This window comes from Oenanthe melanoleuca, unplaced genomic scaffold (genome assembly GCF_029582105.1).
Source record: "Oenanthe melanoleuca isolate GR-GAL-2019-014 unplaced genomic scaffold, OMel1.0 S030, whole genome shotgun sequence".
Classification (NCBI taxonomy): Eukaryota; Metazoa; Chordata; class Aves; order Passeriformes; family Muscicapidae; genus Oenanthe; species Oenanthe melanoleuca.
The window spans coordinates 20014-91712 of NW_026612679.1; the positions used below are offsets into that span (position 1 = coordinate 20014).

At 44.3% G+C, this 71699-nt stretch overlaps 1 protein-coding gene, 3 long non-coding RNA genes and 1 other non-coding gene across 8 annotated transcripts in view; 2 read left to right on the plus strand and 3 right to left on the minus strand.

Annotated features, from left to right (window-relative positions):
* Window positions 1-19396: 19396 nt before the first annotated feature.
* On the minus strand, window positions 19397-28525 carry LOC130266386 (histone-lysine N-methyltransferase EHMT2-like). Its single transcript, XM_056515662.1, has 6 exons — window positions 28498-28525; window positions 27871-27993; window positions 26580-26681; window positions 25876-25906; window positions 25425-25498; window positions 19397-19426 (listed from the first exon to the last, which is right to left on the minus strand). Exons 2-6 carry the CDS (start codon window positions 27943-27945, stop codon window positions 19397-19399), a joined length of 312 nt encoding a protein of 103 aa, XP_056371637.1. The 5' UTR covers window positions 27946-27993; window positions 28498-28525.
* A 4105-nt stretch (window positions 28526-32630) lies between these two features.
* LOC130266387 (uncharacterized) lies at window positions 32631-48551 on the minus strand. The gene is made up of 5 exons (XR_008842863.1): window positions 47926-48551; window positions 44515-44631; window positions 44183-44321; window positions 38433-38657; window positions 32631-34935 (listed from the first exon to the last, which is right to left on the minus strand). It is a non-coding gene; the product is annotated as an uncharacterized LOC130266387 (long non-coding RNA).
* On the plus strand, window positions 46302-46404 carry LOC130266390 (U6 spliceosomal RNA). The gene has a single exon (XR_008842869.1). It is a non-coding gene; the product is annotated as a U6 spliceosomal RNA (small nuclear RNA).
* Window positions 48552-59444: 10893 nt separating the features above from the next.
* The window catches only part of LOC130266388 (uncharacterized), a 14879-nt gene continuing 2624 nt past the window's right edge, over window positions 59445-71699 (minus strand). For 2 of the 4 annotated variants that reach the window (XR_008842864.1, XR_008842867.1), the window contains 3 exons: window positions 62731-62910; window positions 61102-61193; window positions 59446-59967 (listed from right to left, as the gene is read on the minus strand). This is a non-coding gene — a long non-coding RNA (uncharacterized LOC130266388). Of the gene's footprint in view, window positions 59968-61101; window positions 61194-62730; window positions 62911-64807; window positions 64899-71699 lie in introns of all 4 variants that reach the window. The other 2 variants (XR_008842866.1, XR_008842865.1) reach the window with 2 other exon arrangements.
* Window positions 70238-71699, plus strand: part of LOC130266389 (uncharacterized) — a 6288-nt gene continuing 4826 nt past the window's right edge. Inside the window, exon 1 of the long non-coding RNA XR_008842868.1 lies at window positions 70238-70718. This is a non-coding gene — a long non-coding RNA (uncharacterized LOC130266389). The remainder of the gene's footprint in view (window positions 70719-71699) is intronic.

Genomic DNA, 71699 nt, shown 5'->3' on the forward strand with positions numbered 1-71699 from the left:
CAGCGACCAAAAAGAGTTTTGAGAGGTTTTCAGCAATTTGCCTTTTTTCTTTTCCTTTTTATTCTGTGTAAGAGTGAGAGCTGGTGAAGTTGCTGAGCACATAACCATGGATGACAGCAAGGTCAGGCTTTCCACCCAGCTGTGAAGCTTGTTCTTAGCACAGCACTTCCAGCTGCAAAACACAGGCCAAACTCAGGGTTATTGCTGTCACATATATTTAAGAGGTGACAGTCATGAAAGAAAGGGCACAGAGTCCAGCAGAGGTACAGTTCATACATTAACAATTTCACAACCCATCTGTTAAATTCTTATCTCTTTGCCAAAATAAAGCTCTCTAAGAAGACAGAGGCATCTTCTAATCACTCAGAAGGCTGAAATAAAACATTTCCATATCATGGTTTGCTGTATCTTTTGTTCATTTTCAGTTTTAGTTACTCATGGAGTGTTTAAACTATTTAAAGTGAAACTGGAGACACCGTTGCCTACTGAGTTTCAAACTAAAGAATTTGCCAGGTATAAAAAAATTCAGTGTTGAATCTAGTCTCATAATATAACAAAGAGGAAGTTTTGGTGTTCTTGTTTTTCCAGAATACTGTTAATATTCTCCTCTGCAGATGGGGAGAAATTTAGAAGCCTGTATCACCTCTAAAGCATTGACAAAATTTCTGGTTGACATGTATGTTTTTCCTTAATTATTTCTTATTTTTTCATAGACCAAACTCTCCAAGTTCAACAGCCATTCATATATAAGGACTCTCATTCATTGTGATTAAATTCTTTCTGCATCTCAGTAATGATGGATAAATGTTCCAATTAATTATAGAATTAACTGTTCTCAATACCATTATAGAAGTAATTTTTAAAAGCTATCTACATTAATATGACTTAGCAATTAAGATCAACATAATTTTAAAAAATGTAAAAAACTGAGGGGATCTGCTCACAAACTCTGATACATGAACAAAACACAACTGGAAGATGAAGTAACACAGATAGAAGGCTTCACCATGGTGCTTTCAAAAGCAGGTTAATACTACAACAAGTATCTTCTGTGGGTTTCATCTTTTCTCTGAAGTGTTTGTGTTTCTCTGCTCCCAATGGTTGTTTTTTGTTGATGTTTTGAAAAATGAAGCATGTAGGTTTTGAGAAACATTTGTGAATCTATTGTGCACACTTGGAAAAGGTTTTACAACATAATCTTTTATGATGAGTGGCTCTGTCTGACTTCAAGTCTGTCAGCTTAAATGCATTGCAAATGAGTGAGGAAAAGGAAAACTGGAAAATGTCAAAGACCTTTAAAACATAAAAACCCACAAGACCCTGGGGAGACAAAAACCTAAACCAAACAAAAGCACAAAAGAAGAGTCAGAGGTTTACAAGCCAGCCAATTTAACCCCTCTCCTAAAAAAAATTAGAACAAATAGTTAAGTCATTGCAAGTACCCAGAAGACATTAGGGAAATGGGTAACAACCAACACAAGTTCATCAAGAACTGTGACACAATTGCGACAAATTTCTTCATTGTCAATTGTGTCAACTATTTTCCTATACCACAGTAAAGGACTCATGCTACATTCATGCACTTTTCTTACACTAACGCAACTTAAATGAGCTTGTTAGGATGGAGAGTGAAAAACTGCCAGCAAACACACACTGAGAGGGAAGGCAGGAGGGGCTGAAGTGTCAAGTCAGACCTGGCAGCAGCTCCTGAGAGAGCTGCAGCATCCTCAGCTTCCTGTAAGGATAAGTTTTATTAGTGACCAGTGAAGGTCAGAGCACACACTTATAAAATTTACACCTAAGATGAAGCAGAAGGGAACTGCAAACACATTGGAACATTTTAAAACAAGTTTTAAAAAAATCAAGATGATCTTGAGTGGTGGAGTTTATCTGAAAGAAAAAATAAAGGAGAAAAAAATAAAAATCAGTAGGAATTAATTTTGTGCTTAAACAGGAACAATCATCTGCACAACTGCAGAATGGTGAAAACCACCCAGTTATGGGTGCTGTAAATCAGAAAAAGTTGTGGAGCTCAACCAAAAGTGTCTGAGAAGAGCAGAAGTTATGCCCAGAGGTTTACACGATGTGCAGTTCACATAGGCACCTACATACAGCTGCCATCCCTGATTTTGGGGAAAGAAGAGGCATGACAAGGTGATACAGACAAGGGCAAAAAGGCTTGAGATCAGACGGATTCTGAAGACAAGCTTTTCTAACTGTGCCTGACCACATTGCTCTTGAGTTCCTTGGCACTTTTTTTCCACTCTCAAAAATGTTGTCAAGAAAAGGGAAGGGAAGAAGCCTTCTGACAAGCAAGATCACATATCTTGAGTAAGAAAAACTTAGAGAGAAAACTTAGTAAGAAAACCCACTAGAAAAACTGGTGTGGAAAGTTCAGATCAGTTTGATCTTCACTTTCCAAACCATTTATAAATTACCTGCATCTTGCAGGTTTTCACTCTCCTTAAAGGAATGTTATTTATTAACTCTAAGTGCTGTAGCTAAAGAGAGCCAGTGCCCATGACAATGCTGTTTTCAGTTCAAGCACACTCTTGATGACTTTGTCTTTGTTGACTTACTTGTCTTTGCTTTGTGAAATTATCTGCCATTTGCTCATCATGTTCTGCAAATCCTCTGCAGTAATAACTACATGCAGCAGCGCTTCTGTCTAGTCAGTCAAGATTTGACAGCCTCTGTTTGCTAAACGAATCACTTCACTGAGACTTTGGAACACACTTTTCATCTCCCTCCATTCTCATGATCCAGCTAAGGTCCTTATAACATATGGTCCTGTTTTCCTAATTGCATCCTCCATTCCACGTCAAACCAAGCTGATCTTTCGAACCGTCAGGCTAATCAGCACAAAATGCATGGCCACTGTTTGCACACATGCTGGTAACAAGAGGGGAACAGGACCTACACAAATCAGAAAATGCCACAGAGTCCCAGCTGCCTTGTTCATCCCTCCCTCATTTTCTAAGATTATCTAAATGCATCTTCTTTAGCATTTACATTTTTGGAGTGATTTTCTCAGCAGAGAACCATTAGCACTGGTGGCTGATGTCCTACCCAGCCAGACCTCCACCATCAAGTACAACTTTCACTAGTGGTTCCCATCAGACAGACCTTTAGGTGATGGAATAATGCTGTAGAAAGTGTTCTTATTATCCACAAGAAAAGACAACATATTATTTAACCACCTTTAAGGCAGCAAAAAATGTAGTTGGTGTGGCAATTCTCATTCAGCTGCAGGCTTCTTGTTTGGTAAAAATAAAAGGTAACATGTAGCTTGCAATTTACTTATCATAACTTTGAGATAAACTCAGCAGACCTGATCCTTCCTCTCAAGCAGGTTGGCTGGGCAGTTAATGCACAGAGGGGCTGTAGAGATGTTGGTTTGTACATTTAAACACATAGCTGTAGACTAAAAGAAACAAAGAAAAACTCCTTTTTCGCAGTTGTTATAAATGGATATTGGATGTGTTCGATTTTATCCAATTAATCAAACAACAAAGTTGAAATTTAGCAGTAATTTATTAATAATAGCAATTGTATATAAATGAATGTAATCAAAGTATATGAGTTATATAAATTCAAGTAAATACAAAATTTAGCAGTAATTTCAGTATAATAGAGGTCCAATGGTTGGGTTGAATAAAGCATAAGCAAAACCGACCAGGGGATTCCCCGACCGGGGGTACGGGCAGGGCCATTCCTCTCACACCACACCAAATCAGTCAAGCTAAAATCTCACTTATATACTGTTCACTAATGTATATAAATACAGAATCTTCTAGAAAGCTCCTCCTCGTTTCTATTCCTAAAATCTACGTCACTGTGTTGTGGTGCACATGTGTCACCAGTGGTCGGGGGTCTCTCCTCCTTTCGGGCTCTTGTTTCCGATGAAGGCTCTGGGTCTTCCTCAGTGTTCGCTGTGTGACCTCGCAGGTAGCGCAGGCACACTGAGCTTAAAGTTATATAATAAATATATATATTCCCACAAGAGGCAGGCAGAGCTCAGAGCTGGTGGAGAAGCCTCATGGAGGGGAGAAGCCCCACAAGTGCTTGAAATATGGGAAGGGCTTCAGCTGGAGCTGCCATCTGATCCAGCACCAGAGGATCCACACTGGGGAGAAGCCCTATGAGTGTGGGAAATGAGGGAAGGGATTCAGAGAGAGCCACTACCTGATGTAGCACCAGGTGATCCACACTGGAGAACAGCCCTACACCTGCTTGGAATGTGGGAAGAGCTTTGGGCTGAGCTCTCAACTGAGGAGCCACCAGCGCATCCACACTGGGGAGAGGTCCTACGAGTGTCCTGAGTGTGGGAAGAGCTTCTCACACAGCTCTCACTTGACCCAACACCAACGGAGCCATCACTAAGGGAAGCCCTGTGAGTGCCCCGAGTGTGGGAAGAGCTTCGTGCTCTGCACCAGCTCCATCCCCCATGGGAGGATCGGTGTTGGATGATCCCCAGTGACCCCTGTTGGGCAGAGCCCTGGTGATCCGTGGCCGTGGTGATCCCCGTTGTGTGGCGGGACGGGGTTGCCGAGATTTCTCTCTCTTCTCCTTGTCCTGCTGTGATTTGGTTGGTAATAAATTCCCTCCCTGTGCCCAGGCTGGGTCTGTTGTTCCCTGTCGGTGCTCGGGACGGGATCTCTCCTGTTCCTTCTCTCAACTCCCGGGCCTCTCCTCAGCCAATCAGACAATGCGATGGAGAAGTTTCAGCCAATCAGAGAGAGCAGCTCTGATGACTCACCGGTTGCCGGGCAGACCCGCAGCACCCAGTGTTCCCCACCTGGACCCCGCCCTCCCCGCGCAACCACGATCCCCCCGCGGGGTCCCCCCAAGTCCCGCCTCCCAGTAAATGGAACTGGGTCTAACTGGGAAGCCTTAGTGGGAACACTGGGAACAGCTGGGCACGGGCAGAGTGACAGCAGGGCTGGGGGTACACACAATCCCCCCCCCCCCAAATCAGCAAGGGGACAGAGCGGGGGGTCCTGGCCGGGCCTGCGGCCACGGGGAGGGGGTGCAGCCACTGCTGGGTCAGGAGCTCTCAGAGCAGAGAAAAGTGGATGACACTGGGTTGGTGGCCCCAGGGGGAGCACACACGCTCCCGGCCACTCCCTCACCTTCTTGCATAGATTCCGAGCCCCAGCGTCAGGAAGACGACGCCCAACTTGAAGACCCCGATCCCCGTCAGCACTTTGCTGCACCCGGTGTCCGGCGGCAACATCATTGGGTTCCGCAGGGTCCGGATCCTCCAGATCCCTTTACAGACACCCCAAGCCCCTCTAAGCACCTCTCCAATCTCCCCCAACCCACCGAGGACCCCCTGAAACCTCCTCCCAGTCTTGTACCAGCCTCCCCGGGACCCACCAAAGCCTTTCCTGTCCCTCTCAGGATCCCACAGCCCCCTCCCAGTTGCCCCCCACAACCCCAGGACTCCCAAACCCTCTCCCAGTCCCTTCCCAGCCTCTCCATGACTCAACAAGACTCCTTCCAGTCTCTTCCTAGCAGAAGCAACCTCATTCCAACCCTACTTTCCAATCCCTGATCTTTTTCCAGCCCCTCCAAGCTCACTCAAATCCCACTCTGTTACACCCAGCACCCCCAAACTCCCTCCCAGTGCCCATCAGGACCGGCTGAACCCCATCACACCCTCCTCAGCATCCTTCAAACCCCTTGTCAGTCATTCTAAACCCTGAAACCCCTCTCCCAGTTTAAACCAGGTTATCTCAAACTTGCTCCCAGTTACTCCCAGGACATCTCAGTCCCTCTCCCTGCCCCCCCAGTACCTCCACACTGCCCTTGCACTGCAGGGTCCAGGCTGTGCCCCAGTGCAGGCTCAGGGGGTGCTCCAGGCTGATGTGCTCCACCTGGAAGCTGGAGGTGACCCCCACACCTGGGGAGGGTTTCCAGCAGCACCAGGAGCTTGAAAGAGTCCAGTCCCCACTGGGGACCAGGTCGGTGGCCACTACATGCCCTGAGAGTTCCTGCTGGCCCTGGAACCACCTCAGCTGGATCTGGGCAGGGTAGAAATCCATCACAGAGCAGAGCAGGCAGCCAGGGCTGGGCTGGGAGCTCGAGGGCCACAGTGAGATGGACACTCTGGGGGGCACTGGGAGAGAGCGAGGATACGCTGGGATCAGCTGAGGGGAACTGGGAGTGATGGGAGAGGGGTGGTGTGGCACTGAGAGGGACTGGGGATGAACTTGGAGAGAGTGGGAGAACACTGGGAGGGAGTGGATTGGATCAGGGTACTGGCAGAGGGGATGTCAGTCTGGGATTGGACTGAAAGGGACTTGGGAGGGACTGGAGGGGCACTGGGGGAGAGGGTGGAGGTCTGGGAGTGGAGTTAGAAGGACTGGGAGTGGATTGGGAATGGAATGGCTGTGGACTGAGAGGAATTAGGAGAGACTGGTGACACTGAAAGGACTGGGGAGGCTCTGAGGAGGCCGAGATGCACAGGTGGGGGAGCACTGGGAGAGACTGGGATGGACTGGTGTGTCGCTGTGGGGGCGGATGTGACACATGAAACTGTTGCCTTTACGAGCTGGAACAGAGATCACACAGAGTTAGGGGAAATAAATGGGTATCTATTGAAAGGCCTTCAAAGGCCACACCCTGGCAGCAACAGTGCCACAGCGTGGCCCCTGCCCTGCCCAAGTGGCTCCAAGGTGGCTGCAAAAGAGAGCTTGGTCACATGATTTTACATTTTTATAGACTTCAGTCCATTTACATACAGGAGTCAGCCATCCAATTAATAGTTTCAAATTGTAAGGTGTCCTCCTCCTCTTCTCTTGGCTGGTCTGCCCTCCTCTTCTCAGGTTGTTTATACTTTGGGCCTGGAGTCTGAAGAAACTATCCTTGAGCCCATAGCTGGTATCAGACTGTTTCACCTTTATCACCCTAAAGCACAACAGAAAGCATACCCAAGCAGAACAGAAAGCTGGGATCTGAAGGCATCAAAAGGATGCACTGCATTTCAGAAGGGTAAAATCTGTTTATTAGAACAGCATGCTGTCTTTCATACACTCTACAAAGTTTACACTTTATTCATTGGTTACAGTAGATCGACATGAGGTTCACTGGTGTAAAACCATCTCCACCTCTGTTTCTCACAAAACTTTTCTAAAAATACTTTTCTCAGCTGCAGGTTTGTTTCTTCTTGCTTATTTTCTTCTTCTCTTCTCAGTCTCCATACCAATGGCCTTGATAAAACTACTTTCAGAAGTAAACCTTATCAATTAACTCTCTCTGGCTCACAGACCAGCTGTAATCCCCTTCCATAATCCAACCCCCCCCCTTTTTTTTTTTTTTATTTAAACCAAGAGTGCAGCTACTAAGGATTTTGCAGGGCTCTTGCAGAAATCCAAGCACACAGCTGGGAGACAAAGCAATACCTCAACTCTCAAGGAAACCATTCAATTATTCTCATCTTCAAAATTAAAATATTCCCATAAATTGACTCATTGCAATCTGGTAAATCCATAAAATACACACTCTCAGAATCCCGGCATCCATAACCTTACATTATCAATAAAAAATTACATTAAAAAGACACATAGAAAATGAACTTTCAAATAGAGTTACAGACTCCACAATCCCTTGATGACACATTTGTGGCAGAATGATACCTTCACTTTTAGTTCAATAAATTTTCCTCCACATAGAATTGCATTTTGTGGCCAAAAGACCAAGTCATCTGTCCACTCACCAATTAGAACTAAGCAGCATCCACTTTACAACTGGCCACTGCTATCATAATGCAAGCAAACCTAGTTGCTTAAAGTGTGGGCTTTCAGCTACTAATTTAACACCCTTATACAAAAGCAATACCTTTCCCCTAGGTACATTGAGTTCCTGTCTTTTGGGGTAGTAAATGCTGTGTGAAAGGAAATGGTGCAAGACACATCACTCAGTCCTGCCAACCTCTCTGTGGAGGAGAACAAAACCTAAAGTAAAGGTAACATCCACCAATTTAAATTTGTGTTTTCAGCCTGAGTCAGATGTCCCCATTTACTTGCCCTGAGTGATCACCTTCACACGGTGTTCTTTCAGAGTCCACACTTCAATCCACCTGATGGTCAGTGTCTCCCATGCATTCTGCTTTGGCTGTGGAATCATCCATCCTGCTCCTTCTGGTGTGCTCCAAGTACGGCTTAACACAGTGAGCAGCAACCCAACAAGGGCCATCCTCTGCCAAAACACAAGCATAGCCTCTTCCCCATGTTATTAATTGCACTGGGCCAGCCCATATTCCAGTAATGAAATCCTTAACCCATACCTTAACATCCTTATGAAAATTCGGCTGTTTAGAATTTAAAGAAGAAAAATCAAGAAATATAGGATACATCTGTGAATCAGGCAAAGGACACAAGAAGTTTAACACATAAACAGCTTTGTCCAATCTCACGTGAGGTGCTTCCCCTTTACATTCCCCCATTTTTGCTTTTGAATTTGGCACTTCACCATGAGCACTTTCAATAATTGCTTGGCCTGCCAGGGTATGGGGGATACCCATAGAGTGTTCAATCCCACAGATTGAAAATATTTGCAATTTCTGTGAAATAATATGCTGGACCATTATTCATTTTTATATGCAAGGAAACACCTAAAATAGAAAAAGCATGACAAAAATGATGAATAGCATCTTGAGCTGTTTCACCTGCAAATGCTGATGCAACTACAGCATGAGAAAAAGTATCAACCATAATATGAACATACTTTAAATGAGCAAATTCAGGCATTCTTGTAACATCAGTTTGCCATTCTTGCAAAGGGAGTAGACCCCTGGGATTAGTACCGTAATATTTTGAAATATGAGTCATCTGACAATCAGGACAAGAAAAAATGATAGATTTTTCCCCTGAAAGCTAGTATCCCTGGTTAAAGTCAAAATAGGGTGAGAAAGCTAATGATATGTTATTTGGCCTGTAAAATAAAACAAAGCAGATTACAATTCATAAGGCTTTTGAAAACACCGTTCAAAGTATCATTGCTGTCCAGCTATCACAACAGTTAGAGGATCATGGCCTAAAATCTCATGACAACGTCTGCGACCTTTGATGATAATGTCTGCAAAAAGTTCATAAAGCCCTGGAGCTGTTTTCCAGGATCTGAAAGATAAAAATATCCACTCCAAAATAAGCAATGTATCTCCCCACTCATCATTCCATTGACCCAATATTCCACATGGCACTTCATGATCTTTTAAGGTAAATAATAACACTCCAACACAAGGATCTATCCTGTTAACAGATTTACACGTCAAAGCCAGTCCAGTTTCTTCTAAAGCCTTTTCTGCTGCAGCAGTCAAATATATCTTATCAGTAAAGAAAGTAGTCCCTGATGGCAATTCAAATAAAGGTAATAGTTAATGATTAATTATCCCTAAATATGGCCTAATCCAACCTATTGCACCAACCAATTTTTATACATCAATAACAGTTTTAACTTTAGTGTCCAATTTGACAAGTTGAGACATAATCTGAGTATTGGCCATTATCAACCCCAAATATTTCCAAGGCATTTGTTTCTGTACATTCTCTGGGACAATAATTAAACCAATAGTTTCCAAAATTGTGACAGCACATTGTTCAAGAGCTGACAATTGTTGTTCATTTTCAGATGCCAAGAAGATATCATCCATGTAATGATTTCCTAGGCTCAGCATGATTTAAAGAGGGCACAGTAAAAGCAAGTTTTCTTTCTCTTGTTCAGTCAATGGAATAGGAAAAAGACAATATTTTATTTCAATGATAACTATTTTCCATCTCTGTAGAATCATTGTGGATGTTAGGAGACCTGCTTGCAAAGCTCCCATTTTGGCCATCACAGCATTTATCTGCCATAAACTCTGCAAAAATCTCCATTTCCCTGACTTCTTTTTATCACAAAACCTAGGGTATTCCATGGGCTGAGGAATTCTTCAATATACTCAGCTTGCAGCTGTTCTGCTACTAAATTTTTGCAGGGCAGTAAGCTTTTCAATAGGGGGGGCCCAAACAGGCTTATCTGTAAACCATGCCAAGGTCACAACCATCATTCAGGATCCTACAGCACAGTGGCCCTTGCTAAAAACCCACAGTGATTTCTACACCCCATTGAGATAAACAATCTTGTCCCCATAAATTATACAGAGCATTGGCAACACAAGACCTGATGTCAGCTTGTTGGCCCTCAGCATGTTTCACATTAATTACAACAGCAGACAGACCACCTACAGTTACATCACCCAATCCTACAACTCCAAAATCTGCTCGAGTGAGGGGCCATGACCAAGGCCAAAAAAGCAGTGAAATGACAGTCACATCTGCTCTTGTGTCAATCAAAGCTGTGATAATTATAGTCTCTGGATGATGTCCCTTGGCTGTGACAATGCACTGTTGTTCCAGATGATGTTCTGTCATTTCTTAAGTCCAAAATACCAGAGATGGTCCTGCATATCCCAAAACCTCCTATGCCACGACTCCAGTCCACTACAATTGGATCACAACTCACAAAAGGTATCAGTTGAACAATACAGGTTCCTTTTCTATTCATTTCATATTAATCTTCAGAAAAACAGCACAATAAAATAATATATTTTGTCTGGCTGACATTTAGAACAGAACATTTAGTCAGCTATAACAATAGGGTCACTAACCGATACCATGGCATAAATTTGTTCCAAATAATCAGAATTAATAACACCTAAATGGACATTAATACCCTGAATAGTACTACCAGATCTTCCTACTAAAAGAGCACCTAAATTCTCCCCTATGGGACCATAACCTTACATATTAGATTTGTCAAAATACTCACTATGTCTGCAATGAATATAACAACTCCTACAGAGCCTCACAATTCAGTGAACTGCCTGGGTTTATCTTAGGCTTTACTTTTTGTTCATAATTATCTGGGCCCTGTGCCAAGACCAAAGGATCTCACTTGGTCTGTAAATCCGAATTAGTAAAAGATTTCTCTAAAGCCTTTAGAGAATGCCATGCCCCGGCTCGCTGCTGAGCCCACGCCCGCTCAGGAGCAGCTGCAAAGCACACAGCGCTTTTTGAAGCCTCTGAAGCCTTTGGCATCAGAGGCACTGGAGGCGCCCTGGGACTAGGCTGCTATCAGGGGCCATGGCCTGGCCTGGGGATGCCCCTCAAGAGCCCCGGAGCAGCCTCACACAGCTCCTGGCCAGATCTCACCTGCTGTTAGAGAGGCCTTCGTGCTGCTTGAGGGCCGTCTTGGGGCAGCTTCCTGAAGATGGAGGAATCCTCTTGGTGTCTCGAGGGTCGGCTCCACCAGCAGGCTGGGGCTGCCAGCTGCCACAAGCGGCACAGCGTCCTGGCTGCTGTGGGCCAGCAACAGCCGGCTCCAGCACACTTGCTGCTCCCCCAGCTGCTCCTGACAAGGCTCCTCTGCACCGGGCTGGGCTCCCATTTGGACTTGTGGGCTTTCCCTGGCCACATCAATGGTCAGGCTTACGCCGGTGAGTCCAAGGGAGCTGGGAGACCTGTCCACGGGCTCTGCACCTTGCGCAGCCTGACAGGTCTCACTGAGCCTCTGCCACGGATGGAGGCTGTCAGAGATAGCAGAGGCTCCTGGCAGGATGGAGGCTCTCTGACAGCCTGAGGCCCCTGCATGGATGGCGGCTCTCCACTGCTGTGCCATCCTTGCAGGGTTGAGGCTCTCCCTGGGGTGGAACGAGGCCTCTCCGAGGGATGGGGGCTTCCCGTGGAGCTGGACGAGCCACAGCGGGGCAGGTGGCCCTGCTTCACCAGCTCCTCCAGTTCTTTCCACAGCGCCTGCCACATCCCAGAGTAGAGCGGGGCACGTGTCCCCTTGCCACCCCAGAGCAGCAGATCAGATCCTGCAGCTCCTGGGCCACGGCCACCAAGGGGCCGCAGCTGCAGGGGCTGCCCAGGGGGCTGGCGGGAGCACGAGGCCTCTTGCGAGGGCCCGCCCGAGGCCTGCAGGGCCCGGGAGCCACAGGGGCCCCAGGCTTCCTCCGGAGCCTCTGGGCCACACCGCGGGGCGCCTGCTGCGCTTTGCTGTCCCTGTCTGCCGCCCTCGTGGCTTCCAGTGGCCAAGGGCCATCAGGAAGCCACAGTGGCCAGCAGCAGGACAAACGCAAGCGACAGCCCGTCACCGTCACTCGTGGCTCCGGCGCGTCCCATCGCGGCTTCTCTGGCAGCTGAGGGTGCCGCCCCTCTTATACAGCGACAGCGCGCAGCCCCGGTCCCGGTTATTGTGGGGCGGGACTGGGGAGGGACTTGGGGGGACCCCGCGGGGGGATCGTGGTTGCGCGGGGAGGGCGGGGTCCAGGTGGGGAACACTGGGTGCTGCGGGTCTGCCCGGCAACCGGTGAGTCATCAGAGCTGCTCTCTCTGATTGGCTGAAACTTCTCCATCGCATTGTCTGATTGGCTGAGGAGAGGCCCGGGAGTTGAGAGAAGGAACAGGAGAGATCCCGTCCCGAGCACCGACAGGGAACAACAGACCCAGCCTGGGCACAGGGAGGGAATTTATTACCAACCAAATCACAGCAGGACAAGGAGAAGAGAGAGAAATCTCGGCAACCCCGTCCCGCCACACAACGGGGATCACCACGGCCACGGATCACCAGGGCTCTGCCCAACAGGGGTCACTGGGGATCATCCAACACCGATCCTCCCATGGGGGATGGAGCTGGTGCAGAGCACGAAGCTCTTCCCACACTCGGGGCACTCACAGGGCTTCCCTTAGTGATGGCTCCGTTGGTGTTGGGTCAAGTGAGAGCTGTGTGAGAAGCTCTTCCCACACTCAGGACACTCGTAGGACCTCTCCCCAGTGTGGATGCGCTGGTGGCTCCTCAGTTGAGAGCTCAGCCCAAAGCTCTTCCCACATTCCAAGCAGGTGTAGGGCTGTTCTCCAGTGTGGATCACCTGGTGCTACATCAGGTAGTGGCTCTCTCTGAATCCCTTCCCTCATTTCCCACACTCATAGGGCTTCTCCCCAGTGTGGATCCTCTGGTGCTGGATCAGATGGCAGCTCCAGCTGAAGCCCTTCCCATATTTCAAGCACTTGTGGGGCTTCTCCCCTCCATGAGGCTTCTCCACCAGCTCTGAGCTCTGAGCTCTGCCTGCATCTCCGGCCGCCTTCCCGGCTCAGGGAGGGTCTTTCCTCCTCATTGCAGCTCCCTGGGCTGGGTTTGCAGCCCCTCCTTGGGAGGGATCTCCGGGGCTTTTCCTCTTCCTCCATCTGCCCACGCCTTGGGAATGAAAACTCCTGGTTTGGAAGAAAAAAAACAAGAGGAGAGGGCCTTGGGCTGGGGGTTCCTCCTCGCCCAAGTGCAACTCAGGAAGACATTGGGCATCTTGCATGTATAAGAACATCCCAAACACCAAGATTCAGCCCAAAACTTCTCCAGAAATCACAACACAGATGAAAAAGCCACCAAAAACCAAGATTTGGCCAAAACCCCCTCCAAAATATAAAAATTCAGCACCTAGAAGAAAACACAAAAAACACCAACATTTAGCCCAATAAAGCTCAGAAACACCAAGATTGACCCCTGTGAAAATCCTGGATCCCCCTCTCTGGTCACCTGCTACATGTGATGGGGACAACGCTCCTGGGCTTGGGCAGAGGCTGCAGGTACAGGGAGGGATGGAACTTTGTGCTCCTTCCTGTTTCTGTTCCTCCTCCTCCTGTGTCCCTACCCTTCCTCACATTCATCTTCCTCCTCCTATTACTCCTTCTCCTGCATAATCCCACCTTTTCCTCCCACATGAATGGTTTGACCATTTGCATTGGGATTTTTTCTGTATATATGTGTGCGGTTCTTAGTGATGGCAAAATTTTGGTATGGGTTTTTCAATGTTCACATTTAGGATGGATTTTGCAAAACTGGAAGAGCCTTAAAGGTGATACTTTAACAGATAAAAAGTTAATAGAGTATTGTTAATAAGAAAAAAAAAAAAAAAGCAGATTGTGGGGCAGCCACATATGAGTCATCCAATGGCTGCTCTACAAGAGAAGCAGGGTTCCAGACAGCCAGGAGAGGAGCTTTAGAAATGCAAATTAACACTGCTGGGGTAAAGTGTGGGCAAGCCACCAGGGTCTCCTTGCCTGGCGGAGGATTTGGGCTGCTTCCCTCTGGCCCTCACCCCAAGCTCTGCCTGCTTGCACAGATGGAATTTGCACAGCTAAAGGCAGAGCCCACAGTGAGGATACCTGACTGCAACAGAAATTGGTTAAGCTGCAAAGGGAAACAGCAAACAGAGAATGTTGTGAAAACTTTACTAAAAAAACTGGGGGGGAATCATCCCTCTCCTCACTCCAACATGTGCTGTCACTGTCTAGGTTATATAGGGTATATTAGAGCACTGGGGTGTTTTTGCTAGTCCAGAGAAATCAGTTGGGAATCCAAGTAATTGATTTAATTAGATAAAACTGGTCAATTGATGCAGCCCTGGATGGAAGGAGCTCCCAAAAATGTGGAAAAGATGAACAAACACCACAACAAATCCTACAACACCATGGAGCAGTCCTTGGGAACCCTAAGAAATACATATCAGGAGACAGAAAATTCACCCATAATTTGAGTGGCATAATTAGGTTAAAAAACTAAATATTATTATAATTATTACTACTATGATTTATATTCATGATACTATTTCTACTGTTATTATTATTAATGCTATTATTATTAACAATAATAATAATATTATGTACTATAGAGCGTATTATCAGTCCTTGAAATAATAATCAATTTGAGAGCACCAGCTATTATTATTATTATTACTATTATTATTATTATTATTACTATTATTATTATTATTATTACTATTAACTAAAGAACGTATTATCAGTCCTTGAAATAATAATCAATTCGAGAGCACCAGCTCCTGACTTTCCTGCCGACCAATCCAGGGAAAGGAAGAACAAGACATTTTCTGATGGAATCAGATTATCTTTCAACAGGAGGAGAAGTTTGTGGAAAATTAATGACTCAAACTGCTGTTTGCAAATAGGTGATAACTCTAAAGTGGTGAAACAGATAACAAAGGAAATAAGAAATTTGCTCATATCCTGGTCCAAATGTACAGAGGATGGGCATGGGAAACATTTTCGTGGTTCCCTGGCGGACCATGACCACAAACGAATGCTGCTCCTCCTCTGATGTGCTGCAGCAACTCTCATCTTTTTCCCATGCACGACACCTTGCTGAGTGCAGCTCATTCAGCTGAAACAGGGGATTTAAGGGTTACATAGAATGAAGAGTATAACATATATAGTACCAGTCACTGTGTGCTTATAAGGAAAGGAATGCACGATGTATAACATATAGTATCAGTCACTGTGTGCGTAAATAGGGAAAGGAATGCACGATAAGAGACCCCTGAAGTATAGGAAAGTGTCCCTCTCCATGAAAGTGCAAAGTCTGCGACCAAGAGACTACAAGCGCATGCGTGGAAAGACAAGGTGAAGAGTTCAACTAGTGAGGAAGACTTTTACTTCATCGTTTTCTGCCCACAGACTCATTTGAAGACCACCGACTCAATAAACTACGCAGCCGCAATGAATATGCAGCTAATTTCCATACGAGGCGGGGAAACAGGCGGGGCAGATAATCAATATGTAGAGGTGATTTAGAATATGCATGTACTTCCTAGATAAATAGAAGGTTAGAAGCATGTAAGGTACGCAGGATTTGGGAGGATGCTCTCCCCCTGCGTCCAGCGCTGAATAAAATACGTACCTACTCCACAACTTTACGGGTTGTGAAGTCTATTTTCCGCGCTTCAGGTAGAAGTCCAAATCACTGACTAAATGTAGTAGCAGACTGCTGGTAAATGTTATGAGACACAAGAAAAACAAGGAACAGGAGATCAGAGGCCAAGCAGTTGAAAACCGCAAGTGCGGTAACAAAAGGAGAAGCCTGAATGACCCCAGATTAGTGAGACCTAAGGTGTCTCTGTCAGCACAGAGAAAGAACAAGGCTGGGCTTCTCTGTGGGAGCTGGGACAGTCTGTGTTTCGAGCTCTCACAGGTGCCATTTGCACTGCGAGAGCTGAGACTTTATCAAGATACTTCAATGCTTTACACTGTTTTGAGCATTTAGAGTGGTCCCTGTTCTCTAAAGATCAGGCTTCAAATTCCAAGTGAGAGTCTCCCTTTCAGACCATCTTGAACATTCCCTGACAGAAGGACAGTTGGTGCCCAAGGGAAACGCGCCCAAGGGCCAAGACTGACTCCCTGTTCCCTTTGCTTCCCAGATCCCATCTGATAACCTCTCCAGGAGGCAGGAAGAGACAGAGGGAAGGCCTGTGACCATCAGGCAGGTGAAATCCCTCTGTCAATAGTCACATTTATAGATATGTATTGTTCTGTTTATCTATATAGTTATATTTATAGATTTATATAGGTGTATTTAAATGCCTATAGTTACGTCTATCCATTTTTATAGTTGTGTTAATAGATCTGTATAGTTTAATTTATATATAGTTGTAGATGTATGTAATTATGTTTTTATATGTGAAGTTATAAATGTGCCTAGATGCATTTATACATATGTCTAGTTACATTTACATATATATAGTTGTATTTGTACAACTATTGATACCTCTATAAATAGGTTACGAAGATTGATATCTGTACAAATAGAGGCCTTTTTTTACCTCTTTCCCTCCACGGATGCCTTCTTAATCTCTTGTTTTTGCCCTCTGTCTCCTGTTGCTGTGCTGGGTCCGAGCTGGCGGCCGGGCCGGGCGGAGCAGCAGTTCCAGCCCCGGGTGTCCCTGGAGCGGTGGCAGCTGCCGGTGGCCGCAGGCAGTGTCCCCTGAGGAGCTGCTGAGGGACGGTGAGACTGAGGGGGCTGAGGGGCTGAGGAGGCGCTGGCACTGAAGGGACGGTGACCTTGAGGTGCTGCTGGGGCTGAGGGTGTGGGGCAGCTGAGGGTGATGGTGGCACTGAGGTGACAGGGAAGTGGCACAGGCTGAGGGAGGTGGCAGCGCTAAGGGGACGGGATGGGTGAGAAGGGACTGAGGGGGGTGAGAGGACAGCGGGGTCTGAAGAAACTGAAGGGGACTCGGGGTTTGCCGAGAGCATGGCGGGGCTGAGGGGATGGAGGGGCCAGCAGGGAGCACAGAGGGGTCTGGGACTGCAGCTCTGCCAGGCCTTGGAACCAATTCCTGAGCCTCTGATTTTGCCACAGCTGCAATGAAGATCCTGAAGGCAGCAGGAGGACTGACAGGAGCCAGATGGGAGAGGCTGAAGGCCGCGAGCAGGAGCAGGAGCAGGAGCAGGGAGCTGCTGCTGGCACAGAGCCTGGGTGAGGCCCCAGGGCCGGTGAGGCAGGGTGGGGTGAGGGTGCCGTGGGCTGTGGCCGTGGGCAGTGCCCGGCACAGGGGCAGGAGCGGCCCTGCCCGTGCTGGGGCTGCTCAGCGCAGCTGCCCCGGCCGGCACAGGGGCTGTCCTGGGGCAAGGCAGCTGTGCCGGCAGGGCCCGGGAGCTGTGCCGCCTGTGCCGGGCTGCCGGGGGCTGCGGGACGGTCCCGCCGCGCTGCGCTCGCCACACCCTGGCCCGCTCGGCCTGCTTTTCCTTTCCTGCCCTCCTGGGGAGGCGCTGAGATTTTCTCTGTGCTGAGGGAAGTGCAGGTGCTGCCAGGGGAAAGGCCCTGCTCCTGACTCAGTGTTCCCTTTGCTTCCCAGATGTGCCATCTGCTGTCCCTGTCCAGGAGAGCTGCTCTGCACAGGACCAAGAGCCAGAGGGAGAAGCTTTGAAGATGGCGCTGTTGGAATCCCATTTTCTGCTTAGAGTTCTCTTTAAAGATATATGGACCTGCACATAGAGAGGGATAATTAGATGGATATTTATATGTGTAGATTGTTATTTGCATAGGAGAATTTCCATATGTCTTTTATATTTATGGATGTGCTATGTATATATACAAATATACATATATATATAAATATATATATGTATATTTGTGTGTATATATATATATGTGTGTGTGTGTGTGTGTGTGTGTAATTTTAAATGCGTATATTGGTATTTCCATAGGTATATGTATTCTGTTTTTCTATTTTTATATGTATATTGATCAATTTCTCTGTGTGACTGCATTAACAGTTGTGTGGAGATGTATAGCTGTATATTTGTATTGATGCAGTTGCATGAATATTTAGATTTGTGCAGTGATATTTGTATAATGATAGGTTTGGTTTATAGATCTACTTACATATAATATGTAATGTTTAATCTATATTTACACTTATAGATTGTTATAGTTGTATATGTATTTATTTATATGTGCATACATATGTATTTAATTCTATTTAAAGATGTATGAAGTCATGTATAACTATCAAGTTCTTAGTGTAGGGCTATTTAGAGAGGGAATGCATATTTCTGTGTTTCTATATAGGCTCTATGCTTATATGTAATAAATTAAGTTGTTAATACCTAATTGATGTTTGTGTAATAGTGAGTTGTTGTAGAGTTTGGCAATAAATTAAGTTTTTGTTAACTCAAGTGGATATTTATTTATTTTTGCATAGCATTGTTGTACGCATGTAATAAATTTCTTTTTTAACTTGAACTGAGATTTGTATAGTTCTGTATTGTCAGCGCGGGTGTAGCAATTTGTAGTAAATTATATTTTTCAACTGAAATGGATTCTCTTACATTTGTCGACCAGCAGTGGGGCTGTCGCAATCTGCAAGAAATGACATTTGCCAGCTGAGATGGGTGTTGTGTGCTCTGTGCTATCCAAAGCAATGAGCAGATGTAAAGGTGATGGTGCTGGGGGATTTTGGCCATGGAAATCTCCAGCCATGCCCAGCACGTGCCCCACGTGCACTCAGGCTGGGCAAGGGAAGCGCAGATTTGGGATGGCAGCAGAGCCACACGTTGGCTGACAACTGCCAGGCAAAGGCAGCTGAGAAAACTCCGGGACTCCAGTGAGCGAAGAACTCCTGCTCCGTGGATTTCCAGATCATTCCATTGATGTTTGGTACTTTATATACAAACATCCATATATGCACATATATAGAAATATATGTGGGCAGTACTTAGTGACTTGGAACATACTTGATTGTGGGAACTGAAATGGATATTTCTGTCTTTATCTATAGAGTCAGCAGAGTTGTGCCATTCTGTAGCCATCTGTGAACTGAAATTGGTCATCATATATAAGCAGGGCAGTTGAAACAATCTGTGATAAATTTCCCTTTGAAACTGACATTGGCTTTGGGGCACTTCTCATTTCCATGATGAGTGACCACATCAATATTTGTCCCTATTTTTTCACTGATCCTTAAGCTCTGGTGAGTGTGTGACAGGCTGTGGCAGCCAATTCCTCACAGGTCTGTCAATCTGTGGGTAATAGAACCTGACTGAGGTTATTTGTGAGTTGTGGTCCATCACTGGAACCCCCTCAGGCAGCACCCTGGCTGGGGAGGGAAGGGTAGAAAATGTAAGGGGATTATGACATTTACTCTCTTTTCACACTGTTTGGGATTTGTTTGTTTTCCTAACCTCTCTGTGGAATTTTTTCCCATTGACATGCGAAGCAGCACTGATGGCTAATGACAGGGGAGGGGGCACAGGGAAGTGAGCCTGCGGCCAAGAAGGGCTGGAACTGGGTTACTGCTCTGTTTGGTGTTGATTTCATAGTTGTTGTTGTTTTGTTTGTCTTGTTAGATAGACTAGTAAAGAACTGTTATTTCTATCCCATATCTTTGCCTGAGAGCCTCTTAATTTCAAATTTATACTAATTCAGAGGGAAGGGTTTATTAGCTCCATTTTGAGGGAAGGCCCTGCTTTTCCCTAGCACAACTGTCTTTTCAAACCAGGACACACACATATTTGCACTAAGCTGCAGCCTCAGTTTAGTAAGGAAAAGGACAGATTTTCTTCAGTCATTCATTGTGGAATATAATGATGTAGGAATAGCCACAAACTAAGCTGCAGAAACAGCTCGTTCTTGGTCTTAGCAGGACATTGTGTGCAAGAAAGCACCACAATCTCAATGATTCACCTCTTAGGTAAAACCAAAATGGTTCATTGTGTGAAACTACCTGGTGATGGAAATAACCAATGGGCTGGGGCTGAAGTCTGGGAGTGAAACTCTTGGGAAAAGGGACCTGGCAAAGGCAGCCCAAGGTGCAGGCAGGCATTTGGCTCAAGGCAGGAGGGAGCTTGTAGTGCCAGCACTGGAAGGGACTGCAGGCAAAGGAGCTGGCCGGGGGCAGGGAGCAGCTCCTGCTGCACTGCAAGGGAAGGACTGGCAGCAGGCGGGAGGAGCGGGCACATTGCTGATGGACACCGGAGCTGCTCCTGAGCCACCAACGGGACCCCTCCTGGAACTGCAGGTACAGCTCAGCTCCCTGTCCTGCAGGCTCTGCTTGGCCCTTGGAGCTCAAACCACTGCAGAGAGCAGGCCTGATTATAAATGATACCAATTCTAAGAGTTCAGAACTTGTTGCCCCATTGCTAACACAGTTTTTTGGATTTCTTAGACTATCTCTGCATTAAGTACCCTCTGTGTCTCAAAAGGTAGAGCTCAGCATCTTAAACCATGCATTCTGCCCTTTAGCAGATTTATAAAATATTCGTTCTTCTCTGTGAAGAACTTAAGAAAGGGTAGTTGTTTTATGATAGCATGGTTCCATGGAACTTTATTTCCAATTATTTTCTAAAGTACTTCTAGTATGAAGACACTTTGCTAAAATGATTAAGGGTGAGAATTGCAGGGCTGGTTTAAAATTTAATACAAATTGTATTTCATTCTGTGCAATATTTCCTTTAAATCTGATTAATGTCCAGGAATCAAAACTGAGATTTCCCTTCTGTTCTCTTTTTGCTAGTAAACAAGGCATGTGTATACTTTTGATTTTGATTTTAATGTCAGTAATCCACTGGACTCATTGATACCGTGGAACTTCTTTATCATTTACATCTCCCTGTGGTTCTCAGGAACAGAAAGTTTAAAAGAAGGGGAAGAGAGCAAATCTTTTAAAGCAATGACCTGATAGTTAGTTCACATCACTTTGTAAACCCTTGCTAAATATACTATTATCTAAAAACAATGTATATATGTACTGATATGAATTATCAGCTGAATAAATGCTCATACACAAACGAGTTCTCATCGATATTTTTTGCTACCCTCATGTTTTGTTCTTTCTTAGTCAAATCAGGAAGAGAAATTCTACTGTTCTTTCAAAAATCAATTGGGTAAAAAATTTACAAGTTTGATGAAGTTTGGTTTAGAAGCATACAAACAATAATTTTAATTGTGTCACCAAAAAAAAACCAAAATTGATGTGTCATTGGTGGTGAGCAACAGACATTATTAACAGAAGCGTTGCACAAAGTATCTGTGGGATATTGTATAGCAGTTAATGTGAAGATCTCATAAAGGATGGAGGTAAGAGACCCTGATCCTTAAGATTAAAAGAATCATTTGTTAGCAATAAAAAGAGCTTATCTAGCTCATCTTAGTCATACTTAAAATGTGTTTTATATGGATTAGATTCATAGCGATTAAAAGCTTATCACTTCTTTCATGTTGCTGAATAATTAATGCTGATTATTTTAGTTTCAGCCACAGATTTAAAAGATAAACATTTTGCTACAGCTTGCAGTAATGAACCAGTAGCACTTGATTTGTCACTGGAGTATCAGAAAGTGTTGTGAATGACAAATTGCCATTGTAAGGTATTCCCAGGAGCTAATGAACATTGCAAGTAAACATAGGTCTGATTTGCTGTCTGCTGCTGTCTGAGAGCAAAACAAATCTCTGAAATAGCTGTGGCTGTAAAGCAGAAAATGAGCCAGTAGGAAAAATAATATTAACAGATACTGTTAAAAATCATAAAATGACAATAAACCACATGATACAGAATGGTAAACACAAGTGGCAATGTCACCGTATCCTGTTCTGAAAGGCAGAAATAATCAGTGTATGATGTAGTTATTATTGTCCTCATTCATCTGGGAGTTGCTGAGGCAGCAGCAACATAGTTCAATATTGAAGATTTGTTATTGTTTAGAGTGCATTGTAAAATCTCTTGATTATCCACGTGCAGTATGATTTATTCTATCAGCTAATATTTGTGGTCTTGGTAATAGTGATATCGAAGGATTAAAATTTTTCTAAAACAGGGGAATTTTATGCAATAGATTCAGGGGGTGGAAAGAAAAGCTGGGTCTGGTAGGCCTGGGAAAGGGAACTGAGCCCTGGGAATGAACGTCGAGCTTTGTCTACACCTGTGAAATCATCATATCATAAATAATATGATTGTTAAATATAATGATTGTTTGGTAATTGAATATAATTATTGTTTAATCACAATAGGAATCATGAGAAACAATGGAATTGTAACAAGAATCATAAGAAAGGATGTTTGGGGGGTCCTGATGAAAACAGCAAGAATACATGCTTGGATAAAATCAATGTATGCAATAGAACAATATGGGTTTAATAATTAATATATAGCTATGTAACAAAAAGGGTATAAAAACATGTCCATCTCGAATCCATGTCGGAGTCAGATTTGGGTTTGTACCCCTGATTCCCAGAGCTCTTCAATAAAAGCACCTGCATATAATCATCCTGTGATTATGTGTTTCTACACTAACACTATGACTTTGCATCTGTCATTTCCATAATTTTGTATCTTTCAGAGGAAGCAGCACGGTTCATTTGAACTAAGCCCTTCCTTACACAAGTTGTGTGAGAGCTCTGCCTGCTGTGAATGCATGAAGTGAAGAATTGAACTGCTATGGAAAGTGCACACTATTTAACTACACTTCAGGAAAACAGCTAGTATATATGCTCATTTATGAAGGTTAGTACCAGCATTTGAATTTTTCCTGTACTATATCAAATCCCCAATAGGTTTTGTAATTGTATTTTTCTTTGTATGCTGACGTCCCTGGCAGTGACATATTCTGTGCTAAGTGCTGGGTTGTATGCTGACGTCCCTGGCAGTGACATATTCTGTGCTAAGTGCTGGGTTGGATAGCTTGGTTTGGGGAGATGCCTTTAGTTTATGGCACACACGGGTCTAAAGAAGGTGTCTGGGTGTCCCTGTGCTCTGGCACCAGCTGAGGTGCAGAGCACTTCTAGGGCTGCCTCCAGATGTGATGGGCTGAAGTTACAGCAGTGCCTGCTGCCAAGCAGCTGCTACGACCTGACAAGGAACAACTTGGCCTAATATAATAAACAGAGGCCTCTTCATTTCTTACTAAGACCCAGAGTCTGATCAAATGGGTTCTTCATCCTGTTGTCATCAGTGAGTCACAGGGTTAATCTCTACAAATGTCCCACTTTGTCTGCTTCATACCTGCCAGCTACATGAGCCATGATATCCTGCTGCTCAACTTCCTTGAGAAAAGCTGACATTTCTCTGGAACAGGGTTCTTCACTAACAGTTGGACTCAAAAGTGGCTCACTGATGTCTCTCTAATTCCCAAGGTATTTCAGATCTACAGCTGCCTTTTAGGGATATACCCAGCTGCTCCTTTGATATCTGTGGAATCTTCCTCAACTACCATTCCCAGGGTATTTTTTGGGATGTTCTGTGTCTATTTTTAGGGTGTGTTTGGATTTTGGGGTCCCTCCCCTTTCCCAGGAGGTTTTTGGGGTGCTCTGTGTCTGTTTTTGGGGTGTGTTTGGATTTTGGGGTCCCTCCCCTTTCCCAGAGTATTTTTGGGGGTGCTGTGTCTATTTTTGGGATGTGTTTGGATTTTGGGGTCCTTCCCCTTTCCCAGGGTATTTTTTGGGGTGCTCTGTGTCTCTTTTTGGGGTCCCTCCTCTTTCCCAGGTGTTTTTGGGCTGTTTTTGGATTTGGGGTCCCTCCCTTTCCCAGGAGGTTTTTGGAGTGCTCTGTGTCTATTTTGGGATGTTTTTAGATTTGGGGTCCCTCCCTTTCCCAGGTTATTTTTGGGGTGCTCTGTGTTTCTATTTTTGGGCTGTTTTTGGATTTGGGGTCCCCCCCCCTTTCCCAGGTGTTTTTGGGGTGCTCTGTGTGTATTTTTGGGGTGTTTTTGGATTTGGGGTCCCCCCTTTTCCCAGGGGTTTTTGGGGACCCCCCTCACCTTGTTGTACCAGCAGCAGATGCTGAGCTGCCCGCACAGTGCAGTTGGAGGAGGAGCAATCGTCCTGGCAGGTGCAGTGCTGGGGGCAGAAATCACCCAAAATCCACCCAAAATTCAGCCCAGAATTAATATAAAAATCACCTCCAATTTACCCAAAATTATCCCAAATTTCACCCAGAATTTACCCAGGATTAACACAAAAATCACAAAAAATTCACACCAAATTAACACAAAAATTATCCCAAAATCTCCCAAAATTCACACAAAAATTATCCCAGATTTACCCAAAATTATCCCAGAATTCACCCAGAATTTACCAAAAATTATCCCAAAATTAACACAAAATTTACCAAAATTTATAAAATTCATCCCAAAATTCACCCAAAATTAATACAAAAATCACCCCCAATTTACCCAAAATTATCCCAAATTTCACCCAAAATCACCCAAAATTTACCCAAAATTCATCCCAGAATTAACACAAAAATTATCCCAAATTCATGCCAAAATTCACACAAAAATTATCCCAAAATTCACCCAGAATTTACTGAGGATTAACACAAAATTCACCTAAAATTCAACTAAAATTTACCCAAAAATTATCCCAAAATTCACACAAAATTTACCCAAAATTCATCCAAAATTCATTCCAGAATTCACCCAAAATTACTACAAAAATCACCCCCAATTTACCCAAAATTATCCCAAATTTCACCCAGAATTTTCCCAGGATTAACATAAAAATCACCCAAAGTTTACCCAAAACTTACACAAAGTTAACCCAAAATTTACCCAGGATGAATCAAAAAATCATCCAAAATTCACCCCAAAATCTCCCAAAATTATCCAAAAATTATTCCAAAATTAATACAAAACTTACCCAAAATTATCACAAAATTATCACAAAATTGTCACAAAATTATCACAAAAATCACCCAGAATTTACCCAGGGTTAACCCAAAAATCACACAAACTTCACACAAAATTCATACAAAATTTACCCAAATATTAACATAAAATTCACCCAATATTAACACAAAATTAACACAAAAATCCCAGGTGTCCCCAGATGTCCCCAGGTGTCCCTCAAATGTCCCCCAGCTGTCCCCAGGTGTCACCAGGTGTGTCCCAGGTGTCTCCAAATGTCCCCAGGTGTGTCCCAGGTGTCCCCAGTTGTCCCCAGGTGTGTCCCAGGTGTCCCCAGATGTCCCCAGGTGTGCTCCAGTCCCTCCCAGGTGTCCCCAAATGTCCCCCAGCTGTCCCCAGGTGTCCCCAGGTGTGTCCCAGCTGTCCCCAGGTGTCCCCAGCTGTCCCCAGGTGTGCCCAGGTGTGTCCCCAGCTCACGTTGTTGGTCAGGGTGACGTCGGCCCCGCGCGTCAGCAGCCGCCGAATGACCTCGATGTGTTTGTGCTCGGCCGCAGATGATCGGGGTCCAGCCCTCGTTGTCCTGGGGGTCAGGCAGGGGTCACTCAGGGGTCACTCAGGGGTCATTGACCCCCCAGTGACCACCCCTGACCCAGACCCAGATGATTGGGGTCCAGGCCCCGTTGTCCTGGGGGTCATTCAGGGGTCACTTGGGGTCACTCAGGGGTCACTCACCACCCCTGACCCATCCTGACCCCCACTGACCATCCCTGACCCCCACTGATCACCCCAAACCCAGGCCCAGATGATCGGGGTCCAGCCCCCATTGTCCTGGGGGTCACTCAGGGGTCAGTGACCACCCCTGACATCCCCAAACGATCCCTGACCCCCACTGACCATCTCTGACCCCCACTGACCCCCTAAACCCGGACCCAGATGATCGGGGTCCAGCCCCCGTTGTCCTGGGGGTCACTCGGGGTCACTTGGGGTCACTCAGGGGTCACTGGGCACCCCTGACCCTCTGACCACACCCAGAACACTCAGGGCAGTCCCTGACCACTCCCAGGACACTCTGAGGACGCTAAGGACACTTGTGGGACACTCACTGGACACTCTCAGGACAATCCCTGGACACCCTCAGACACTCAGGACACTCCCAGGACACTCAGGACAACCCCTGGACAGCCCCAGGACACTCAGGCCACTGAGTGGACACTCCCAGGACACTCTCAGGACACTCCCAGGACACTCAGGACAACGCCTGGACACTCTCAGGACACTCAGGACACTCTCAGAACAGTCACTGGACACTCTCAGGACAATCACTGGACACCCCAGACACTCAGGACACTGACTGGACACTCTCAGGACACTCTCAGGACACTCCCAGGACACTCAGGACAATGCCTGGACACTGAATGGACACTCAGGACAGTCACTGGACAGTCCCTGGACACTGAGTGGACACTCAGGACAATCCCTGGACACCCGCAGACACTCAGCGCACTCCCAGGATGCTCAGGACAACACCTGGACAGCCCCAGGACACTCAGGACACTGAGTGGACACTCAGGACAGTCACTGGACACTGAGTGGACACTCTCAGGACACTCAGGACACTGAGTGGACACTCACCTGTGCGTTTACATCCACCTGCCCCGTGCTCAGCAGCAGCTCCACCATCTCCAGGTTCCCGTTTTTGGCCGCGTGGTGCAGGCAGGTGGAGCCGTCCTTCTCCTGTGACATCATAGAGAGGGGAGGTGACGTCACACAGGGCGTGGGGATGTCATAGAGAGGGCTGGTGATGTCATACAGAGAAGTGGTGACATCATACAGATGGTGGTGATGTCATACAGGGAGTAGTGATGTCATACAGGGGTGGTGACGTCATATAGGGATGTGGTGACATCATACAGGGGAAGGTGACATCACAAATCGCACAATAATCTCATACAGGGATTGTGATGTCACAGGGAACACAATAATGTCATGCAGGGTGCTGTGATGTCATAGAAAACACGGTGATGTCACAGGAGGCACAGTGATGTCATGGCATCGTGGCGTCACAGAGAGCACGATGACATCATACAGCATGCTGTGATGTCACAGGGAACACAGTGATGTCATAGAGGGGTACGGTGGAGTCACAGAGAGCACGATGACATCATAGACCGCACTGTGATGTCATAGATTATGTGGTGATGTCATAGGGGACATGGTGACGCCATAGAGAGCACAATTATGTCATTGAGGGGACGGTGAGGTCACAGAGAGTGCAATAACATCACAGAGGGCACTGTGATGTCACAGAGAACACGGTGACGTCATAGGAGGCATGGTGACAGCATAGAAGGCACAGTGACATCATACAGGGCACCGTGACATCACAGAGGGTGTGGTGACATCATAAAGGACACGGTGACATCACATATAGCACAATGACGCCATAGAGGGGACAGTGCCGTCACAGAGATCGCAGTGACATCACACACGGCACTGTGATGTCACAGAGAACACGGTGACATCATAGGAGGCATGGTGACAGCATAGGGGTGGGATGACGTAACACAAGGGACAGTGACATCACAGAGAGCACACAATGACATCATAGAGAGCACTGTGACATCATAGAGCATGTGGTGATGTCATAGAGGACATGGTGATGTCATAGAGAGCGCTGTGACATCACAGAGCATGTGGTGATGTCATAGAGAGCACTGTGACATCATAGAGCATGTGGTGATGTCATAGAGGACACGGTGATGTCACAGAGAGCTCTGTGCGGTCATAAAGGGCACTGTGACATCACACAAGAGGAAGTGACATCAACCGGGGCAGCGACACCATGGGGGGTGTGGGAAGTGTGGGGGTTACCGCATTGCGCGATGACGTCACGGTGACGTCACTGGCCCGGTGGTGACGTCACCTTGCTGTAGACGCAGCCGCCGCGCAGCAGCAGGTACCGCGCTGCCTCCAGCTGGTCGTGCGCCACGGCCTCCATCAGCGGCGTGCGGCGCTGCTTGTCCACGGCGTTGATGTTGGCGCCGGCCTGGGGGGACAGAGTGACCACTGAGTGGCCGCTGACCAGTACAGACCAGTACAGACCAGTACTGACCAGCACTGACCACCCATGGTCATCTCTGACCATCACTGACCCCCCCCACCCCCAGTGCTGCTTGTCCACCGCACTGATGTTGGCGCCGGCCTTGGGGGACACAGAGTGACCGCTAAGTGACCACTGACCAGCACTGACCAGTACAGACCGGTACAGACCAGTATAGACCAGTACAGACCAGTACTGACCAGTACTGACTGCCACTGACCACCCATGGTCATCACTGACCCCCCCACCCCCAGCGCTGCTTGTCCACAGCGTTGATGTTGGCGCCAGCCTGGGGGACACAGAGTGACCGCTGAGTGACCACTGAGTGACCACTGAGTGACCACTGACCAACACTGACCATCACTGACCAGCACTGACCAGCATTGACCAGTATCTCAGGTGTCCCCAGCTGTCCCCCAAGTGCGTCCTCAATGTCTCAGGTGTGCCCACCTGCAGCAGCAGGTGACAGATCTCCAGGTGTCCCCAGGTGTGCTCAGGTGTATCTCACATGTCCCCAGGTGTCCCCATGACCCCCAGGTGTATCTCAGGTGTATCTCCAGGTGTCCCCATGTCCCCCAGCTGTCCCCATGTCCCCCCAGGTGTCCCACCTGCAGCAGCAGGTGACAGATCTCCAGGTCTCCCTCTTCATTTTCTCAAGAATTGCGTTTACAATGTTTTAGTTACTATTGACTCAATCTCTTTTCCTGGATCCTCTTTGGTTTTGGAATTATTCTTGAAAGGCATGTTGGATTTGTCTTTACAAATGAGCTGTGGATCTGCTGGTAGATAAGACCAGCATTGAGGGATAAAAGAAACAATGGGATGGATTACAGTGATTGATGAATGGAAAGAGAAAATTGCCTTTAAAAACAAAGTGTAGGTTTGCTGATAAGTGAAATAGGATATTGAAAGAAGAAAAAAGCAATGGAGAAAAGCTGTGACTTCTATAAGAATTAAGAATTAAAAGGGGGGGTTATAATTAGAGGGGAATCACATGTGTGAGGCGTTCTGGGATGTCTGTACCTCTCAAGTACTTCCGTGAATGGAAAAGGAGATAGAGAAACATGGCCGGGAAAATAGGGTAAAAAGGAGGCTGCGTCCTCCAAAAATTTGAGAGATCACAGACGAATGGCCCATGGCCTCTCCCTTTATTCAAATAAAGCAAAGCAGAACTCTTCTGTCTCCTTTTTGGACATAAACTTCTGGTGTTTTTGGATTAATTTTCCTGACATTCTCAGTGACCTCACTGCTTGTCCTTGTAACCTAATTCTGTAATTCCAATGATAAATGGATGTTTTTGCCCCAGCAGTGTTAATTTGCATTTCTAAAGCTCCTCCCCTGGCTAACTGGAACCCATGTTTCTCTTGCACAGCAGCCATTGCATGACTCACATATGGCCCCCCACAATCTGCTTTTCAATTGACATCTTTAGTGTTAGAGAGTCAAGACATTATTTGATTCTTGCGAAGATGTGCAACAGAAATAATTTCTTCCACACATAGCCCGGGTGTGCAGAGAAAATCATTCCATGACACGGGAATTGCACTGGATTTTTCCGAAATTTCATACAGTCTGAGTCTATTGAAATACATTGGATTGATGTTCATTCCTTCCAAGTTGTGTAGTTCTTAGTATCTAGTTTACTATAGGACCCGGATTTCTTTGCCTCTGATTCTGTCCTTCTGATGTTAATTTGGTCCCACTCCTGGATTTCCTTCTCAGCCTTTTCCAGACCAGGTGTCTCCAGCACTGCCCGGGGCTGTGTCTGGGGTGGGTGTTCCTTGATGTTTGCTAATGGCCGTTGATGTTTTGCTAATGGTCGTTGCATTTGTGGGTGTCTTTTGGGCTATTCCCAGTTTGTTGGGATATTAAACTGATCTCTGTTGAATGCCATAACATTCCTTAAAAAAACTCTTCGAAATTCCTTTCCCCAATGCAAAAGCAAACCTAGCCCGAGTCCAGAATTAAGATTTTTTTTTTAAATTTAGATTTTGTATATTTTCCAGCAGTCGAATCCCAGGCAGCCCAGTGTGTGAGTGCAATGGAGAGCCAGAGTGGAATTGTGCCGTTGTGTTCCCCAGCAGCTGTGGCAGTGCAGGCACAGAAAGCAGCGAAGCTGCAGCAGTGGCAGCAAGGATTGGCCCCAGTGGCTGGAGATGCCAAAGGAGGGTGCCCAGGCAGAGGATTTGAGCAGAGGATGTGTGGGCAGCCCCAGGGGCTTCCCCGGATGTGGAGCCCTGGCTGCTGCTGCGTTGCCTTCAGTGCAGGCTCAGTGGGGCCTCCCATGCTGGTGCTGCAGCTGGGAAGTGCAAATCTGGGGCTTGAGAGCCCCTGAGCCCAGGGTGAGGAGTCCCCCCGTGCTGAGCTGTGCTGGGGCTGTTTCTGTGCTCAGGGACACTTGGGATGGGTCACGGCACTTGGCCACCAGTGGTGCTTCTCTGCACTCCTTAGGCAGAGTGTAATCTTGCTCTAATTCCCTTTCCTTAATCACAGCGTGTCTTGGAACTCTTTTTCCTTCTCCTGCCCTTGCAGACCCATCCATGAACACATTTTGTCCCTCAGGCCAGGGAATCTCTCCCAGCCTGGCTCTGGAGCTCTGTCTCTTGAATGCAGCCATGGGTTTGTTCCCAGCCCCTGTGCAGGCTGTTCAAACAGAAGGCTGGGTTAAACCCTTCCCCTGTCCTCAATTCTAAATCCTCCTGTGCCACTGAACAAGTTTCATTCTGTAATCACCGAGCACTGCTCATCCATGTAGAGGCTCTTTTGGTTATCAAAGCTTTAACTTGGTGCCAGAACTTGAACTGTTTTGTTGGTAATTTTAACAACTGCTGTTGTTTCTGCTTGTCCGGTTAGAGATATTAGTAAAAGAGCTGTTATTCCTGCCCCCTTATCTCTGCCTCAGAGTCCTTGATTCAAACAATTATAATACTTGGGGGGAGTGGAATTAAAGTCTCTATTTCAAAGGAAAACTTCTGTCTTTATCGGCAGACACCTGCCCTTCAACCAGGACAGTACTAGAACACACACACAATTCCAATTTATTTTCTGAGTCTGGAAGAGCCATGACTGGGGCACCAAACATTTTGGTTTTATTTAATTTTCTGAAGTTATGCTGTTTCTTGAATCCATACCACAACATTGAGGCTGTCTGGTTTTAAAAACTCATACAATATTCTGGCTCAAACAGAGAATCCTCAATCCAGGTCCTGCAATTTCTTATTAGTTCTCAGAATTGTCTCAACTCCATTTTATTGCTGGGTAACGTTACTTGTGAGATTCCCAGGTCCTTCTCTGGGTCAACACAGCACAAACCTTCAGTCAATACATGTGGCAAATATTTAACCTTTTCCTTTCTATATGTGCTTTTTTTTCCCCAAGTACTGAAAGATGCTTTTTAGCCTGAGCATTCAGCTATTTCACAGAGGCTTCTTCTACTTGGCTGAAGTACTTGAGAGGTACAGACTTCCCAACGCACCCACTGCATCCCCCCCTTAATATGCACCCCACTTTTGTATAGCTAACGATATTCATGGCTCTGTTAGGTCTTTGTTCTCCTTCTGAGAGTTCATGAATTTAGCAGGACGTTGGCTGAGCAGCAGTCTGTGTGGTCAATTAACAACATTTTCTGAACCCGATGGCTTCTGCTGTCACTTCCTTATGTACCCGTCCCTGGCCCTATGTCCAAGGGGATTCCCAGCATCTGTTTGTAAAGACACTTTCCTGTTCTTCCTTCCATGGGGGTCCAGGCAGAGCCGCAGGTCCCAGCGTTCCCCACCTGGACCCCACCTGCGCCCCCCCGGGCCCCAGCGCCCCCCACGAGGGGAATTTGGGGAGGTGGGAGGGGGCAGCGCCAAGGCCGGGCCCCCCCGCGCTGCCGTGGCGGGAGCGGCTGCAGTGGGGACCGAGTGCGGGTGCGAGCGGCCGAGAGCCCAGCGCTGCCCCGGCTCCATCCCTGCCCCTGCGCTGGGATGCTGTGGGTGTGGGGGGAAGAGGGAGCCGGCAGTGGGTGCTGGGCCTGGGGGCAGCAGGAGAAGGGAAGGAGAAGCAGGGTTGAAGAACAAAATGGTCAAATGATGCATGTGGGAGGAGAAGGTGGGATTGTGCAGGAGGAAGAGGAATAGTAGAAGGAAGACAAATGTGGGAAGGGCAGGGACACAGGAGAAGGAGGAGCAGAAATGGGAATCAGCACAATGTTCCACCCCTCCCTGTGTCTATAGCCTCTCCCCCAGTCCCATGTGCATTGCTTCCCACACATGCAGCAGGTTACAGGGGAGGGAGATCTATGATTTTTACATAGGTCAATCTTGGTGTTTCTGAGGTTTATTGGCCTAAGCATTGTTGCTTTGGTTTTTTGCAGGGGCTGAATCTTTATATTTTGGAGGGGATTAGGGCTAAATCTCTCTGTTTGCGGGGCTTTTTCATCTGTGTCTTGATATTTGGAGGATTTTTGGGCTGAATCTTGGTGTTTTGGTAGTTCCTACAGACACAAGATGCCCAATGTCTTCCTGAGTTGAACTTGGGCTGTGGAGAGTTAGGGAAAAGCGTGCGGAAGATATTGGGATGTACGGTTAAGATAGTGTCCTAGTTTGGACAAATTTAGGGGAAAAAACCCCCTGAAGAGCTTTCCAGGGAATAAACCTCCAATTTTTTATCCCACTGGACTTAAGAAAAAAATATTTTACTCAGGGGGAAAAGTGGAAAAAACCTATTTATTAACACATACAAGAGAAACACTTCCCAGCACAGATCCAGATGACAAAAAAATTTTCACTGAGAGAGAAAGAGAGACGTGGATGATTCGATCTTCACTGGAAGGACGAGATGCTTCTCTGGCCGGTGTCCAGAGGCAGGCCGCAGGGTTCCTCCAGAGCGAGCTGGTGCTGATCCTCGGGAGGTGAGGGGGGGGGAAGGGAGAGGGAGAGAGAGAGAAAGGCGAGAAAAAACAGCCAGCAAGCCTTAAACAACAGCGAGCTAAAACAAATGATTCAAGCAATATAAAGCCAAAAAATCAAGGAAAAAAACAGCTAACTAACAAACCAGGCAACGAACTACTACCACAGCAGCGAAAAGCCACGAGCAGCAGCAGCCAGAGCCAAGCGAGCCACGGCAAGAAAGAAAAAAACCAAGGCCAGTCCACAGAGTCGAGCCCAGGCGGCCCCTCCCCTGGGAGCAGACAGCTTCATGGCCAAGGGGGGGCAGGGTGAGAATTCAGTCAAAACACCAACCCAGGACAGATAGGAACCCCTCTCCCCTCAGAAATCCACTGCTCCGGATCTAAGCTCACAGCCGGACGTAAGCTAGGGAAAATAACCACCACTATCTAGGCTATAAAGACCCTTGTAACCCCTCAATAAACGCCATTTGCTGTCCACCACATTGGTGTCCTAAAGCTAATGAACCGAGTGACCCTGGGTTAGGGCCACCGTGCCGGACCTGAATCAGGCCACCAGACAACAAATTGGTGCCGAAACCCGGGACAAAACGTCGGGAACCGACCGCCCGGATTTTGGGGTTCGCCTGACCAGGACCCGGCGACTGCAGCGCTGGCGAGTGCAGTGAGGGTGACGTCCCCTGGACCAGCGAGGAGCATGGAAGCTGTCGCGAAGGTCGTAAGTGAGATCCACGCTCAGTGGAATATTGATTGTAAGCTTAAGGATTTTATTCTCGCAGTGCCGAGGTTGATTAAGCTGGGGGCTATAGAGAGCCCGGTAGAAATTCTCCATCCGGACGTATGGGATAAATGCACCACAGCCCTGGCTGAGGACACCATGTCCTCCGGCTCAGGAAAACCCCTTAAATCATAAAGCAAAGTTATCCAGGCTTTGCGGGCTGCTCGGCAGGAGCAGGAAACCTGGAAAGCCGCGCGAACTTGTTTATTCGCCACGCCGCAGCTGGGGATCGGGGCGGCTACTCAAACCGCGGACCCAGCCAACCGCGCAGACGCGCGGTCCCCGGAGCTCCCTCCTCACCCTCCCAGTTCGAACTCACCGCCACCGGAGGCGGGGGACCGCGCGCGAGCATTGTGGCAGGGGCTAACGGAGGAGGCACAGAGTGCTGCTATAATATCAGAGCTCGCAGCAGCAGATAAAAAATCTCCACCACCTTATAAATTTAAAAATAGCGCCAAGCCTCGTGGCGGGGGGAAGGGCGCTAACGCGGGGGGCGGACATGCAGAGAGCTCGCTGAACAGCGCAAGCGCAAACGAGCAGGAAGAAGGGACAGCCCCCGAGGCGGAGCGTAAGACCAATCACAGAGCTCATTTTAAATCAGGTCCATATAGGGCAAGAACCTCCCCCAGCAGGAGGCGGGGGGATCCCAGGGGGAGGGAACGGTCCGGCCCCCGGGGGAAGGGGCGAGGGCGGAGCCCGAGAAAAAGGCTGAGCAGCCCGGAAACGTCCAGTCAGTCGACTTCCGGCTCTGACTCTAACCAAAGCTGGGACAGCCGGTCGGAGGGATAGTCGGAAGAGGAACCTGACATCGGCTGCAGCTTTCATAAGAAGGGAGCCGCAAAATATAACACCACTAGCTATAACCCTCCGGCATGGGTTAGGGGGACACCAGACACAAATCGAACCCCCCCTTACAGACTGGCGTAAAATAAAAATAGCATGTGCAGAGTGGGCTCCGTCTGCCAAGTTAGTATTCCCAGTCAGAGTGGGGGGTGCTGGCGGAAACCAAAGAATGTATTTCCCGGTAAACCCGAAGGATGTGCAGGCTATCGTGAAAGCGGTTGCTGACAAAGGAATCAATTCTGCCATGGTTTCCAGACTTATTTGCGGGCGACTCCTGGACTCTTTGTATCAGGGTGGACGCGAGAAACAAGACTCAGACGCTCTGTAAATGCTAAAAGCTACAGTTGCAGTTTATTATAAGGGAGTCTGCTAGGACCTGCTCGGCACAGCCACGTGCAGATTAAAGAGATAAAAGGGGGAGAGAAAGAGAGAAGAAGGAAGGTAGAGAGAGAGAGTAAAGAAGAAGGGAAGAGAAGAAGAAAAGAAAAGAGAAAAGAGAGGAAGAAGAGAAGAAGAGTAATGGGATAAAAGGGTATTGGGGTAAAGGGAGAGGGAGAGGAGAGAAGAAGTGGGAGAAGAAGAGCAAGGAGCAAAGATAGGAAGAGAAAAAGAAAAAAAAAGAGAGTGACTTCCCGTTTGTAACACAATAAATCCACTTCCATCATGAATATTCTAATCCCTAAGAACCAATCTAATACAAAATACTAATTCTATAGCATTTACATACAGCCTATAAGAAATCTTACATTAGCATAGCATGTGACATTCTAAACTCTAAGATCTAATCTTTGGGTTCGGGTCAGTCTTTTGTGTCTTTTGGCCTTGCCCTCTGGCCAAAAGCATTGTTTAATTAAAAGTGGATTAGCTTTGGTGAGCCATCCTATTGTGTTTATGGTAATTCAGTAACTAGAGATTTCCTGTTTTACCTTCCCCAACAATTCCCAAAATCTAAGCATTCATATTTGCAAAATTCCTCAGTTTCATCTTCTCCAACACTTATTAATAGCATTTTTGAAGGCAATGATATGCTCCCCTTTAATATTAAACAAACTTGCAGATTAATCTTTGATGAGGCAGGGATAATCGGTTTTAAACAAGAATGAGAGGACAACTGTGCGAAGCAGCTAGCCCTAGTAATTGGGAAGAACCATCCTCTCCATGGCTCCAGCATACAGAGGCTGATAGGCAGAGACCCAGCCATGATTACCCCACAAGCACAGGCAAAGGGCCTGCGAGCCCATGAGGTCATGACTACCACCCGTGCTGCCCGAAAAGCCATCCGTACTGCCTCTAAAGCAATAGCCAGACCATCACCATGGTCCACTATAACGCAAAGCGAGAGTGAAAGCTTCACTCAGTTTGTAGATCGTCTCCAGGCAGCTTTAGACTGCTCAGCACTGCCCTCAAAAGCAAAAGAACCAGTGCTAGCAGACTGCCTGCGCCAGCAGTGCAATTCAGCCACCAAAAACATTTTAAAATCGCTGCCACCTGGGTCTAATATCGCAGCCATGATCAGACATGTAGCAAAGGAAAAACACCTCGCTCCCATTCAGGCAGCTGTTCGCACTGCAATAACCAGTGTAATGGCATGCTCTTTCACTGTGTAAACTCAAAAAAGAAATCACAGCTAACCATAGCTCCAAACACAAAACACAAATGCACAAATCTACCTCCTCTCTATCCAATCTCTTAACCACACCAACCCTCTCCAATCCATTCCTCAGTGTGTTAAATGCAACCTTTATATCGTTAAATCAGTCCAACCCAAACCTCACAGAATCATGCTGGTTATGCTATGATGCACAACCCCCTTTCTACGAAGGTGTTGCCCTCAATCTCCCACTTACCTTTTCCAAGTCAGACAGTCCACGCCAGTGCAGATGGGACACCCCCCGGAACAGCATTACCCTAAGCCAAATCACGGGCCAAGGCAAATGCTTTGGCAATGCAACCCTGGCAATGCAGATGGGCAAAGTCTGCCAGGAATTCGTCAAACTAAAAGGGGGGAAGTTCCAGTGGGTGATCCCAGCTGCATCGGAAATATGGGTCTGTCAACAATCCGGAGTAAGCCCGTGTGTGCTCCTTGACAAATTCAATCATTCTACCGACTTCTGTGTCCAAGTTTTAATTGTCCCCAGAGTTCTGTATCGCCAGGAAAAAAAAGTGTACCGCCTGCTTAAGGAACCCAACCGGCTCCACAAGCGAAAAGTGTTGACAAGCATCACCATCGCAATGCTCCTGGGCTTAGAAGCTACCGGTGCTGCAACAGGTGTCTCGGCCCTCGCAACACAACATCAAGGCCTGGCCCAACTGCAGATGACAGTGGACGAGGACTTGCAAAGAATTGAGAAATCCATTTCTGCCCTGGAAAAATCCCTCTCCTCACTCTCGGAAGTCGTCCTCCAAAACAGGCGAGAACTGGACCTTCTGCTCATGCAGCGAGGAGGCCTGTGTGCCGCCTTAAAAGAGGAATGCTGCTTTTATGCGGACCATACAGGAGTCGTTAGAGACTCCATGGCCGAGCTAAAGGAACGACTAAACCAGAAAAAAATGGACAGAGAAGCTAAACAGGGCTGGTTTGAATCGTGGTTCAACCAGTCCCCATGGCTCACCACCCTAATTTCTACCTTAATCGGCCCGGTCACTATAATCCTACTAACACTAATCTTCAGGCCTTGCATATTTAACAAATTGGTGCTATTTGTCAAAAAGCGTTTAAAAACAGTTAACATTATGCTTGTCGAACGTCGACAACTGCTTTAAAGTGTGCCTGTTACTAACAAATTTACAATTTTATACTAACTTTACTAACCCACGAAAAATTTGTGATATCTACACTTCATAATTTCATATAAATTTTACTAATCATGAGAGAGGGGGGAACTGTGGAGAGTTAGGGAAAAGCGTGCGGAAGATATTGGGATGTACGGTTAAGATAGGAACACCTCTCCCCTCAGAAATCCACTGCTCCGGATCTAAGCTCACAGCCGGACGTAAGCTAGGGAAAATAACCACCACTATCTAGGCTATAAAGACCCTTGTAACCCCTCAATAAACGCCATTTGCTGTCCACCACATTGGTGTCCTAAAGCTAATGAACCGAGTGACCCTGGGTTAGGGTCACCGTGCCGGACCTGAATCAGGCCACCAGACAACATTGGGCAAATAAGAACCCCTGACCAAGGCCCTCTCCTCTTGTTTTTTCCCTCAAACCAGGATTTTTCATTCCCAAGGTGTGGGTGGATGGAGAAGGAGGAAAAGCCCCGGAGATTCCTCCCAAGGAGGGGCTGCACACCCAGCCCAGGGAGCTGCAATGAGGAGGAAAGACCCTCCCTGAGCCGGGAAGGCGGCCGGAGATGCAGGCAGAGCTGAGAGCTGGTGGAGAAGCCTCATGGAGGGGAGAAGCCCCACAAGTGCTTGGAATGTGGGAAGGGTTTCAGCTGGAGCTGCCATCTGATCGAGCACCAGAGGATCCACACTGGGGAGAGGCCTTATGAGTGTGGGAAATGTGGGAAGAGCTTCAGGAACATCTCCCACCTGATGCAGCACCAGGTGATCCACACTTGGGAACAGCCCTACACCTGCTTGGAATGTGGGAAGAACTTTGGGCAGAGCCCCACCCTGAGAGTCCACCAGTGGATCCACATTGGCGAGAGGCTCTACCAGTGTCCTGTTTGTGATAAGAGGTTTCACACCAGCTCCCATCTCCTCCTACATGAGCGGATTCACACAGAGGAGAGGCCCTTCCGCTGCCCCAACTGTGGGGAGGGATTCAAGCACAACTCCAATCTCACTGTCCACCGGCGCATCCACACTGGGGAGAGGCCCTTCGAGTGTCATGAGTGTGGGAAGAGCTTCTCACACAGATCTCACCTGACCCAACACCAACAGAGGCATCACTAAGGGAAGCCCTGTGAGTGCCGCGAGTGTGGGAAGAGCTTCGTGCTCTGCACCAGCTCCATTCCCCATGGGAGGGTCGGTGTTGGATGATCCCCAGTGACCCCTGTTGGGCAGAGCCCTGATGATCCTTGGTCCTGGTGATCTGTGTTGTGAATACACCTGGTGGAGCTCTGCATCATCTTGTCTCCCTGTGGGCACCTGGATGAACACAGGGACAGGAACATCCATCAGAACGCAAACCGACATTGGGAATTCCTTGGGGAGAATGGATTTGTTGACTTTCAACCCTGGCAAATCTTTTGTGTTCAGTCCTGTCTCTCCTGTAGACATCCAGGAATACTGAATAGTCTTGGAGGTCTTTTTCTATGTGGTGATTTGTAAAGATTTCCTGAAATTTTTTACCTGTCAAGATCTGGTCAGTCTCCCTTGTATCTGACAAGAACCAGTCAGTGTTGGATTTTTAATATTGACGCATTGACACATTATTCTAATTTACACTCTGCTAGCTTTCATGTTTTGCGATTCTTCCCTCAGTGTTGGCAAACTCTCCCAAGGAGCTAAATCCAGCCCCTGCAGCTCTTGGGCACCATTTGGGGGTCTCAGAGGGGTCTGCCATGGGGGTTTTTGCATCCCCAAAGGAGTCAGGGAAATACCCTGGACTCCCACAGTTTTGGACCCCTAACCCAGGCAGGGAAGAAAGGGGTTGTCCTCAGCTAAAGGCTGGGTGTTTGTTGTTTGTTGTTGACTACTTGGGATCACGAAGAGACAAGCTGTTTTGTAACTAAGGTAGTACCTCCCAAGTAGTGTGGTCTCTTCACCCGCTCCAGGGACGAGAAGGGAAACACAGTTTTAGCTGTGCTTTTTGTGTAATTTTAAGTGTGCCTCCCTGAGAGTGGTTTTAGTCCCTTCGTAAAAATGTCCGAAGAAGATAAAAATGCTTTTTATGCTTTGCTAGCTAAGTACAAAGCCAGACCCTCCCAAGGGGGAGAAGATTGGGCATACAGTAACTGGTTTAATTTAGAAAATGTGATTGATAGGATACATTCTTTGCAACATGAAACAAAATTCAAACTGGGCAAAAATAAGACCATTCTCTGCTCAGTTTTGGGGGCCTGTCTTACGGCAGCTATAGAAACTCGCTTTACGCGAAGAAGTGAAGAAAGAGCAATTATTGACTCCTTACAAAATTTAGTGGAAATTTTGCAAAAACAATTAGATGAAGAAAGGAATGACAATCATGCTTTGAGAGATGAGATTCATTCTTTAAGAGATGAGAATCATTCTTTAAGAGCTGCCCTAAGACAAGAACACACCAACACTTTAAAACACACTGATTTGCCAAAAGAAACAGAAGAGAAAGAAACTAATCAAATATATCCTCAAAAAGAACTGACTCTGATGAAAAATAGTGGGGAATATTGCTGCCCTAGCTTGAGACCTTTGGTTAAAACAGAATACAATTTTATCAATGATGAGAATTTTGACCCACAAATAACCACTACAAAAATCCTGTACACTGCTACTAAATTATCAGAAGAAGCAGCTAGTGGGTACTGGGGACATGGAAGTTTCTTAACAACAGAAGTCAAACGTAACTTACGGTCCTCAACTCAGCGTGCAGTTTATTGGGCAGCAGGGCTTAACCCTTTGGAAAGGGGAGACCTTGTAGCTTTAGTTGGTACTCCTGACCAACTCCTAGAAAACATTCACAAAGCTGCCTGCTTGCAAATTATACATGAAATAAAACTCACTGCTGGCTATAAATCACCTATGCAATTACCTGTAAAACAATGCCCTCTTTCCTCTGGTACCAAAGAAGGGCTCAAGCCGGTTATACAGGACTTGCAAAACTCCCCTGTATGGCCAAACCAAAACCACAAACCTGACAATGGGGCTGTTTATCAATATATTGGTAATACCCTTGTGGGAAGAAATGAAATAGAAGTAGTGGGGGATACCCAACAAAAAATAATCTCCCATTTAGAAGGCCCTAACTTGCAAATTGCCTCAGAGAAAATGCAAAAACCTTCTCAGGAAGTGAAGTTTTTGAAGACAGCCACTACTGAGACTGCCCCCCCTGACGGGGTGGCCCAGAAATTCTCAGTAACAGAAGGAACTGTAAAAAATCTGGCAATAACAGAAACTGAGAGCTTGGGTAGCAGCTATGACAAACCTGTCTTGGTAATTAAAGTAGCCTCTGCTCTCTCCCCCAAACAATCTTTGTTCACTAATTTTTTGTTCACTAATGTTGTTTCTGCTGAACAAATTATTGCTGGGGGACGGGGTGGCTCTTGGGTTGGGTTGCTGATGGTTATTTGGAATGTTTTCTAGCTTGAAGCGCGGAGTGCCTCCTTTGTCTGCAACTACACTGATTCTTATCCTGTGTTTAAAGGAGGTACAGAGTGGCTCCCTTTTTAGCAGCAAATTATTGGGAAGTTAACAGAATTCCAGTCTGCATTACATGCTGAATAGTTCCATCATTTTAACCTCCTGCCTCTTTGTGGCAGATTCTGTTGTGTTTACTTTTCACAGAATAATACCACGGAACATGAAGATTAATTGCTGAATCCCTCATCAAACCTGTATATTTCGTGAAGATTCAAAATCAAAATTGAACTGTTGTACAATTTTCCTATGAAATTATGTGTGGTAAAAACAATATAAAATACTGAGGGGAACTTGATATTAATGTTATAACACCTACTACCCAACCACTGGTTATACTGAGCCTGAAAATTTTTGAAACTGGACCTTAGGAAATTTGGAAAACTAGCCAAAAGCAAATATTGTTTAAATCAGCATGGTCTTTTAAACAAGTCAAATTGCCAATGCAAGACCAAGAGGATCCTCTCAAGAAACAAACAAGAGACATAACCGGTGTTGTGGGAACAAGATTGGGAATTTTGAATAGTATTGATTTAGAAGTATTAATGAACAAATTGGCTAACATTTCTTTAGCTCTCTGCTGTATCCAGGTTCAATTGTGGATGCAGTCAGTTGCTGCCTCAATTATACGAGAAGTGGAGGAAACCACTTTTCCTACTGAAATTTGGAGAATAATTTGGAATAATGTTCATGATTTTGAAAAAGAATTCCAACCCATCACCCAGTTTTTTGAGGCAACTCCACCAGTTTTCAAGGATTTCAGATCTGTTTTAATTCCTAGCGTTATTATACAGTGGCTGGCGTTGTTGATAGGCCTGCTCTACTTAGCATTCAGAAACAAGGGAATATTGGCTTGGTTAACAACCCTGATACCTACCCCAGGGACTAGGGATGTGGCCCCAGAGTCTGCCCCTGCCCCAGGGACTAGGGATGTGGCCCCAGAGTCTGCTCCTGCCCCAGGGACTAGGGATGTTGCCCCAGAACATGACCCTGCCCAAGGGACTAGGGATGTTGTCCCAAAGTCTGCCCCTGCCCCAGGGACTAGGGATGTGGCCCCAGAGTGTGCCCCTGCCCCAGGGACCAGGGATGTTGCCCCAGAACATGACTCTGCTCCAGGGACTAGGGATGTTGCCCCAGAGCCTGATGCTGCCCCACAGCCCACTGCAGAAATGAACCACCCAGAGTGGGTGGGAGCTCTAGTGAAGGATATTAGCCAGGTGTTGAAGGAGCAAAGCCAGATGTTGAAGGAGCACAGCCAGATGTTTAAGGAGCACAGCCAGATGTTGAAGGAGCACTTTTCTTCAGCTGGTGAGAAACCCTCCCCCTGCCCTAAAGAGGGAGAGTCAGATGGTGCTGCAGTGGAACCCGTAGATGTTGTATCTGTCCAGGTTCCAGCCGGATCACAGGGGCAGCCACAGCCAGTAGCAGTTGCCCCTGTGGAAACTAGAAAATCTAAGATCAAAACGAGGCACCTAGATAATGGGGATCAGCCAACACAGCAGTGGAGGTATTTGAGAAGGGAGAGAAGATCATCCAGATTTTGCTGGGAGCTGGTTTTGCCATTAAAAAGAGCAAAGTCAAAGGACCTGCCCGAGAGATCCAGTTCCTGGGAGTGAAGTGGCAAGATGGACGGCGCCAGATCCCCACTGAGGTCATCAATAAGATCACTGCAATGTCTCCACCAACAAGCAAGAAGGAAACACAAGCTTTCCTAGGTGCCATAGGCTTTTGGAGAATGCACATCCCTGAGTACAGCCAGATTGTGAGCCCTCTCTACCTGGTCACCTGCAAGAAGAACGATTTCCACTGGGGCCCTGAGCAGCAGCAAGCCTTCGCCCAGATCAAGCAGGAGATCGCTCATGCAGTGGCCCTTGGCCCAGTCAGGACGGGACCAGAGGTAAAGAATGTGCTCTACTCTGCAGCCGGGAACCATGGTCTGTCCTGGAGCCTGTGGCAGAAGGTGCCTGGTGAGACCCGAGGCCGACCCCTGCGACTCTGGAGCAGAAGTTATAAAGGATCTGAAGCCAATGACACTTCCACAAAGAAGGAAATCCTGGCTGCCTATGAAGGAGTCCAAGCTGCCTCAGAGGTGATTGGCACGGAAGCACAGCTTCTCCTGGCACCCCGACTGCCAGTGCTGGGGTGGATGTTCAAAGGAAAGGTTCCCTCTACCCACCACGCCACCGACGCCACATGGAGCAAGTGGATTGCCCTCATCACGCAGCACGCCCGTATTGGTAACCCGAATCGCCCTGGGATTTTGGAGATAATTACAAACTGGCCAGAAGGTGAAGATTTTGGTCTCGCTGACGAAGAGGAGCAGAAACAAGTGACCCGGGCTGAAGAAGCCCCACCGTACAACCAACTGCCAGCAGATGAAAAATGCTACTCCCTTTTCACCGACGGTTCCTGTCGCATTGTGGGGATGAACCGGAAGTGGAAAGCAGCCGTATGGAGCCCCACACGGCAGATTGCACAAGCTACCGAAGGAGAAGGTGGATCAAGTCAACTTGCTGAGCTCAAAGCTGTTCAGCTGGCCTTGGACATTGCTGAGAGAGAGAAATGGCCAAAGCTCTACCTTTACACTGACTCCTGGAGCCAATGCTCTGTGGGGGTGGCTGGAGAGGTGGAAAAAGGCTGATTGGCAACGTAGAGGAAAACCAATCTGGGCTGCTGATGAGTGGAAAGACATTGCCACTCGGGTAGAGAAGCTACCCGTGAAAGTCCGTCATGTGGATGCTCATGTTCCCAAGAGTTGGGCTAATGAAGAACACCGACATAACGAGCAGGTAGATCAGGCTGCACAGATAGAGGTCTCAAAGATAGACTTAGATTGGGAACACAAGGGAGAATTGTTCCTAGCTCGATGGGCCCACGATGCCTCAGGTCATCAGGGCAGAGATGCCACCTACAAGTAGGCACGAGACTGAGGGGTGGATCTAACCATGGACAGCATCTCCCAGGTTATCCACGACTGTGACACGTGTGCTGCCATCAAGCAAGCCAAGCGGGTGAAGCCGCTCTGGTATGGGGGGCGCTGGTCCAAGCTCTGGGCTCGGCCTGGAGTCCGGCCCGGTGCCCCGGCTCTGCGGGGGGCCCAGCTCGGCACCCCGGCTCTGCTGGGGGCCCGGCTTGCTTGGGACCCCGGCCCCGGCTCTGCGGGGGGCCCGGCCCGGCCGCATGGTCCCAGACCCCTCATCCCTGACCGCATGGCCCCGCACGGCCCGGAGCTCCCCTCTCCATGTGGCATGGCCGAGCAGGGGGGATCGGGGAGCCGGCAAAGGCTCTCCCTTCCCCCTTCCCTCCTCCTTGCAAGAAGAACTCATTTCTACTTTTACCTTGGAAAGTGTAAGTTTTCCCAGAATTTGTAACACCATGTTTCAAAACAAGACGATTATATCCATCTAGGAAATCTTGTACTTGTTGGTTCATGGTACCTTCAAAGAATTCTTCTTGTGCTGTTTCAGGTCCAAACACCTAAGTATTACCAAGAAATATTTATACTTTGAGTAATTATTACAGACTTTTAAAGAATCTTTTAAATTCTCTTAGTTTATAATCTTAAAGACTATAAAGGTAAAAAAATACAGTGTGCTTGATATTCAATAATGTAATTTAAAACAACCTATACCAGAAATAATTTAAAAACATTTGAAGACAACTCATTTACTTGTGAAAAAGTGAATCTCTGTAGCATTGGTCCTGAAGTTTTTTCACTTAGTCGATTCAAAAAGTGTTGGGGGGTCTTCAGTCCAATATTTGTTGAGTCTTCAAGTGAAACACAGTCCTATTAAAAGGAAACAAGAAATGGAGGCATGAAGAGATTTAAAAGGGCTCAGCTTACAGGAAAAACAAACAAACAGCAGTTTGCTCGCTAGATGTCCAGGGCAGAATCTGCCTGGCAGAGGCAGGACTTATCTTTTATACTCTAAACTACGTACTAGGTATTTACAAATGACCCCCAATACAATACAATCTTGTTACATGGTCCAGATCTGTTCTCATCCAATCTAAAAGTGCCAGCGTGTCACCCAGCATGGATGACACGGAGAAGGAGGAAGAGGTATCCACACCCCCAATTCTTCATCTTGGCCACGTGTCCCTTATCACAAACATTCTAGAAATCTGCTAATTCTACATTCTAACAGTCTAATTTACACTCTATTTATTTTTGTGGCTTGCATTTCTTCTCTCAATGTTGGTAAATTGTTCTAAGGAGCTAAATCCAGCCCCTGAGACACCTGGGTCTCATTCAAGGATCTTTGGAGACCCCGCCAGGGGGGTCTTAAACCTTCCAGGGAAGCCAGAGGAATACTCTGGACTCCCACATCTCCCCTCTGTTTGCACTAAAAACACCTCTTTTACAGCTTTGTCCATGGCATGCCAAGTGCACTGAATGATGCATGGCAAAATGACGAGAACTACAAGCCCCACTAATATATAAAATCCTACTTTCAAAATTTCTTTTTACAAAGGTAAAAGATCAGAAAGGTCAAACAGACCATCCATCCTTGATCCAGTAACTTTTTCAAGCTTTGCCACACCTTTCTGCAACTGTCTTACGTTCTTCTGAGTTGATTTTGAATGATCAGACAAGTTCATGCAGGCAGGGATAGCAGCCAAATTCTGTCCCTACAAAAAATGTTCCCAGCAGTAACTGTGCTAAAACTCGGAAGGATGGTTTGTTTGAGACTACAGTACAATTATTGTATACATCTTGATTCAGAGTAACATTCATTGTTTGGTTCTTTGTCACTCCTGAAACATTAAATACAATACAGAAGTCCATTCTTGTTGAAGCAAAACATTTCTAATTCTTCTGGTTCGAAAGAGGCCACAGGGAGAAACTGAACCCACACATGTCATCTGTCCACAGGAGTTCTCACAACTCCCATCACCCATGAAGGGATGCCCTCTGGAATGGGCCATTTTCTCACTGGCAATCCCACCAAACATGCCGAAAATGGCTCTCCTGGCCTGGAATGTCCCAAACAAATTGTGTCCAACCCCGCTGTCTCTGCTAAATTTCCCCAACCCTTCTCCCTTGGCTGCATCACTGATAAATCTGCTTTGTTATCTAACATAGTTGCGTTTGGGCCCAATATGGTTTCATGTATTTTGTAGGAATCCATCTCAATCCTTCATCTGTGAAAACACAAGCACAATCTTCTCCCCACATGATTAGCTTGAAAGGCCCCTCAGTTTTACCCGCTTCTAAATTTCTGATCAAAACCAAAGGATTTTCTTTTAGCTTTGCTCTTGTATCATTTGTAAAATGTCTTATAATTGGTGGAGTTCACTCTAAAAAAGAACCATTTAAGAAGTTTAATACATAATAAAACTTTTGTTCAACCACATGTGAGGCATAGCTTCTGTCTCCCCCTTTTTTGTTTTTCTAAACTTGCTCATAAAATGATGTCAACTAAAATATAAATGTTTTTCAGTTTTCCAAAAAATTCGCTTCGGCAGCACATATACCAAAACTGGAACGACACAGAGAAGACCAGCATGGCCCCTGCGCAAGGATGACACGCAAATTCGTGAAGCGTTCCACATTTTTAGTTGTGTTCATATTTCCTAGCTTAGAGTTATTCCCATTGTATTATTCCAGCTGGTTTTATGTTTCCCGCGCGCTCCCTGCCCGGGGCCGGGGCCGGGGCCGCTGCAGCCGCAGCCCGTCCGCCGCGCCTCCGTCCGGCACGGGCCGGCCCCGCCCTGTGGTGACTCATTTCTGGCCCTTCCACGCTGGAATCACTGCTCTGTGAACTAAATCTTGGCCTTCGTGCCCGCATGCTGTGATGCCTGTCTACATTTGAGTGTCCCTGTTCTGTTCCTGTCACTTCCGTGTTCGGGGATGTTGGCACCTCCAGGCGCTGCGCCTGCGTGTTCCCTACGCTTAGGTCGAACCACGCATGCGTCGCTGGCTGCTCCCGGGTCGGGCTGTCCTTCTGATTCCCCTCCCGGCTGTGACCCGCCCCCCCGGGCGTGGCTGGCCCCGCCGCCGCTCCTGTGCCGGCAGCCGAGACCCGCCCCGTCCCCGGCATGGGCGGCGCCACCCCCGTGAATCCCGCCCGCCGGTCCCGCCCGGAGCCGCCTCCCCCCGGCCGCGAGAAATTCCCCCGCCCGCCGCGTCTGAGAGCGATCCCGCCGCCCCTGGGGGTCGCTCCGCCTGGGTTCCCCATGAGGCGCCACTGACCAACGGGGTTTTTCCGCGGACAATGAATCGTGCTCACATCCCCACCCCCCTTTTGGCTGAGAGCCGCCCTCACGGTCCTGCGTTTCTGCGTCCCGGCCGCCGCCGCAGATTGTCCCTCCCTGAACACGCCTGCGGCTCCACGCACCGAGCCCGCTATTTCTGGGTTCCGCGCTTCCCGCGAATCCCCCGCGCGGTTTTTCCCGCGCTCCCGGGGTGCCGGCACCGTCGCCGCGGCCGCACTGCCTTGCGTTATAAGGATCGAAACCGGAGTCACAGCCCCCCGCTTTTTCCCCGCTTTTTTCGCGGTCCTGTCCCCCTCCCCTCTGTCCCCCACGGCCCGGGGAGTCGTCTATAGCGCCCTCCCACCTCCTGGGGTCATGTTTTCTGAAGGGGTGAAGAAATAAAAAATCCGAGTTCTTTAACTCACTTGGAAATATTTTTAACTTAATTTTTCCTGACCTTGCTGCTGGCAAGACCTTTGCTGAACCGGCTGCTGCTGGCATGGCAGCTATAAACTTCCCTCCCCCAGCTCATGGCTAAGTGAGAATCCTTCCCCAGTCTCTGAGGGACTTTAATTGCTTTCTGCCAAGGAGAGACTGGATAAAGCTACACTTTCGGGAGTCCTTCACTCCCTTATCTCTCAGAGTTACAGACTGATATCAATCACAATTAACTTTTTGCCAGAATCCTGCTGTAAATAGCACATTTGTTTCTGTCTGTGGGTAACGAAGCTTCACCCACACAAATCTCGGAATTCCTTCTCTGTGACAGAGACAGGATGAACAAAAGCTAAAACTTTCAAAGTGGATGCTAAAGTGAGCTGTTCCTTGCTGAGAGTTCTGCCTATAGTGTTCCTATGATGTATCTGAATCTGAACCGTCTTACCCAAAAGCAATTTGTCCAAAATCGATTCGGAGGTTCCTGAAACCAACCAGCAGTGCACAGGAGCGAGGCTTCCCGGGACACCTCCTCTCCGACTCGCGTCTGGACCGCGGCTTTTCTTGGCAGAGGGCCAAAAATCTCCTCCACAGTCCTTTTCAATGGCGTCTTCTCGAGCTGGGTTTTCCGGGTCCAGGGGTCTGCACCCACCTTTGCAGGCTGCAGCCCACCCAGAGGACGCCAAATGTCACATCCTGAGGTGTCTCCTTAGACCTGAGATCACCTCTGGAGGACATGCAGGTGGTTTGGAACCCAGCTCTTTCCAATGCCCATCGATGAGAGACTGCAGGAGGCTGTTCTTAGAGGTTTTCTTGGTTGTTTATTGTTTCTTATCTCAGGAATGCTTGGTCCAGCGAACAGCAGTCTGCTCGCCAGATGTCCAGGGCAGAATCTGCCTGGCAGAGGCAGGACTTATCTTTTATACTCTAAACTACGTACTAGGTATTTACAAATGACCCCCAATATAATACAATCTTGTTACATGGTCCAGATCTGTTCTCATCCAATCTAAGAGTGCCAGCGTGTCACCCAGCATGGATGACACGGAGAAGAAGGAGGAAGAGGTACCCACACCCCCAATTCTTCATCTTGGCCACATGTCCCTTATCACAAACATTCTAGAAATCTGCTAATTCTACATTCTAACAGTCTAATTTACACTCTATTTACTCTTGTGGCTTGCATTTCTTCTCTCAATGTTGGTAAATTGCTCCAAGGAGCCAAATCCAGCCCCCGAGACACCTGGGTCTCATTCGAGGGTCCTTGGGGACCCCGCCAGGGGGGTCTTAAACCTCCCAGGGAAGCCAGAGGAATACTCTGGACTCCCACAGATAACTTTGACAGCCCATTTGCCAACAAAGGGCAACATCAAATAGGAAAATTCCAGAGTTAAGAATCTTTGGATTTATCTCCCAGCCTCAAGTAAACAAGCAGAGATTTTTGTTTTTGTAGTGCCTCTAGATTTGTCTTGCTTCACACTCACTCATTTTTTTCTCTGCAACCCAAGGACATGGTGCATCTAAATTCTTGTCACACATATGGAGGTGAGAGCAATGGCAGATACAGATCCATGGGAATTTTTGACCTGACCTGCAGTCCTTATATTTATGTAACATTGCTGTGCATAAGGGCTTCTAACACTGCTTACTCCAGTACCTATTCCTGACCTGAGGCAGAGAGCTACAGCACAAGCTTAGATAGGTATAAATAGGTATAGAGGTGTTATACCTGGAATAAAAATAACTATTCAAGTATCTTTCTCCTACAAGCCCCCACATGTTTCACACTCCCAAAACTCATCCAAGAATTTTAACTAAAAATTGTCTCAATTGTTCCAAAACCCCAGGATACTGCCACCAGAACATTAATAATCCATTTTATGCCAGTCTGGGCCAAAACCTAGTTGATAAATCCCCAAGGTAGTCAAGTTACAGTGCAACTTGTGGTTTGAAAATTCCTGTTGCAGCCTGCTGTGCACTTCCCTTAGTGACAGCCAGCCCAACAATGCTCCAAATGAAAAACCAGGTGGGAGGCACTGAGCTGAGCACTGGTCTTTTCATACACCATCACCATGTGGCAATTCAGGCTGGGAACACAAGTGTCACCAGAAGAACATGTGCATTACATTGTGGCATACAGATATTCCCTGTCTTTCCTAGCACACACACAGGTATCTGTTCAGTCATTAGAATCTCTCCTCTAATTTTTTTTTAGATGTTTTTCCCCTGTGCTCTCAGACATCCTAATTTAAGTCATCAAAAATTCAGGAATTTACCAGTTAGCACATTGAAACATCCTTATTACTGAAAAGGAGCTGGCAGTATTGTAACACAGCTGCTCACCATTTCAGTGGGACAAAACAAAATAATTAGAAGAAAAATATTCCTGATATTTAACTAGCAATTTATTTAAATAGCTCACTATTGCTATTTTATGGAAAGACAATTGCCTACTAAAATATAATCAGTCATTTCAAGTATATAGTGTTATTCCTGCCTATAATTAAAAATTACTCTCAACACTTAAACTCCACCTTTATTTAAGATCTTATGGCATTTTTGATGCAGAGCATTACCCCCTCAGAAATCCAGCCACTTTTGTGAGTGATCCACTCCATAATGAGTTAAACTTTGGAACAAGGAGCCAGAGAGAAAATATGAAGCAAATGAAAAACTTAATAGTAATTTAATTAATCGTTTGCCTTTTGTATAACATCACACTAATTACACTTCAAGCTGGTTCACATAGGTGGGGAACTAAGCTCCAGTATTTATAGCCACATAATTTTTCAGATGAAATTTTATTTAAAAAGAGTTGCAACAAAATTGGCAGTATTTGATCTTTTACTACATAAAGAAATCCTACACCTGTATATGTTGAGATGTCAGAGACATTTAGAAATAAAAGATAAAGGTGAAAAATGCACTTTGTTCTCATTCCTTTTCAGTTAGGCAGGTTTTCAGAGAAAACTTTTCCAGTCTTATGGATCATGGTTGTGACAGATGAAACGTCTGTGCAGAATTTATTTTTCTTGCAGAAATAACATTCTACCAGTTGTGCCAGGAGATGGCAAGTTTTATGGGCTTATTTCAATTGAAAACATCTGCACTAGATAATATATGCTGCTGGGTCACATGTTAAATAACACTATTATATGTGACTGCATATAACAGCTGTTTTGCATCTTCTTTATAATGGTTTGTAACTAAGCATAATTGTCTTGGATCATTAAGTGAAGTTGCTGTAACATTAACCCTTAATGCTTTTATATTTCTAAGTTTTTCAGTTAAATAGGTTCTGATTCAGGTGCAAGCTTGATAAGAGCCATTTCCAGAAATACAACTCAGGAGGTACTTATGTTATATCTCAAGTTCAAAAGGCTCTTTCAAAGCACCTGCTTGCCTCCTAAAATCTCAGATGCCCACAGATTTTTTTAATCCAAGAATTCAAAACGATCCAGTTTTCTGTTTCTAAATACATCTGTCCTAAAGGGCTCCTTTCCAAAGCTATGTGCACCTTATTTGAGCTGATAATGTCTGCAGAGTTTTCTCACCCAGTTTTGAAAACCCAAGTTGCCAGAGCAGCCCAGATAGTGGATGAAGTCTGCAAAAATTGGTGGAGCATTGATAGAAGGCAAGCCCACTCCCACCACCATCACAACTTGCATCTTTCCAGTTAGGCACATGCTTGAGCACCTTAATGGATTATCTGGGTAACTGTAGCTTTCCAGACAGTTTTTTTAAGAATTGACTAAAAATCTGACATGCCTGAAAATCTCAGTATATTGAAGCTAGCCCATGGTGGAATTCTAATGAAAAATTACCATGAGTCTTACCACATTAAGACCCCCTAGGTTTGAGTAAATAATAGAGAAGGAAAGTATGAAATAGAGAGGATGTTTCATACCTCACTTGCCTTCAAAAGTTTAAAATGTCACAATTCTAGTTATATCAATTAGGGGGTTGTTGAAAAACGAATCTTTCTGCCTTCCCAATCCTCCCTTGTTTATGAACTAAATCTGGAAGTGCTTTTCTAGATAAGAGTTACAGCAATATAAGACTGGTGTATTTGGCCCTCCCCCCCAAGTATTTGTAACGTTGGAATCCAACATATTCCATTGCATGATAAAAGATTATTGGGCTAGAAAAAAAAAAAAAGAAAACATCTTAGAAAGCAATGTACCTCCTCTAAACACCTGGCCACAAGTTGTGGGAACAGGTTTAAAAAAGCATGGATGCAATCTTCTTCAACACATGCTGCCAACCAGGAATCTTCTCACCATGATCTATGCACAGCTGGTTTTCTTCTGCTAAATGAAGGCATTGATGATTCAATCCACAGGGATTTGCTTTCTGGGAAGTCTCTCCTGGAGCTGATAAAGGCTAATGATTGGGAGTTGTTTCAGAGAGGCATACACAGTGTCCCTGCCAGGCTCCAGGGGCAGAGATAATGGATTGTCCTTTGCTTCATCACTCTAGATCAGTCCTGTTCTAACAATCACAGGAATGAGAGGCGCTGAACAATGAAACCAGGCATATTATTGTACCAGATGGTCCATTTTAGAACAATTCACATACAGGTCTAGAATGAGAGGCAGCTTCAATATTCACTAAAAGCATTTTCAGGCTGTTCCAACAGTTTCAGTCCTGTTTCCTTACTTTGATCGGAACTGCAGAATTTTTATGTGTTAGTTGCTTTCAGGATTTAATCTCATTTGTTTAACAGCATTATAACTTCCACTGGCAAGGGTTTATTAATTTATTTTGACATTTATATGGGCTGCAGTCACATTTGTTTCACTATCCCAATATCTATCACAATGGAACTCAGCAAGATTTTCTCTTAGCAATCTCCCTTTGTAATTAGAGGTATTACATCCAGTCTTCTAATCAAACTGGCAGAAATGCAGTGGTTACATGTAAATCATTTTATGTGCATTTCCAAGCTAGAAATCTGAGAAGTCCAAATCCAACAAGCTTTCACATGTATTTTAACTCAGTGAGTTACTACTAGTAACTTCATGGTATCTATTTCAATTCTGAGTAACAAAAATAGTTTTGTTTAGGACACACAGCATGGTTCTCCATTTCCTCCCCCTCCCAAGTCACTGTGTATTACATGATATTGCCTTTGTATTCAACATGATAATATAACACAACCTGACAAACAATGGGATGGGAAATACCGGAAAAAATATTCATATTTTTTCTTTTTTTTTCACATTGGGTGCTTGCTGCTATTTGGCTCCATCTTAATTCCAACTTTGGGCAGAACTTATAAATAATAACATATAAATAACTCCATTCTTCAGGATGGCCCTCCTCAAAGCAGCTAGACCATCTGCAGAATCACATCCCTGTACTATTTCTAAGCCATCTGTTGCTGGGATATTTTGCTTGATGCATTCTTTGTGGTGAAAGAATGTGCATGTACCTCTTGTTCCCTTTCTTCTATCAGTTGATTCAATAAGAAATATGAGTGACCTGTAAACAGGGCAGTAAAACAATGTTCTGTATTAATGCTAGTTGGGAATGAGATTTCCTGTAACATTTGCATGCTCCCTGAGATGAACCAAATATGCAAAGAATTGCAGGCCAAGCCCAGAGACAAGTGTGATTAACCTGATTTAACAAGTATGATCACAGAGAGGGAGAGGTCTCTCTGACAATGGCACAAAGAGGTTCTGTGTGTATTTAACACAGCTGCCATCTAAATTCAAAAATGCCATGGAATAACTAGGGATAAGAAAAAGGCTGATATCTGTGTCTGGGAGGGACAAACAAGCTGTCATAACAAAGCATGAAGTCAGCAGAAATGTTGTCTGAACTATCATGGGCTGGCCTGTGACAAGGAAAGGACAACAGAATTTATTGGGAATCAAATGCAATTCTACTAACAACATTTTGGCTCCGAGTATGGACCTTTTACCACATCACACTGATTTAAGAGGAATAAATTGCACCACTTAATTAAAAAGAAGAGAGAGAATACAAAAGGACAGAGGCAGGGTTAAAGCTGACATTGGAGAGCTGTAATTTGCAACAAAAATCTGGAAATCAACATCCTGCTGGCAAGACACCCCCTGAAATGAATGAGGTGACAAATCCATGTGTTGTCAAGAGGGTGCCTGTACCTCAGCTTGTGTTAAGAGTCTGCTATTTTAATGAAACAAGCTTTCAGGATTAGGTACAAAGTCAGAGAGTTCAATAAACTTTTTGTTGGCTCATCAAAACTGAAACTCTTTGCAAGCAAAGGATCCAGTTTCTACAAGGATCCTCACTCCTAAAAGCTGTTTCTTTATTATTATTTTTACTGTGGAGGTATTCTAGTTCAGAAGGACTGCCTTAAAATACAGAAGCACTTGGAGGTTTGATGTGAAAAGGATTCTGTACTCTGAACTCCCAGGAAATTAAGACAAAATTCTGCTGACCAAGTCCTTTCCTCTGCCTAGGTTAGTAATTCAGAAACATTTTTGAGAACTTCAGCATTACATCCCTGTTCAGAATAGGAACTAGTCTGAAACCTTTCAGGATAGGAAGCCCACTTTTGTTTTGTTTTACTGAGGATCTTCCACTGTTGCCAGAAAGTCTGTTTTCACACACAATTGTTTTCCTTCACAGTCTGCAAGTGACTAAACACTGCACAGCTCTGTCAGAGCTGGTTTGAAACAGAACCATCTGAACAGAGCTGCTGTTAACATTTCAGAGCAGTATAGAAACTAGCTTTGTCCCAATTTAGGGGTTCTTTCTACTTATTTATTTTTTTTTAAATAGGGAAAAAAATGGCAAACAGATCAAGGATATAGCCAGGATCTTTAAAAACTTTTCATGAGGAAATGAAGCAGAGGGAGAAAATGTACTTGCTGAGGAACAGCAAGCTCAGGGTAGCAAGAGTGGATGAGAAGTCAGGTTCAGATAAGGAACAGATTTTACTCCTCCTCCCTCTGCTGAATCTCCTTTCCAATATTTGTCCATGGAAGGCTTTTCTGTAGAAACCAGTCAATACAGGGCTGGAAAGGACCCAGAAAGCTGATCTGGAAAACTCCATCTCTCCAGGTAGGATTGGTTCTACTTGCATGGTCCTCCCAGCAGCTGCTCCAATGTGCAGCAGCTAAACAACCCCTTTCCTTCAGTATGTTCCAATTAATGTTTTCTTCACTTTTCCCTAGATCATCTCCTGATTCAAATCTCTGGTTTAGCTCTTGCCTCACCAGTTCTGGAGAAGATGGCAGAACTACACCACGTGCTTTACAAATATGACCCTTGCTTACCTCTGTACTATAGTCTTCTTGTTTTTTTGTTTTTTTTTTTTAGCAAAGCATGGAACTGTCATGTTTGTTGTGCCATTAACTACAGCCCTTTATTTATTTTCCCTTGTAACAGACCAGTGATAATGGGTACAACTAGGAGATAGAATCTGATCCCCCAAAGCTTCTATTGACAGTACTTCTGAGACAAAAAGGGAGGACAGATTAATTTTCAGGTGTCTGGTACAGCAACAATGTGATCTTCCCTTGAAAAGAACAAGTTAAATACAAAGTCACTGAGTTGCAGAAAAATGGAAATTCCCAAGACATCGGGAGTTTTTTGTAAATCACTTTTTAGAGAATAACAGTGAAACAAAGGGATTTATAGGTCTAGTAATTTTGTCCTTCATAGCATAATTGCCATTACTATTCTGATTCCTAAAGGGTCTGATTTTATAGAGGTGCTGAGCAGCTGCAGTTTTCATCGATTTCTAATGGAACTGTAAATGATCAAGACTTTTGAAAAATCCATACCCACTGTGATTCAATCCTTACAAAAAAAAATACTCTCATACAACTTGAAATGTAACTTGAAAGTTATTTATTTCCCACAACAGGTATTTCCAATACAATTCTCCAATAAATAATAAATCACAAGAAGAACATCCTTCAAAACATTTTCAAAACATCTGATATCTAGCAAATGCTTTGCATGTCTAGAAAGTGCCTAGGTTTTTTTTAATCTTTTGGAGAGTTGTTTTCTAGTGTCAACAGTCAAAGATTTGTTCTTGGATACAAGCTCCCTCTGTGCATGTGTCTTGGCAGAGCTTGGTAGATAATAGAATGCAGCCTGAACCTCCTAGAGCACTCAGAGTTTTTAAAAATCACTGGGTCACATCTCAGGAGGCTGTGCAATACCCTGAAGCAGACACCACATGCAACAGGTTTAACACTAGAAGTATTTATGAACCTTTAAGTGGTGTATTTTTTTAATAGCTTTAACAGGTAGCAGGAAATAATCCCAGCCTCTCCTCTGCTGAGCAGATTGCTTCTGAAGTCACATTATTTTCTGTGTTTTAGAAATTAAAGTTTGGATTTAAACAGATGCTGCTTTTGTTTTGCGTTTGGAGGGATGGGATGAGGACAGTGAAGTGTCATTCTGACACAGGAGAATAAAACATGCCTGACTCCTTCATTGGCAAAACTGTCATGGTGCTATTAACTATAAAGGAAGAAAGTAAAGCAGAAATGAAAGCAATAGGCCATCATTTGAATAATGCACATTTGAATGAATAATTAGGCACAGAACAACAGGAGCAAGCAAATGTAAACACCAAAGGGGATCTCAGTGGAGTCTTAAATCAACACCTGATCATACAAAAGAGTTTGCACAAATACTATTATTAAAATATATTTACATATTTTACATGCTGCCATGAAAGAAAATTTGCAATGATAGATGATTTATAACAATTTATTAGATCAATAAGATGAGATTTGGTTTGTGAAAAAAGCTGCCAATTCCTCACAGAAAATGTTCTGAGAGCAGATGCACCCTCTGTTCACCATGCTGCAAATAAGTTTATTGTACTGAAGCATTTTACCAGATTCAACTTTTTGGTGGCTTTTTTTTTTTTTTTTCCCCTTAGGTGGGAAGGTTTTGTTTGTTTTTCCATAATTAAAATATGCTGGTCTTCCAGAAAAATTGCTTAAACTATGTCATATTTCTCACAGTTCAACATCAATAATGAATAATCTCAAGGCAAACAGTCCTCAAAAACACTCTGAAGGGGTAAGCTATTCATTGAAGAGATTCAGGGACTAATGACAAATAAAAATGGCATTCACAGAAATCAGGACTAATTCATGAATGATTCACAAGCAGAAGAAACAGTGGAATCCATAATTAATATTCTTTACTTCAATAGCTAAACCACAAGAAAGAAAAAACCCTAAATTAATGAAAAGTAGTGACCTGAGTTGCTTACAAAATAACCAAAAGACACTATAGAATAGTTCACAGTATCTTAGGAAAACTAAGACTAAGGATATGACCAGATAAATTGCAAATTATAACCTGTCAAGTAAGCTGATTGATATTCCTTTGCTGCACACTAAATTGTTCCACATTTGCATTCTGTGCATTGTTTTCTGTTGGAACCTTAAAAACATGTTTTTTAGACTAGATCTTTGGGAATATAAGGGAACACTTTTTGAACAAGAACAATAACTAATTCAAAATGTTCCAAAATGCACCCTACCACTGATCTGTCCTAAAACTGGAAAAAAAAAGGAAAAAAACAAAAGCAAAAACAAAAACAAACAAACAAACAAAAAAAAAAAAAAAAAAAAAAAACCAAAAACAAACTAAAAAACCCCAAAACCCCATGAAATAAACATTGATTGCAACTTTAGCATTAATTTTACATTTAACTTATTCTTGATAAGGAAGGTAATTTAAAATAATAACAATAAAAAATCAGAATGTTTTGCTTCACAAAATATTCAAAAATTTGTCACACTGATAAGGTTAAAAGAAGAAAAAATAAAAGAAATCTTTGGATTTTCTTCAGATTAGACGGTTCTTACCAAATCTGCGTCTAAGAACAGAGTCAATAGAGATATCATATGATTTGTGTTTCAATTGAAAATGGAATTTTAAAATTCTTGTCCATTTTAAGTTTAGTTGAAATCATAAAAAAAAGTTGAAAAAGAGGAAAAAAGGAGAGATAAATAAAAGAAAAAAAAAGAATACTTTTCTCCAGGAAACAGATATTAGATACGCTAATTTATTCTAAAACTCACATTTTCTTCTTCTTAACTAATTCTAATATGAGTTTTCCTTATGCCATCTCTTCCACCACCATCACTACTCCTTGGAATAATGTTATAACTCAGTGTGCTGGCTCTGGCTGGGGCAGGGTTGATTTTCCTGCCAGGGCTGTGTTTGTGCTGTGCTGCACACAGGGCTGATAGCACAGAGATGTTTTGTTGTTGCTGAGCTGGGCTTGCACAGAGCCAAAACCTTTTCTGCTTTGGTGCTGCTCTGCTGAGAGGGCTGGGGCTGGATTTGGGAGGAGGCACAGCCAGCACAGGTGACCCCAGGGATATTCCAGAGCCTGTGACATCCTGCTGTGTGTAAAAAGTGGGGTGAAGAAGGAGGAGGGGGGAATGTTTGCAGGGATGGTGTTTGTCTTCCCAATTAACCACCACAGGTGATGGGGCCCTGCTGTCCTGGAGATGGGAAGCAGAGAGTTAATTCCTTGTTTTTCACAGCTTGTGTGGTTGTTTTTTGCTTTCTCTATTAAGCTACTTTTATCTCAACCCACGAGTAATCTCACTTTTACTCTTCAACTCCTCCCCCAGTCCCATGGGCTGTTTGAGGCTTGGTTAACACAACAGTTATCCTACAACTTTTTTCTTCTCTCTCTCTTTATCTTTCTATTATCCACCATCAGAATCTCTACACTTCACATTTTTAATACCAGTCTCTATTCCAAGAGTGCTTTGTGAAGCACCCAATAACATTTAATGCTCTGTGTTCCCTAAAAACCCAATAAACTCTGCCTTCATTCCTGGGGAGACTGTCAAGCCTCTATCTATATACCAATATATCTATATCTATATCTGTATCTATATCTATATATATCAATATCTACAGTATTTTCAAGGAAAATGAAATGGAGGCATTTTAAATGAATTTTGTTGAATTTTCAATTGGAGTAGAAATAGTTAATACTGAAAGGTGAGTAAAATACTGTAGGGAAGATGAAGCAAGATATTTAAGAATTTTTTGTGACTTGCTTATGGCTCAGCCTTCAAAGTTCATCCATTTTTTCTGCTTTTATATGTCTTAATAGAGAGTCAGTATCCCTTCCATCCAGAAAAGTTGTTTTTTAAAAAAGAAAAAACATAACCATATTATTTCTGTGAGCCCCAGTCTTCCATGATGAAGTTTCAAAAATTTATCTGAAAACAGAAACTGGGCAAAATTCAGTCAAACCTCTGCAAAACTTGGAATCATTCTGATGCAGAATGAGAACACTGAACAAACTCCAAGAAATAAAATGCATTCAGAAATGTCAAGAGGTCCCATTTTGACATATTCAGTTAAAACATCTGAATTTATTAGAAATAAGTGGTTCTGTTACTCAGTTTTATTCCAGCATAAAATTTCATCTTCTTATTCTCTCAATCCAGTTTTGTCTTCTGCTTCCATAGCAGGCTGACAGACAGGCCTTAGGACCAAATAAAAACCATCAAGAGCACACATTAGCTGAGTCATATGATTCCAAACAATGCATTCCTGAATATGTGTTTGACAAAAATCTCAGCTTATAAAAGAATTCAGGTTCTAGAAAGGTAAAATTTATCTATGGCAAAATGCTATTTTATATTATATTTATTTAATATTGATCTGAAGGAAAATAGTTTAGATCACTGTCAAAACAAAATCAATACTCATATTCAGGTCAACTAACATAAAATAAAATAGCAATTTTAATTTTAGTTCTCCATCAGAAAGGTATGACACTTAAAAAATGCTATCCTACTCTTTTTTGTCTGCCTTGGAAATTGCAAGGTGGAACATCATTTCAGTGAAAAATTCCCAACTACCTCTAGCCAAAGTCCATGTTCAGGTACCTGAATGTTTCTTAATTTTTACAGAGGTAGAATTTTCTGTGCTTCCACCAACATAGATTCATACATAGTAGAAGGAACATTCCTATTCATTAGCCTGATGTCCCATATAGCCCAGTTAATAGGGATGCCCTAAATTATGTTCAATCTGGGTTAAAAAACAAATTGCAGGGATGAAAAATTCACCACAGTTTTTGGTAAGAGTAAGCTCTTCTGAAGGTTAAATAACCTCACTGCTAAATATCTGTACCTGACTTCTAACCTAAATAGATCCCATTTCCAGCCATCAGCTCTCCTTATGCATTGTGCTCTCCTTAACAGCATTCTCATTAAATCAAAATAAAAGCAATACAAAATGAATTAACTAAGCCATGTCCAATGTGCTCTTTTTATTGCTGTGATTTAAATGGAAGGATTTGAAATCCAGAACTGAGAATATCTCCCCATCCCCCCCCCCCCCCCCCCCCATATATCTTTATGGAGGAATCAATGGGTGTTCATTATCTAAATGTTTTTGACAATCAAAAGTACAACATTACTTTGCTGGTAGAACAGAAGTATTCAGTGGTTATTTAAAGATCTTCAACATGGCTATGCAGTTTCTGAGAAAAAAACAAACAAACAAAAGATTCAGTTAAAAAATAAAAAGTCATGCTTTTGGCACAAACATTTCATCTCAAAGTAAGTTCTGCAGTTTCAATGACTGGTTCCTTGAAGTACAGTCAAAGATCATTCATGTAATTTTCATTCAAGGCACTGACAGCTGTATTACTGGTTTTTTGTTTTTGTTTTTTTTTTCCTGGATTTCATAGTGGCTTCTCTGAAACAAACTTCAAAGAAATGGAATTATTAGCCTGTTTGTGTTTGACAAGCACTCCTTTGTTACCAGTCAAGGAGACACTCTCACTGGCCAAATGGTAACAGCCTAAGAGAAACTTTGTCAAAAATTTTCATGTCAGGGAACAACCCATTGGATAGAGAGGAACATTTCAGATGTTTTTGGTTGGTGGGGTGGCCAGCTCCTGAACAAATAAAATTACATAAAGTTTCTCACCATGTATGGCATTTTAACACAAAATCTGGATGTCTCCTCATCATAAGGACAGAAAATACAATAATTTCTCTTCCAAGTTTGAGGTTTTTTCCTTTGAAAAAGCGTTGCTGCAGTTTGCACACCAAGCATTGTGACACAGGTGTGCTGATCTGCCCAGAATGAACAAACCAGATGAGAACCTGATTCCCTTGGGCCCTGCTCCCTGCAGGAAGCTTTGCACAACTCCATGTCTTTTCCACAAGTCACAGATTTCCCATCAGCATTTTTTTTTCTGCTGGTTGCTGGAACATGCTTTTTGAAGTAAAATGAGTCTTTGAATAATTTCCTGTTGTCTGAAAGCTCTGCAGTAGTGAGCTCTTAACCATGGAGCAATATGAGGTAACTTCACTTATATTTGTAGTCCAGTATGTTAACATGATTTTTCTCTTAAGGGCTGAGTGTAACTGCCAGTCAAACACTTAATTGAGTCTAATGATCTCACAGGCATTAAGAGATTTCATTAAGCCAACCCTGAGGGTTTTTATTTTACATTCATTTCTCAATGTATCAAAATAAAAATTGCTTTTCCATAAAGCAATGCATTCTCACCACTTCATGCTTAGATATCCTTATTGATTGTGCTTTTATTTCAAACAAACAGCACCATCCAATCTCTTTGAAGTACTCTTTGTGGCCAGGTTACCTTGGAAATAGTGCTATGTGGAAAAAGGAAGGATTCTCTCTCAGAGAATTTTCATATTTTGAAATCTGTTTGCCTGCAGAAGAAAGTCCCATCTGCAAAAAAGAAACAGAGTCCTGACTTTCTATGAGTGAAATAACCTATTACTTTTTCAACAGCTCTGAGATCACAAATGAAACATCAATTAGGTTGGTTTTTTTTTTTTGGCAGACTGCTGAGAAGAAGAGAGAGAAACTGGCAAGAAAATACTCTTTGCTGCAACAAAACCTTACTGGTGATAAATTTTAGCTTCAGAAAGTGAGACAATTCTGACACAAGTCGTTTAGTCATGGTTTTACCAGCTAGCTCCACTTGGCAACTCATCAAGTTGAAAGGACACTTAATGAATACTTAGATGGTTTTAATTTTCTCTCTAGCATTTTAGATTTTAGTCAGCATCTTTACTTGTCATACTTTACAACAAATAGCACAAACATACAAACGTATCTGGAAGAAGCACATTAATATTAAGAACTAATATGAACAATGTACAGCTGGAATGAAGAACCTGATCATGACATCCCTTTTTAAGTTTAAAAACACTCCCAAAACCTGATGCTTAGCTTAAGCAGTGGTAAAAACTAAGGTTATTTTGTGACATTGCAGAACTGATACTTGTTCTTTTGTAAAAATTTGAAGTGTAGCCATTTGGCTAAAGATTACAATTCAAAATTCTACTTACTTTTAATATTCTAAGTGTGCTGGTTTAGCCTGTGAAAATTTCAGTTTGTCCTCCCCAGCTCTATTCTACCTCTGTTGTATGCTCCAGCTACCCAGTCAGATTCACCTACTCAGTCAAGACATTGTCTTGCACAAGTAAATTTGTCCTATACAGTCAATAGAAAAGGCTTCTGAATAAAGCAAGAAAGGCCTAAGTTGTGTTGTATTCATGCATATCTACAGGTAAACATAAGGATGAATAGATTCTATTAAATTCTCTGGCACAAAAAAAATCAAAACCCCCTTAAAAGCTTCATGTCTGGATAGGACAGGGGCCAGAGAAGGATGTGTTCAGCTGAATGGCCCCCAACACAAGAAGGGCACAGACCTGCTGGGCTGGGTCTGCAGCAGAACACAAAGCTGATCAGAGGGCTGGAGCACCTCTGCTATGAGCACAGAGCTGGGATTCCTCAGCCTGGAGAAGAGGAGGCTCCAGGGACCCCTGAAGGGCCAGACAGAAGGACTTTTCCCAGGGATATGGAGTGATGTAGGTAGGATGTTAGGAAGAAATTTTTAATTGTGAGGGTGACAAGTGCCCCTGTGGTGTGTGTCCCTGCCCACAGTGGGTGGGTGGGGGTTTAGAATTAGGTGATGCTTAACATCTCCTCCAACTCAAAGCATTCAAGGGTCTGTGATCTACAGTCAATTCAGGTGAAAGTTCATTTAAACATGCTTGCACATGAGGATCCAGCTGTCAAATAAGTATCCTACTTAAAACCTTCCTTCTCAGCCCCTGGCCTGGATGGCCAAAACACAAATTCAAATTTTTTAGTCAACTTCTGAAACTCAGCAGGAGTTATGGACATTGATTTACACCTATGAACCTTTGTAAATTGTTTAAACATGGCTAACACAAAACCAGGTTGAACTCACCTGAGGGCTTTTCTTCAGTCAGCTGGATTTTTTTTTCAGTAAAAGCTGTTCTGCTAACTCATTCCAGAGAATCTGAAGAATATGAGATGATTTGGAGTCCAAACAGCCTAGAGTTGCAACCATGGCTTTGATAACACGAAATCCATAATGGTCAACTTGTTTTGAGAAATATCCACAGTACTGCTCCAGAGATGCAAAACATGACAGAACATTTTGGAAATAATATTATTTTGTGTATGCAGCTATTATGTAATAGTTTCTTCAGCAATCATTACCTTACAATGTGGACAATGGCAAGAATAAAAAAAAAATTATTTAAAACGTCAGTAAACAAGATGAATGCATTCAAAATGATAATTTATCTCTCAATTAACATTCAAAGGAAGAAAAATTAATCTACTGAAGAAGAGAGAAACAAAAGTAACGAAATATGTCATATTCTGTAGAAAAAAACTTGCTGGGTACCTAACCCAGGAAGAAAATTTTGTATCTCAGCTTATATAGAACAGTCAAACATTGAGGACTAGAAAAAATATGAGAAATGTTAATGTTGCAGAACAGATGTATGTGCAGTATTACAAACAATAAGGAGTGACACCAAAAAAGTAAATCAATCAGAATAAGTTTTTTAATTTCATTTTCTTGGTAGTCAAGACATACAAACACATGACCATGAAGATGAATGCCAGCTAGGAATGAGAGCTTCAGATCTGTGCTGCTGCTCAGATGGGTATCACTGCTCACAGAAACTCCTGAGGAATAAAGGATGTGTAAAGGAAAGATATCCTTCTCCTCTAAAAGTTTACTGGCTTTATATTGGTGGGGTTTCTGTGGCTGAGGAAACAGTTTCTCATAGTCTAGTGAGTTAAGCCAGTTCCACATGATTGCAAAAATCAGCATTCTGCTGATTTCTCCTTCTGGTTTGAAGGTGCTTCCAGTGGTCAAGAATTATACAAGCAACATCACCACTTTGGGGTGTAAGGAAATGTTTAAGTAGCACACAAAATCTTCAGCTTGCTTGTCCAAAGTCATGCAGAAAATCTCAGATAGAAATGAGAAATGAGGCCAAGTATCTTAATCCTAATTTACTCATTAATAGATCTTGCCATCTGAAAAGTCTATAATCAGTATTAGTTATCCAGTTAAATAATTTTTTTTCTCACATAGAAGTGATTCTCTATGTGTTTTGGTGCCAAATGTATTGTTACCAACATCAATAAGATGTTGTTAAGATGATGAACTGCCTTTGCTGTTTTCTGAAAATTAGATGAAACTGGTACATTTCCATTAGGTACTTCATTCTAGACCACACTAACTAAGGCATGTTAAATCCTATAATTTGAATATATATCTGATGAAATAATTCATTAGATAAATAATTATGTAATTAAATGAGAGTCATACATAATAATGTCTAAATAAAGTCTCAGATATTTTAACATTATTATGTGAGTAAATGGTTTAATGTTGTTGATACCTTCTCAGTCAGCACATCTTCCTAATTTTTTCATTGTGTTTCACAAGTAACCAAATATCTCACAAAAGAGACTATTCTAGAAAGCTCATATCAACTGCTTGTACAGTGCCCAAGCATGATGTGTAGGCAAGGCAGAAACCTAGCATAGTTTAGGATAAGACTATATGAGCAACTCACAGCCTGTAAGTGTTCATCAGTGAATCATTATCTCCCTTTTAAAGCCAGGAACTGAAGCCACAGAGCACAGAAGAAGGCCTTTACAGCCAGTCATTTCAAGGTGTCCACTGCATGGCTGGTTTTTTCTCCTTACTTTCCCTCCTTGATGCAGGAAATTGGAGACCTCTCCTGAGTAGCAGCATTGCAAAAGTACACAGAAAGTCTGAAGCAAAGGAAGACAGTGAATCCAAGCTCTGAAAGAGCTGAACTGAGGCTTCACTTATGTCAGATGCAAGCTCTTATCCAGAATGAACATTTACCTGTGGATGTAGTTAGTCTGGCTGTATGTATGTGTCAAAGACTGGAAATAAAAATTAAAATAGGTAGAAAAAAGCACAGTTGCATTTGTGACATAACTTTACGCACATGTAACACTCAGCTTACCTTTCCCACTTTTTCCTTCTCCCTTTGCTTGCAAATCCTCTTCTGTAGTCATACAAAAAAGAATGGGACTAAGTCCAAGATATTCTCATTCCTAGAGAAAGTTTATCATCACTAGGCTGAGGAGTTGATGATGCTGATTCTCCTGTTAGCCCACTAAAATCACAGTTATATCATGCAATATGAAACCACTCCCAAAAGAAAGTTTGAGAGCCCCTTTATTCCACAGCACACGTGCAGGCAGAGTTACAGTGTTCTGCTCCCAGGAATGAAATATGGCTTGAACATTGGATCAGGAAATGAAGGAACAATGTAGGCATGGAGCCACAGAGCTGTTGGACAGCTGAAGAAATCCCAGAGGATGAGGACAATACTTTCTTATCAATGGGAGAATGTTGAAATATTCCTCATCTTTAGCCTGGCACATGTAATTCCCATGAAATGATTTTATGCAGTCATGTTCTTGCCTGTCAATTTACCTCTTTGTGACTGCTTGAAGTTGGCCAATTTCTGCCCAATTTGACAGGCTAACAGCCCCTGCAAGTTCCGTGCAGGTGAGCAGCAGGGCTGCAGCACATTTTTCCTTCTCACTGAGGGAGGAGCAGCAGTTTGAGCTCTCTGGTGGGTACCCATACAGAGAGAGGGGGTACCAAAGACCCTGGTGTGCAAAAAGCCACAAAGCAGCTTGCTCAAGCTGGGGGGACAGCAAGCTGCCAGCACTGAGCCTTCTGAAACTGTTTCATAGAAAGCCTTCTGTGCTCAGGTCTCACCTGGATCTCCAGGTAGAGCCAGGGAGCTGCTGGCAGGCAGAGCAAGGCCCTGCAGTCTCAAAGAGAGGAGCTGGCACACTGCTCTTCAGGAACAGAGCTTTGCTATCTTTGCTTTAGAGGCAGGTGGCAAGACAGAAAAGGTAGAAGGGAAAAAGGAAGCAGATAAGCAAATTAGATCCAGAAAAACAGTGATGTAATCCCCACTGGACAGACTATCATAACATGCCATCAAAAACCACTGGGAGGTTTAAGGGAATTAATTAGTTTACAGTTTCTATAAATACATTCTTGAGTGACAGGTGTTCTGGCATCCATATGCAAAGCTGACTGCCCAAATACAATTCCAAACCACCCGCCAGGAAAAAAAATCATGTTTATCTGCTGAGAAAATAGATATGCTGCACCAATCTGTTCTTCTAAGGGTTGCACACATGGCAAACCTCTTAACTCTGGCATGTCCAGGTACTTGTAATTGCAGAATGAAATGTGGAAATAGGAAGAGCTAGTATCCTGCACTGAGGCTGAGGATGAGCTTTGTTTTTCCCCTGACATTCTTGGTATTGATTTTTTCCATCTAAAAAAAGTGCTAAATAATTTACTTGCTCATCATAAGACACTGAAGAACAGATTCCACCCTCTACAGTTACTTCAGTTTTTTCACTGATGTGAGTGTGAAGTGATTCAGCTCCCTTCTCAAATATTTGCAAGTCTTTCTCCTGAGTGAAGTCTACAGTTCTTTATATGTGTATATTCCTTTGACTCGGACCCAGGATTCCAAATTTAAACAGAGCTAGAGTTCAAAATTCTAGCCTTTAGCATTTAAGCCTGTAAGTATCAACAATTAATCTGCAATGCAAAAGCCTGCATTCTCTTGTACTAAGAGATGTTATGTTCACTTGACTACACAACCACAGGATAGCTGAGGTTGGATGAGGTCTTTGGAAATCATCCTGTCCAGATACCCCTGCTCACACAGCATCAGCCAGAGCTGGGTGCTCAGGGGTTTTGAACATCTCCAAGGAGGGAGGCTGCACAACTTCTCTGGCCACCACTTCCACTGTACAGTGAAAATATTTTGATTTTTATTTTTCCAACTATTTATCCACTTGGAGTAAAAAAGAAGTGCTCATTTGCTGTAAGAATATTAATTACCAGCAAAAGAACTATAGACTACTTGCTATGAACTGTATCTAAAGTATGCTCAGTTGGATAGCTGAACTCATAGAGTGACTGTACTGCTTTCCACTTTGCAAATAATTTGTTACTAATCCAGTAACATATTTGGGAAGGTACAAGGATGATACCTGTGCATACACATTGCACAAGCTGCAGCAAGAACTTTCTAACCATCTGACCAAGAGGTGAACTGCAGAAAGTACCAAATGTTTCCTGAGTGGTAATCTTCACCAAAGTCAGTAGCTTTCAGTTTTATCACTTGTCTTAATCACTCATATACATCCCCTGCTGCCAGCTTGACTTTCTGTATGTAGTTGAATACACACAGTGGGCAAGGAAGCTGGGCTAGTGCTGAACTGTAGAAAGGCTTGTAATAAACAACACCTGTCATTTCTATTTCAAGAGAAAGTAATCTTCTATACAAAGATATGACTGCACTGGGATGTCATCCTCCCTTGGCTTCCTCCTCACATGGTTTGGTTTTCTTAGCTGCCCTCAGGGCAGGGCTGCAAGGCACCAATCTGAGTCACAGAAATCCAGCCCTAGGCTCACATCTTTTGAGAAACATAAATCCAGCCAGTTCTGCATAAAAGGTCTCTCAGTGTCACTCCTATGAGAACCTCTTTCTAATTTTTCAGAGCAAAGGAACCCATCTCTGACAAATATTACCCATGCAATAGCCTGTCCTAACATGCTGCTCCCTCTGCATCATGCTACTTTCTCTGCTATCCATACTGAGCTACCCTGCTCTGAGCACAGTGCTTGGAGCCCACCTCCCAGAGGAAACACCCTGTGCATTACAGGGCTTCCTTCACAACATGTGAAACACATTTGTCTGGTGACGACTGATGTGACCTTTTCTGGGGGTTGAAGGAAATCATAGATAATTAAGATTAAGCTAGGCTGAGGTAATATCAATTTATCACCCTAGAGAAATCAAAATGCATATTTAATGAAAGAGTATTTTCCTGGATGCTGAGATCATAGGAAAACAGACCTTGGAAATCTGTGGAAATCTGTGTCTAACTCTCCTTGCCTGTACCTGTTGCTTTGCAGCTAAGAGACAGCCTCATCCAGTTTCATCACTTCCCTTGCCATTAATGCAGCTCCTGCAGTGCCCACAAAATTTGTTTCTAATTATAATAACAAAAATACATATCTGTGGCTCCAGGCTTCCATAGCACCTTCAAAGACTGTTCTTTTTGGGCTGCTTTCTACAAGAGAGAAATGGCAAGTGCTGGAGGCTTTCTAGAGAAGGGCAATGGAGCTAGTGAAGGTTCTGGAGCACAAGATTATGAGGAACACTTGAGGGAACTGGGGTGTTTAGACTAGAAGAGAAAATTGGCTCAGGGAGACCTTATCTCTCTCTACAAATCCCTGAAAGGAGCTGGTGGCCTTGTAGGGTTGGTCTCTTCTCCCAGGTAACAAGTGATAGGAAAACAAGAAACAGTCTCAGGTTGTGCCAGAGCATGTTTAGATTTCTAAATGCAACCATTTCTTCACCAAAAGAGCTGTCAGGCACTGGAAAAGGCTGCCTAGGGAAGCAGTTGTGTCAGCCTTGCTGCAGGTCTCTAAAATCTGTGTAGGTACTGCACAAGGGGACAGGGTGTAGTGGTGGGCTTGGCAGTGGTTTATTTACAGCTGGACTTAATGATCCTTAAAAGCCTTTTCCAATCTAAAGGGTTCCACAATTCTATCAATTTATACAATAGAAGAAAATCCAGCACCATTAATCCAATAATTTCAGTGGGAAAGCAACAATGTACAGATGCTACTTTCTGTCCCGTGAGAAGTTTATTCTCAGCTTTCTCCAAGTATTCTTCAAATCAATGGCTTCTAACTCAGCCTGAAAATTCACCACAGAAAGGCAACTTTTCATCCCAGGCCAGGCAGCAATTTCAGTTTGCTCTTGCAAAATGAGAAAGCTCCAGTTTAAGGATTACAGCTTCTACAGCATGACTCAGAGGAGAAATTTTCCAACCTATCAAGTCTCTTTTCAGACCCAGCAGCTTCAATCTCAGCTCCAAGTGCCCACAGTACCCAAAGCACTGGGATCACATTTGCCCATGCAAAATATTTCCCATAAAACAAAGCTGCACTCATCATTAGCTGGGATTTCCAAATCTAATCTAGCTCATTTGTGAAGGGCAGAGCAAACATTTAACATTAACATGACAGAAGCAGAGGTAAGTGCACTGAGGGCCAAATCCAAAAGGAAAGGCTGCAGTCTTCCAGGCAGCTGATGGTGGTAGGGTGGCAGGAACAACTGGAGAATAAAAATGGCAATATGTAGTGCTTGCACTGCAGAAACATTACAGTAAACTATTTCCACTGAGTTAAAGCTCTACTTGTACTTGACTTGTTGCTGTAGGTATTAGGTGAAAGGTTTAGAGGACAACCTTCTTCTCCTTTTGTTGGAGGAAGATTAACCTTTGCAAGGCCACTTTAACCAAATATTATGCAAAGTTCTAAGAGGAATAAGCACTCTCATTTCCATCAGAATCCAGGCAATTTTTCACTCTCATGACTTCCCCTACTGCCCTTGAGAAACAGCATTCAGAAGTCCCAAGGTAGCTTTTAAAATCCATTGCCCAGGAATTTAAACTTGTAAAATACATATTTTTACAGCACTCAAAAAGCCCAGACTCTCCTGAATATTTAAATGCAAAAATACCACCCAAGTAGGCTCAGATGGGACAAAAATGGCATTTGAAGTCCCTTTATCTTGCCAGAACACAAGCTAGACTGACAGTTGATTTCTATAGTATTATTAATTTATATTTATTAGCACAGAGCTCAAAACCATTAATATTTTATAGCACAGAGGAAGAAATATCCCTTCTCATTATACCCTGACCACACTGATACTGTCATGGTTATTACTGAAAATTTAAGAAAAACAACAACAAAAAACTTCAACACTGTAACTGTGTTTTCCAAGCTTGTAGATTATTCTCTCTGCTGCCAGCAACATGACAGGGCCTTAGAGAACAGACTCAGGAAACTTGCTTATAGGCAATTTCTACATGTCTTTTAACTTTCCCCTCACATTCCCTTCTAGGTAGAAAACAGAGACAAGGGTAAAAGGATTCAAGTGGTTTCTTTCTGTCCTCAAAGTGTATCCTTTCTTTACCATTCCCCTCTTTCTTACTTTGCTCATCATTCCAGATCTTACTGTGCACCAGTAGCAGGTAAGTTGCCAAACAGAAGTCCTTCCATCCAGAGACAGAGCCTTTCCCAGAGTCACTGGCACACCAAATACAGAGGAAACCTTCTTTGATTAATTGCAAGTCTCATGGCAAACAATATATGATAGCTGCTGAAGGACAAAGCAACCTGAATCTGTAGGAATGATAAAAGTCAGTATGTCTCTTCTCATATTTTTTTTTCTACTTGTTCTTTCTAGTTTTTCTCACCCGAGGTCATCACATCTGCAATAAAGTAATGAAGGCTTCTTCTTTTTCTGTATAATGATCTTAGGCTGTCTTAGACAAAAAAATGTGGGGGGAAAAGACATATAATTTTTACATTTATAGAAGGAATACATTTTTTTCTCTGCATGTAGTAATTAGTGGTGCAAATGGTCAGTAAGCAATACTTCCCTACCTTAATAGAATAAAATCTTTGGTTAATTAGGAGATTTAAACACATAATGAATATGTGAACTCTGCCAACTGTTCTAATAGAGGCCGTCAGCTCATTTATATTGTTAATTGAACAATTAGTATTGCTGAATTGCAAACCCACAGGAGACAGGAGGGCAGAACACGTTCCTGAGACACTGCGTTGCTCTGCTGGCACCAGATATCTGTGACCACAGGTGACTCCATTGCCCTCCAGAGCCCTTCAACAACATGGGTGGATTTCAACCATTAGGGAGAGAAATTTAAATGTGCAAATATTTGCATTTTCCTAGACTGATCATAGTCCACCTCTTCAGAAATATCTCAGCACATGAAGACTGACAGGTAAGCAAACATAGGAAAAAAAGATGAAATGGTCAAAAGGAATAATGTATCCTGTCCAGAACTTCCAGGCATCAGAGACACCCGTGACTTCTTTTCAGATGGTGGAAAATAACACTCTCCCTGGGGGTAATCCTATTTTTGTGCATATATACACACTTCTTTATTTAAAATATATGTGTCTATGACTATTCAGTGTAGAGATTATAAGCAACTTGCTGAAACACAGTACTTCTGAACTTGCTGCTTACTTCAGGAAGAAAAATAATAAAAATGCATAAAGAAGAGCAGCAGACATAGAACAGCTGCTGACTGATGGCACACAAGAGGGACTCTGCAGGGGAGAAGTTTCTACTGGGTTTCTATCAGCCTAGAATAATGCATGTGTTGGACTGAAGAGATTCATCTATAAATAGGATCATTCTTCCTTCTGCATTGATCAGCAGACATAGGCATAACCAGGAATTTAAGGTGAATGATACATCCAGCAACAACAGAAAGAAAATGGGTTTTTGTCTTAATTAATAGAGTGGAGCAATTTACTTGTGGAAAAGGGTTATTGCTGAAATGTTGCTAATATCAGTACCTGCACTGAACTTTTAACCTGTCACTCACAGTTCATGTTGGGCACATAAAGTCACCTAGGAGCTTAATGAACCAGTATTTTTACTGTGGTCTTGTTGTTATACACTGGGGATCTAGCTTGATTTGAAAAATAGAGTATTGTTTTAATGCTCTGTCAATAAAGCATCACCACACTGCTGGAGAGCCATGAATGAAGATGTGTTTCCTGCTTAACATGAAGGCAAAAGAAAGGAGAAGCAAGGGGGAGAGGGAGTGACAGTCTCTCTTGTCCTTTGATATGGACCTGGAGACTAGCAGTTCAATCCTTCAGTTCCAGGGCTTAGCAAAGCCACCACTGAGAGTCTTCACCCAAGCCAAATCTGAGTTATTGGTGTCTTCTTCAGGGGATGGTGTCTGGCA

Bases quoted from the DNA above. Each gene is read 5' to 3' on its own strand.
- LOC130266386 (XM_056515662.1), bottom strand. From the start codon at position 27,945: ATGGAGGCCGTGGCGCACGACCAGCTGGAGGCAGCGCGGTACCTGCTG. The intron at 26,682-27,870 runs GTGACGTCACCA...ATGATGTCACAG, and splicing joins GCGGCTGCGTCTACAGCAAG to GAGAAGGACGGCTCCACCTG. The intron at 25,499-25,875 runs TCCGGGTTTAGG...CCCGATCATCTG, and splicing joins CTGGACCCCGATCATCTGGG to CGGCCGAGCACAAACACATC.